Source organism: Oncorhynchus tshawytscha, linkage group LG08 (genome assembly GCF_018296145.1).
Source record: "Oncorhynchus tshawytscha isolate Ot180627B linkage group LG08, Otsh_v2.0, whole genome shotgun sequence".
Classification (NCBI taxonomy): domain Eukaryota; kingdom Metazoa; phylum Chordata; class Actinopteri; order Salmoniformes; family Salmonidae; genus Oncorhynchus; species Oncorhynchus tshawytscha.
In genome coordinates this window covers 38,002,482-38,074,570 of record NC_056436.1, presented here as the reverse complement: position 1 = coordinate 38,074,570, position 72,089 = coordinate 38,002,482, and the positions used below count along the sequence as shown (strand labels likewise).

General features: G+C 43.8%; 3 protein-coding genes across 4 annotated transcripts in view; 1 reads left to right on the top strand and 2 right to left on the bottom strand.

The window, feature by feature from the left end:
- Window positions 1-17,267, bottom strand: part of LOC112256519 (consortin-like) — a 28,557-nt gene extending 11,290 nt beyond the window's left edge. The window contains exons 1-9 of one of the 2 annotated variants that reach the window (XM_042325502.1): window positions 17,136-17,267; window positions 15,329-15,415; window positions 14,035-14,364; window positions 12,143-12,780; window positions 7,118-7,148; window positions 6,197-6,283; window positions 5,429-5,531; window positions 4,738-4,759; window positions 4,525-4,588 (exon numbers count right to left, since the gene is read on the bottom strand). In XM_042325502.1, the coding sequence (XP_042181436.1) occupies window positions 4,525-4,588; window positions 4,738-4,759; window positions 5,429-5,531; window positions 6,197-6,283; window positions 7,118-7,148; window positions 12,143-12,780; window positions 14,035-14,364; window positions 15,329-15,338 (1,285 nt within the window). In that variant the 5' untranslated portion in view covers window positions 15,339-15,415; window positions 17,136-17,267. The remainder of the gene's footprint in view (window positions 1-4,524; window positions 4,589-4,737; window positions 4,760-5,428; window positions 5,532-6,196; window positions 6,284-7,117; window positions 7,149-12,142; window positions 12,781-14,034; window positions 14,365-15,328; window positions 15,416-17,135) is intronic. The other variant, XM_042325503.1, reaches the window with a different exon arrangement.
- Window positions 17,268-39,544: 22,277 nt separating this feature from the next.
- LOC112256520 (saccharopine dehydrogenase-like oxidoreductase) lies at window positions 39,545-64,383 on the top strand. The gene is made up of 12 exons (XM_042325501.1): window positions 39,545-39,886; window positions 44,314-44,426; window positions 51,876-51,956; window positions 52,193-52,322; window positions 60,153-60,202; window positions 60,347-60,477; window positions 60,575-60,692; window positions 62,806-62,925; window positions 63,062-63,118; window positions 63,238-63,349; window positions 63,440-63,521; window positions 63,605-64,383. Exons 1-12 carry the CDS (start codon window positions 39,688-39,690, stop codon window positions 63,693-63,695), a joined length of 1,284 nt encoding a protein of 427 aa, XP_042181435.1. The 5' UTR covers window positions 39,545-39,687; the 3' UTR covers window positions 63,696-64,383.
- Window positions 64,384-65,947: 1,564 nt separating this feature from the next.
- Window positions 65,948-72,089, bottom strand: part of LOC112255732 (zinc finger protein 485) — a 14,974-nt gene continuing 8,832 nt past the window's right edge. Inside the window, exon 5 of the mRNA XM_024428585.2 lies at window positions 65,948-66,756. Within this exon, the coding sequence (XP_024284353.2) occupies window positions 65,948-66,756 (809 nt within the window). The remainder of the gene's footprint in view (window positions 66,757-72,089) is intronic.

The following is a 72,089-nucleotide window of genomic DNA, read 5'->3' as shown; positions in this document are numbered from 1 at the left end:
ACAGAGTTGTACTCTCCTCTCAGAGACAGAGTTGTACTCTCCTCTCAGAGACAGAGTTGTACTCTCCTCTCAGAGACAGAGTTGTACTCTCCTCAGAGACAGAGTTGTACTCTCCTCTCAGAGACAGAGTTGTCCTCTCCTCTCAGAGACAGAGTTGTCCTCTCCTCTCAGAGACAGAGTTGTACTCTCCTCACAGAGACAGAGTTGTACTCTCCTCACAGAGACAGCGTTGTCCTCTCCTCACAGAGACAGAGTTGTCCTCTCCTCTCTGAGACAGAGTTGTCCTCTCCTCTCAGAGACAGAGTTGTCCTCTCCTCTCAGAGACAGAGTTGTCCTCTCCTCTCAGAGACAGAGTTGTCCTCTCCTCTCAGAGACAGAGTTGTCCTCTCCTCACAGAGTTGTACTCCTCACAGAGACAGAGTTGTCCTCTCCTCACAGAGACAGAGTTGTCCTCTCCTCTCAGAGACAGAGTTGTCCTCTCCTCTCAGAGACAGAGTTGTACTCTCCTCTCAGAGACAGAGTTGTCCTCTCCTCACAGAGACAGAGTTGTCCTCTCCTCACAGAGACAGAGTTGTCCTCTCCTCACAGAGACAGAGTTGTCCTCTCCTCACAGAGACAGAGTTGTCCTCTCCTCACAGAGACAGAGTTGTCCTCTCCTCACAGAGTTGTCCTCTCCTCACAGAGACAGAGTTGTACTCTCCTCTCAGAGACAGAGTTGTACTCTCCTCTCAGAGACAGAGTTGTCCTCTCCTCTCAGAGACAGAGTTGTCCTCTCCTCTCAGAGACAGAGTTGTCCTCTCCTCACAGAGACAGAGTTGTCCTCTCCTCACAGAGACAGAGTTGTCCTCTCCTCTCAGAGACAGAGTTGTCCTCTCCTCTCAGAGACAGAGTTGTCCTCTCCTCTCAGAGACAGAGTTGTCCTCTCCTCTCAGAGACAGAGTTGTCCTCTCCTCACAGAGACAGAGTTGTACTCTCCTCACAGAGACAGAGTTGTACTCTCCTCACAGAGACAGAGTTGTACTCTCCTCACAGAGACAGAGTTGTCCTCTCCTCTCAGAGACAGCGTTGTCCTCTCCTCACAGAGACAGCGTTGTCCTCTCCTCACAGAGACAGAGATGTCCTCTCCTCTCAGAGACAGAGTTGTCCTCTCCTCTCAGAGACAGAGTTGCCCTCTCCTCTCAGAGACAGAGTTGTACTCTCCTCTCAGAGACAGAGTTGTCCTCTCCTCACAGAGACAGAGTTGTACTCTCCTCACAGAGACAGAGTTGTACTCTCCTCACCTGACAGAGTTGTACTCTCCTCTCAGAGACAGAGTTGTCCTCTCCTCTCAGAGACAGAGTTGTCCTCTCCTCACAGAGACAGAGTTGTACTCTCCTCACAGAGACAGAGTTGTACTCTCCTCACAGAGACAGAGTTGTCCTCTCCTCACAGAGACAGAGTTGTACTCTCCTCACAGAGACAGAGTTGTACTCTCCTCACAGAGACAGAGTTGTCCTCTCCTCACAGAGACAGAGTTGTCCTCTCCTCACAGAGACAGAGTTGTCCTCTCCTCACAGAGACAGAGTTGTCCTCTCCTCACAGAGACAGAGTTGTCCTCTCCTCACAGAGACAGCGTTGTCCTCTCCTCTCAGAGACAGCGTTGTCCTCTCCTCTCAGAGACAGAGTTGTACTCTCCTCACAGAGACAGAGTTGTACTCTCCTCACAGAGACAGAGTTGTACTCTCCTCACAGAGACAGAGTTGTACTCTCCTCACAGAGACAGAGTTGTACTCTCCTCACAGAGACAGAGTTGTCCTCTCCTCACAGAGACAGAGTTGTACTCTCCTCTCAGAGACAGAGTTGTACTCTCCTCTCAGAGACAGAGTTGTACTCTCCTCTCAGAGACAGAGTTGTACTCTCCTCTCAGAGACAGAGTTGTACTCTCCTCTCAGAGACAGAGTTGTACTCTCCTCACAGAGACAGAGTTGTCCTCTCCTCACAGAGACAGAGTTGTCTTCTCCTCACAGAGACAGAGTTGTACTCTCCTCTCAGAGACAGAGTTGTCCTCTCCTCTCAGAGACAGAGTTCTCCTCTCAGAGACAGAGTTGTCCTCTCAGAGACAGAGTTGTCCTCTCCTCACAGAGACAGAGTTGTCCTCTCCTCACAGAGACAGAGTTGTCCTCTCCTCACAGAGACAGAGTTGTCCTCTCCTCACAGAGACAGAGTTGTCCTCTCTCTCACAGAGACAGAGTTGTCCTCTCCTCACAGAGACAGAGTTGTCCTCTCCTCTCAGAGACAGAGTTGTCCTCTCCTCTCAGAGACAGAGTTGTACTCTCCTCACAGAGACAGAGTTGTCCTCTCCTCTCAGAGACAGCGTTGTCCTCTCCTCTCAGAGACAGCGTTGTCCTCTCCTCTCAGAGACAGAGTTGTACTCTCCTCTCAGAGACAGAGTTGTACTCTCCTCACAGAGACAGAGTTGTCCTCTCCTCTCAGAGACAGCGTTGTCCTCTCCTCTCAGAGACAGCGTTGTCCTCTCCTCTCAGAGACAGCGTTGTCCTCTCCTCTCAGTGACAGAGTTGTCCTCTCCTCACAGTGACAGAGTTGTCCTCTCCTCACAGAGACAGAGTTGTCCTCTCCTCTCAGAGACAGAGTTGTCCTCTCCTCTCAGAGACAGAGTTGTCCTCTCCTCTCAGAGACAGAGTTGTCCTCTCCTCTCAGAGACAGAGTTGTCCTCTCCTCTCAGAGACAGAGTTGTCCTCTCCTCTCAGAGACAGAGTTGTCCTCTCCTCTCAGAGACAGAGTTGTCCTCTCCTCTCAGAGACAGAGTTGTCCTCTCCTCTCAGAGACAGAGTTGTCCTCTCCTCTCAGAGACAGAGTTGTCCTCTCCTCTCAGAGACAGAGTTATACTCTCCTCGCGCCTCCGGAACACTGACACTGAGAGCGCCCTAACTTAACATACTGTCATCGCAGTGTGTGTGTGTGTGTAGTCACGCCTCGGTTGTGAAAGTGAAACCAGGCCATGGCAGAACACAGTGCCCTGTGTCTTTGTGCACAGGCAACACACACCTTGGTCTACGTGCGCGCGTGTGTGTGTGTGTATACAGTTAGGTAACACACACCCTTGGCTCCCCGGAGCTCTGCTTCAGTTCATCAATAACCCAAGTCCCAGACCAGGGGACCTCTCCTAACACACACAACGTGATGGAATGTATCTAAGGTGTTTCCAGGTAACAGGGTGGGGGAGGGAGGGAAGAGAGAGCAAGAGAGAGAGAGAGAGAGAGAGAGAGAGCGAGCAAGAGAGAGAGAGCGAGCTAGAGAGAGAGAGCGAGCTAGAGAGAGAGAGCGAGCTAGAGAGAGAGAGAGAGAGCGAGCTAGAGAGAGAGAGAGAGAGCAAGAGAGCGAGCTAAAGAGAGAGAGCAAGAGAGAGAGAGAGAGAGAGAGAGAGAGCGAGAGAGAGAGAGAGAGAGAGAGCGAGAGAGAGCTAGAGAGCGAGCTAGAGAGAGAGAGCGAGCTAGAGAGAGAAAGCGAGCTAGAGAGAGAAAGCGAGCTAGAGAGAGAGAGCGAGCTAGAGAGAGAGCGAGCTAGAGAGCGAGCAAGAGAGAGAGCGAGCTAGAGAGAGAGCGAGCTAGAGAGAGAGCGAGCTAGAGAGCGAGCAAGAGAGCGAGCTAGAGAGAGAGCGAGCTAGAGAGAGAGCGAGCTAGAGAGAGAGCGAGCTAGAGAGCGAGCTAGAGAGCGAGCTAGAGAGAGAGCGAGCTAGAGAGAGAGCGAGCTAGAGAGCGAGCAAGAGAGCGAGAGCGAGCTAGAGAGCGAGAGCGAGCTACAGAGAGAGAGCGAGCTAGAGAGCGAGCTAGAGAGCGAGCAAGAGAGCGAGAGCGAGCTAGAGAGAGAGAGCGAGCAGAGAGAGAGAGAGAGCGAGAGAGAGAGAGAGCGAGAGAGAGAGAGAGAGAGAGAGAGAGAGAGCGAGCTAGAGAGAGAGAGCGAGCTAGAGAGAGAGAGCGAGCTAGAGAGAGAGAGCGAGCTAGAGAGAGAGAGCGAGCTAGAGAGAGAGAGCGAGCTAGAGAGAGAGCGAGCTAGAGAGAGAGCGAGCTAGAGAGAGAGAGAGCGAGCTAGAGAGAGAGAGCGAGCTAGAGAGAGAGAGAGAGCTAGAGAGAGAGAGAGCGAGCTAGAGAGAGAGAGAGCGAGCTAGAGAGAGAGAGAGCGAGCTAGAGAGAGAGAGAGCGAGCTAGAGAGAGAGAGAGCGAGCTAGAGAGAGAGAGAGCTAGAGAGAGAGAGAGCGAGCGAGAGAGAGAGAGAGCGAGCTAGAGAGAGAGAGAGCGAGCTAGAGAGAGCGAGGGCAAGAGAAAGATAGAAAGAAAGAGATAGATAGATAGAGAGAGCAGAGGAGGGGAAGAGTTCTAAATGTCCTCTTTAATAAATGACAGGTCAGCTGCCTGTCTCCGGAAGCACTAGGCAGACCGGCTCATGTCTCAAAACATTGCAGAGCGACAGACATACAGTAATCCTGTACTGATAAACTCCTGCTTCCTCAACCACACACACACTTACCTGAGCGGCATGCAGGCAGTCTGTCCTCACCACGAACAGGACTCTCCAGCACAGAGTCCACAGTCTCACACACGCACAAACAGAGGGGAGAGCAGAGTGAATACAGCATCAACAAATGACCATTCAAACTAGCCGAGTTCTGAATACTGTGTAATGCTAGACAGAGGGTCTCGACAATGCCATCATGTCAATCAAGCACAGAGTATCTCTTACCTTCTCTTCTCCAGGACTGGGTCTGAGAGAGAGAGAGAGAGAGAGACACAGAGACAGAGAGAGAGAGAGAGAGACACAGAGACAGAGAGAGAGAGAGAGAGAGAGAGAGAGAGACAGAGAGATGGAGGGGGTGCAAAGGCAGTTAGTCACTTTCGTCCTCCGTGATTGAAGGAAGGTCTCTGCCTAGCTAAGGCTAAGATAGGTGGCCCTGCTCTCTCCCAGGGAATCTAATATTAGCGCCGCACATTTCCCTAGCTATTTCAGCATGTGTGTGTGCCGTGTGTGTGTGTGTGTGTCTGAAACTCTAGCACCGCTGTAGCTCAAATTACTGAAAGTGCAGCAACAGCAAAGGGCCATATGTTTAAACCATCACGCTGTATGTGTACACACACACACACACACACACACACACACACACACACACACACACACACACACACACACACACACACACACACACCACCTCGGAGACCAGCACAGGTGTGTCAATGTACATCACTGCACAGCTTCTCAAGGTTTCCCATTAATTAGAAAATGAGTTAAAAAGGTGGTCTTTCCTTGTTAAACTGCAACCTTTTCCTGTGCTGAGCTGTAAAGGACCACATCTAAAACACCCACTTCACAGACACACACACACACACACAACTAGACACACGCATACGCTCACACGGACACACAGGTGCAGCCTCACCGTTGGTGTGTCGTGCAGATGTGTGTGAGTATGTCCAGCTGCTGTGCAGTCAGGTCAGTCTCACTGTTCCTCTCCCCCCGACCGTCTGCCCTGCACCGCCTCTCTGGAACAGCAGAAGGGTCGAGGACACAAACACACCCAAAGAGAGAGGGGAGCGAGAGAAGGGTTGAGGGTGAGAGAAAGGGTGGGATGCATAATGAGACTTCCAATGGCTGAACAGAGAGAGCGAGACAGAGAGAGAGACAGAGCGAGAGAGAGAGAGAGAGCGAGACAGAGAGAGAGACAGAGCGAGAGAGAGAGCGAGAGAGAGACAGAGCGAGAGAGAGAGCAAGAGAGAGAGAGCGAGAGAGAGAGAGCGAGAGAGAGAGAGAGAGAGAGCGAGAGAGAGCGAGAGAGAGAGAGACAGAGAGAGAGAGACAGAGAGAGAGAGACAGAGAGAGAGAGACAGAGAGAGAGAGACAGAGAGACAGACAGAGAGAGAGAGACAGAGAGAGAGAGACAGAGAGAGAGAGACAGAGAGCGAGAGAGAGACAGACAGAGCGAGAGAGAGAGCGAGACAGAGCGAGAGAGAGAGCGAGAGAGAGAGCGAGAGAGAGAGCGAGAGAGAGAGCGAGAGAGAGAGAGCGAGAGAGAGACAGAGTGACAGAGTGACAGTGAGAGACAGAGCGAGAGAGAGAGAGAGAGAGAGACAGAGCGAGAGAGAGAGAGAGACAGAGCGAGAGAGCGAGAGAGAGAGACAGAGCGAGAGAGAGAGACAGAAAGAGTTACCCCACTGTTCCTGCAGTGCTGTCAGGTTGTTTAGTAGTCGCTGGTGGTAGAGTCTCTCTAGCTGAACACACCACACTGCTCGCTCATCTGGTCCACGCAGGGTTAAGAAAACACGCACACCCCCCTACATCCTTCAGTGATCCAGTCAGCGTTTGATTTGTTTAATTATTATTTTCTATTTCACTAGGCAAGTCAGTTAAGAACAAATTCTTATTTACAATGACGGCCTAGGAACAGTGTGTTAAACTGCCTGTTCAGGGGCAGAATGACAGTTTTTTAACCTTGTCAGCTCGGGGATTCGATCCAGCAACCTTTCGGTTACTAGTCCAACACTCCAACCACTAGGCTACCTGGCGCCCCTGACACAGTGAAAGCTGGGGAGAGGGGTGAACAGGAGTACTCTCTACTATTAAGGAGAAGTCCACACAGGGTTTAAAGCACCTACTGTCCTGTATAGGGACTGTAGCTGGCTCGGGATGGGTCCCACACAGAGCAGTGTACTGGAGAGATCCCACGTGTTACAGAGGGATTGTGTTAGCCACTGTCATCCATAAACATGAGTCCTCCTCTCTTTCAACAGGCACTGAGGCGCTCTGTATAAAGCCCACAGCTTTGCTGAAACAAGCCACACACACACACACACACACACACACACACACACACACGTCTGTAGTGGTCGTGGCTGAATGAAGACTAAAACAAAGAGGACAATGATAAGATCAAATCCAGCTGGAATGTCGTGGAATGTTTCAACTAGAACACAGTCTTCACCTGAGAGTTAGAATGAACCGGGAGAGCGCCGTAGTTTCACTGGAAAGACATGAGACATGAGCTGACTGATAAGGATACAATCTTCCTAGACTTAGCAGGACATAACACACCTGTTCAGTACCTCTCACACACACAAAGTAATAAGGATACAATCTTCCTGGAGGACAAAGGCCTCGGCTACCTGAAGAGATGGAGGCAGAGTGGAAAGGGTTAAAGGACAACATTCATTTACATTCTAGTCACCCAGAACAACTAAAGAGTGTATTCCACCAAGGAAGACAAATGCCACCATCAATAGTTAAAACATCTTACAGGCCTAATACTGAATGACACTTAAAACTACGTCTCGTATAACTTTGACCCCCAGACAGAACATGCCCAGGTAGCATGAGACGTTTACCTGAATCACAACACTGATACCCCAAAACCCCTACTTAAGAAGAGTGAAGAAGATAAACACACACACACACAGTGGAGAAGCAGGAGAAACACGGCTAGTCCCCGCGAGCACAGCGGAAAACACAGGAACTAAATGGAGAGTCTTTCAATTCCTCCTTGATCACAGCTGCATTTGTAGTTTCCAAAGTTCCCCCAGTAGCTGCATTTGTAGTTTCCAAAGTTCCCCCAGTAGCTAGCGGGGAGGTAAGACGAGCTCCACAACGGGCCTGACGCAGCAGCAGCCTGTTTAACAAACGGACTCTTGCGACTGTTTTTTTTTTTAATCGTTCTCCTGCTGACTGAAGAGGACAAAAACGGGACAGAGAGCGAGAGAGAGAGAGAGAGAGAGAGAGGAGAGGGAGGGAGGAACAGAGAGAGAGAGAACAGAGTGTGAAAGTTCGTCAGAGAGAGAGACAGAGAGAGAGGGAGACAGAGAGAGAGAGAGAGAGAGAGAGAGAGAGAGAGGGAGAGGGAGGAACAGAGAGAGAGAGAACAGAGTGTGTGAAAGTTCGTCAGAGAGAGACAGAGAGAAGGGGAGACAGAAAGAGAGAGAGAGAGAGAGAGAGAGAGAGAGAATAGGAGCGTTTGTAAGTGAAAGATAGAGCAGGAGAGCGGTAATAACCCACTGGCCTCTCTCGCATGCTCTTTCACACAGACTCTATCCCTCTCCCTCTCTCTCTCTCTCTCCATTGTTGCAAGCTCCCCTACATTTACATAAATATGAATTGCTCACTTCGCTTGCTTGTGGTGGGTGTTTAAGAGAGAGAGCGACAGGGAGGGAGAGAGAGAGAGGGAGAAATAGAGTGAATGAGGGAGGCAGTGAGAGAGAAAGGAAATAGGCTTTAACCATTCTGCTGCCTTGCTGTCCTGAGCCACTGGGCTATTTATAAGGCTTTCTCTAAACAGTTCAATTGTTTAAAATGTTTCACCACATTACAGCAGTGCAAATGTGCTCTTTTTACCCCTAAAAAACAGATGCTCTGACGGAGGTCGACTGACCGAAAGCATAGCATTTACAATTAAATAAATGAGCATCTGACTGGAAGTGTGCAGAGACTTCTTCATGTTGCCCCTAAGACAAGAGATAAGTAGACTTACTCATGTGCTAAATGTTTTTATAGGAAGTTTAACAGTATCAAATGTAATCTCTTCCTAGAGAGCTCCCCCTTAAAACTCAACCAGGGGAGACATAACAAACTCTCATTCTATCCTTACAAGGGCTGGCTCAGGTTGGTCAGAACTCCCGGGGTTGCTAAGCGCTATCTGGCTAGCGACCCATCAGATTAGGGAGGTGAACAGATGCGAGTTGGTTACTCTAGGGGTTTGTTGAGTGAGGTGAAACATTCAGAGTGTTTCAAAAAGAAAATTAATAGAGCTGACACGATTCCCTGTTCTACCCAACAGATAACCATGGCCCAATCCCACATGACCTCCTAGACAAGGGTTCCCCAACTGGAGTCCCGCGGTCCGAATTTGTCCTGCGGGTGATTTTATTCGCCCCCCCAAGTTTGTGTTTTGGGGACATAAAAGGCTAAAAACACCAGCAAATCAGCTCCAAGTGATTTGAATTTTGGAAATCTGTTCCAAAGTATTCCAACGTATAATAGAGAGAGATGTGATCGTATACCAGCGTGTCGCGACCCTGTTAAAGCCTAATTAAATGAATAAAAGGGCACTTGGTTGATAGAAGCGGGTTTGTCAGTAACCCCTGGTAGCTGCTAGATGAGGTTGTAATAAACAGAGTGGTTTCGGTTTTCCTCCTACACATGTGACTTTTGAACTGTTTCAGCTACAAAATATTATGACCTCGTCAATGAAAGCTACTACTCTCAGGAACACTTATGTGTCTTCTACACACAAGACCAGGCACCAAATCAGATTGGGGGGAGACATCAGTAGCTAGGTTTCCATCCAATTTGCAAATGATTTTCATGCAAATATTCTCAAATCTGCATAAAATAATATGCGAATTTTCCCACCAAAGATGTTTCCATCAAACTGACTTTTTACGGATAAAAGGCTATGCATGATGACGTAGGGCACACAAAAATGACCTTTACTGTTAAATTCCCATGCACCGAATGAAAAATAAAAGTTAAATGGATTTCCGTCGCGTTTTCAACTCTACTGATTGTTTTGTCACAAAACCTGTTGCGTTATGTAGCAAATCGGCCCACTCTGGTCTTGGCACATGCGCTCTAGCCAACCGGTGTGGGTAGGCTACCTACATTATATTTGTCAAACGGCAGCCAAGCATCAATCTTCACGTCACCAGAATAAGACGCTAAATATTTATTGGAAAGTAGCATCAAGCTCATCACCTTGCACATTAACCACCCTGTGAAGTTCATCATAACTTATTTCATCAGTCGCCTAATAAACTGCTTGATTTCCCGAGTCGTAGTGGGAGGACCACACAACATATCATCGCGTGACTCCAAGTTTACTTCAATATGATTGATGGTTATAATATCAATATTTGCACATAAAGGAGTTTCTATCGCTATTTCTCGCATAATTAATTTTACCAACACAAAATGGATCCCACCAATGTCGAACGGTCAATTTGTCTGTCGGCATTTATAAAATTTGTTCGGGCATTTCATGTCTCCATCAGTCCGGTCGTTGACTTTTTTTCATGTGTCGGGTAATTCATCCGCATTAAATGGTTGGATGGGAACATGGTTAGTGATGATGTTCTCTTCTACACAAAAGAGCATACAAAATGAAGGCCTGATGAGCTTCTGAACTTCCCAAAACCTTTCTGATGCATTTCAGTCACCTCAAACCATACTTCCTTCAGATTGAAATTCAAATCAGATTGATTGTCCAAAGGACTGCCAGACTGATTTGTAATAGCCCAATATTTATTTATTTATTATTACATCTCTTTCTTCACATGGTGGGGTTGCAAAAGTTTTCCATAAAATGGGGTTGCCGGCCATAACGGTTTGGGAGCCCCTGTTGTAAACAAACATAAGCAAGGTTTGAAATGATTAGGTTTTAGTCAAATATTATATCCGTTTGGGTTTATTGCGGCCAATTTGCGGTCTACAAATGATTTGTAATTATGTTCCAGCCCCCTGACCATCCACTTAAGAAAGAAAATCAGCCGGAGCTGAATCTAGTTGATGATCCCCGCCCTAGACCCCATGTGCTTGTGGAGGTCTGACAGGATTTGATTGGTATAAGCCAAGCCTTTCCCAAAGTCTAAAACAGTGGGTCTCCCTTCAGAGAACATCAAGGTAACCAAGCCCCCACCTCACTCACTGAATGATTTTTTTTTTTTTTTAAGGAGACATTCATTTCATTCTGTTGTAAAACAAATAGTTACAATGAAACTGTTAAAACAACCGTTTCACTTTTGGACACTGCTTCCTGATTGTAGGCATTAGTCTCCCACATGTGGGAATACATCATGCTCTGTACGACTAAAACAAGCAACTGACTTAGTAGAAGCATGTCATCCATAAAAGTGCTTTCAGAATATCCAGGTATCCATTTTTGTTTCTAATACAAAGTATGTCATTGCCCTTTTAAGACGCCGTTGCCCCTTTAAAAACTATGTTGCCCAGTTGCGCATCCTAAGCCATGTTAGAAAATCAGGTTGGAATTGCATTATTTATTTATTTTAACACCACAAGTGCCATTTTAAGAGTGTACCATCCCCATCCAACCTGACAGAGCTGGGGGGGGGGGGATCCGCAAAGAAGAACGGGAGAAACTCCCCAAATACAGGTGTGCCAAGCTTGTAGCGTCATACCCAAGACGACTCGAGTAATCCCTGCCAAAGGTGCTTCAACAAAGTACTGAGTAATACTTATGGAAATTTGATATTTCCGTTTGTTTTTTTATTTGCACAAATTTCTAAGCCTGCTTTTGCTTTGTCTTTATGCGGTGTGTGTAGAGTTACGAGTGAAACAATTGAATACATTTTAGAATAAGGCTGTAATGTAACAAAATGTGAAAAAAGTCAAGGGGTCTGAATTTTTTTCCAGAATGCACTGTAATATTGACACATTTTTAGAGAACCCTAATACAGTTTGATTTGGCTTTCCTTTTACGCGTCCTCTGAAACTCTCTGCCGCCCCTTTGGGGAGGTGCGCTTCACTTAGAAAGCCTGCAGGATGGTGAAACTTTCACCTAGCCTATCAGAGGGAAAGTTGGAGCTATTACCATATTGATTGCCCAGCAAAGCCTCTCAGATCTGTGCATAGGGTCCAGGGGTCCATTTGGGATTGGGACCTGTCTGTTCTGAACAATACATTTCTATCTGAATTTTGTGTAACGTTGCACCTTCCTGAACACGCCCCAGGATGTGTTTGAAGAAGGTAGGGAGTAGACAGAGAGGCTGAGGTGATGATCAGACATGACAACAGTGCCCCCTACTGTTGAAGATGGGAATAGACACTTTGCACTTCACTTCATGCAGAGTTCTGTGGTGAAGCTGTGTATCACAATGACAGGGATTCTATCACACTCAGTCACACCTGACAGCCCTGTGATGGCTGTGTGGCTGTGTGTGTGGCTGTGTGTGTGTGTGTGTGTGTGTGTGTGTGTGTGTGTGTGTGTGTGTGTGTGTGTGTTGTGTTCGTTCAGTCAGTCAGTCTGGTAAACAGAATCACAGCTCACCACACGTAGAGGGAACCACGCCTGGCTGTCAGAGGAACGTTCACTTGAGAACAGCACAGGCAGGTAGAAATACCATATATAGAATGGAGAGGGAGGGGCACACACCTGATGGAGGTACTGAGGCAGGTGGGAGTGATCTCCCCGTTCCCCTAACTCCTTTAAGGTGGCCAGGAGGGCAGGGCTAGGGATAGGCTCTGCAGTGGAGGTGGTAGGTCCTGTGGTAGAAATGGTGGGTCCTGTGGTGCAGGTGGGTCCTGTGGTGCAGGTGGTGGGGCCTGTGGTGCAGGTGGTGGGTCCTGTGGTGCAGGTGGGGCCTGTGGTGGGGCCTGGGGTGGAAATGGTAGGTCCTGTGGTGCAGGTGCGGCCTGTGGTGGAGGTGGTGGGGCCTGTGGTGGAAATTGTGGGTCCTGTGGTGCAGGTGGGGCCTGTGGTGGAGGTGGTAGGCCCGGTGGTGCAGGTGGGGCTTGTGGTGGAGGTGGTAGGTTCTGTGGTGCAGGTGGGACTTGTGGTGGAGGTGGTAGGTTCCGTGGTGCAGGTGGGGCCAGTGGTGGAGGTGGTAGGTCCTGTGGTGCAGGTGGGGCTTGAGGTGGTAGGTTCTGAACTGGAGATAGTGGGTCCTGTGGTAGAGGTGTGTGTCTCGCCCGCAGGGACACTGTAGCAGGGTTCGTCTGGACTTGTTGCTTGGGAGCTGATGGGATCTGTAGTCTCTGGAGACACAGTGGGCCGGAGCGCTACCGGACTGCCTACAGAGTGAGAGAGAGAAAAGAGAGAGCACTGCACATCAAACATCAACGTTAAACTGTTATAAAAGTCTGAAACCAGATAGAGTAGCAGTGAAAAGCGAGATTGAGCAAATCCTCTACCTACTTCAGCTTGGCATTAACGACTACACACACTCTCGCTAAGTACTTTCCCTTTGTGTTTCTGTGCTGTGGAAGCCATACGGCCCATTTGAGCAATTCCACGTCCTGACAATTCAATAAATCCTTTATGATCCCATGTTGGGAAATGCATTTGGTAGCTGGGAACATAACATTCATAGTATAATGCATCATTGAGCACTTGAACCGACACACACACACACACACACAAACAAGGTCTTGCTCAGAGAGTCTGTGTATTGGGACAGTTCACACACCATACACAAACAAGGTCTTGCCCAGAGAGTGTGTGTATTGGGACAGTTCAGACACCATACACAAATGAGGTCTTGCTCAGAGAGTGTGTGTATTGGGACAGTTCAGACACCATACACAAACAAGGTCTTGCTCAGAGAGTGTGTGTATTGGGACAGTTCAGACACCATACACAAACGAGGTCTTGCTCAGAGAGTGTGTGTATTGGGACAGTTCAGACACCATACACAAACGAGGTCTTGCTCAGAGAGTGTGTGTATTGGGACAGTTCACACACCATACACAAAAGACAATGAGATAGACAGAAAAAAATAGCTAAGCTTCAGATCCTCAAACTCATCTCAACCACTTTCTTTCCCCGCGGTCTTCCCTCCTCTCCTTTCTTCTCCCCGACTTTCTACTAATCTCTTCTATCTCTCCACCTCTTCTTTTCCTTCTGTTCCCCTCCTTGCTGTACCCTTTCTCCTTTACCTCTCCCCCTCTCCGACTGTAGCTGATGTGGTTGCTCGGACATCAACGGGTGTGATAAATTGGGTGAGACCCGGTCTGTATGCTACAAATCTGATCCGCTGAACAGTTAACAGGGTTAGCACGCACGCACACAAGTCCAGCCAATTGACTAACCCAGACCTTCAACTATGGCCACAAGCACACACAGTTTAATGAATAGAATTGACTGGTGCTCTGCCTCCTCCTGATCAATGGTACCCAACCAAATAAAACAGAAAATAAGTAAAGGTGATATATTTCTAGAAACCCCAAAATATATTTTTATATCTATAAACCAAGCTGTCTCAGTGTGTGTGTGTGTGTGTGTGTGTGTGTGTGTGTGTGTGTGTGTGTGTGTGTGTGTCACCTTACCTGTGTCTGAGAAGGAACAGTCAGTCATAGGAGTGTCGGGTGATTGGCCGTGAGTCACGCTGCTGTCCTCCTCCTCTTCTTCCACAATCACATCATCCTCATCCCCGTCTTCCTCTCCCTTCACCGTTCTACCTTCCTCCTCCTCTTCCTCCACATTGTTGTTTAAAGAGTTCTGTTGGATGAAGTCTCGTCCAACCCTCTGACCATCCTCTAGTTGAGTCTGCGTCCGGTTCTGGTTTTGGTTCTGATTTGGTTCCGAGGGGTCTGATTGGTTGCGGTGGAGGTCAACCCCACCCTCAGACAACACTGGCCCCTCCCTCTCACACTGACCTGGGAGCAGATAAAGAGAGATTAGACAAGAGCTTCTGTTGTTGTCATTATACACGGCAGGAGATTCTAATCTGCTCCGTAGGCGCTCATGACGACCTGAGAGAATTAAGGTATAAGCAATACGGGTTTAGCTCCATCTTACCATTCAGATATACTTTCACCATGGCTGAGTCCCAATTCTTCACCCTTCTTCCAGAATGTGCATTTGCACACGTTCATGCATGGGTTTTTACAATGGTAGAAACTCCGTCCGGTCAACACTAATCCCAAGCTTTTAAATCAATGACCGGCAGGAAGAATGTGGAGAATCGGGACGTAGCACATATTTCACCTCTCTCTCCCCCTGCCTCCACTAATAATAATAATAATAATAATAAATTGAATTTGTAACACGCTTTTCATTGAAAGCCAATCTCAATTTGCTACAGTGAGTGAATGAAAATAAGTCGTAGACAGAATAAGGGCACAACAAGACCGACACAAACGGTCTGACACAAAGAACACAACTGACACAAAGAACACAACTGACGCTACAAGGAACAAGGACAACAAGGCTATAACACAGCTATTACTAACAGAAGGCCTTCCTAAAGAGAAGGGGTGTAAGGCCCGTTTTAAAGGAGCCCAGAGTCTGTGGTGCCTTCAGGTGGTCTGGGATTGCATTGGGGGTGGGGGGTGTTAGGTGGGGGGTTGGGGGGTCGGGCAGAAAGCCAGATCTTCCATGGAGCGGAGCTTAGTCCTGGGGGTGTGGAAGAGCAGGGTATTGCTCAATCTGAGGATGCGGGCGGGGCTATGGGATACGAGAAGATATTTGAGGTATGGAGGGGCCATGGATGTACTGGAATGTCAGCAGGAGAATTTTGATTCAATTCTGAATGAGACGGGGATCCCTCTTCTATTACTTCCCAGTCACCCTCATCCAATGGTCTCCCCTACCTCTTCCCTTCCTCTCTCTCCTCCTTACCATCTTCCATGGGTCTTCTCCTCCGTGACCTCTCAGCATGAAGGTCAGCAACTCCCCCTGCCACGCTTACCAGACACAGCCCTCCTACTGACGAGAGAGAGAGAAAGAGAGAGAGAGAGAAAGAGAGTGTAAGGCAATAGAAAACAAGTCTAACGTCATTCCTACAAGTGTCAAACCATGAATATTTACACACACACAACACACACACATTCCCCTGTTTAGGCCTAAAAGTGCCTCCGTAGAGTAGTGTTGTCCTGGTTCTCTCCAGCAGAAGGCTAATTGCTCCTGTTAGCTCTTAGTGACTATTAGGTCAAAAAGAGAGCACTTATCCCTATGGTCCCCCTTCAGAGCACAGTAGGGTTAGGCCCATAGAAATAGACTTCATAGAATGGACGTTTCCCCTGAGAATTACAGTACATGGAACATGGAGAATTTAACAGAGCAGCAAGGCAGGTGTGGTGGTTTATGCAACGCCTACCTCTATATATTTGTGTGTGTTTGGGGGGGGGCATGTTGATGCCAGCTGAACTTGGCAACTGTTATTGTTAACCCCTACTTGCAATCTTGCTCTGCTACTCTTGCCCCCCCCCCTTTCTATCCAGACCTCGCCCTCTCCCTTTTCACTCTCTCCGTCTTCCTTTCCCCTCCCCGTCTCCTCTCTCCATCATCACATCTCTCTGTATCTTTGTCTTTGTTCTCTTCCAGGGTGTCCATAAATAATGAAGTACATAGACAGGGGGGATACACACACGGGTCTACCAGGCAGTAGCTTAGTCCATCTCACGTGAGAGAAGAATGGGTTAAAAAACAGCAACATACACAAACACATTTATCAATCCAGAGCCAACTCAACTGACAAAAACACACAAGTAACAACATGCACAGTCTAGCACTCACAATTAGGCAAATTCACACACAGGGAGTAAGTTCCAGAAAAACTAGCCTAACTGCACACAGCAACACACACACTATGCAGCAGAGAAATAGAGGGCTGTTCAGGTGACTCATCTGAATCTAATAAGAGCCCCTCCATGTCATCTCTACAGCTGCTACGTGTATCTGAGGGCCTACCTGGAGGATATTAGATAGTGACATATGTGTTCCTCTCATAGAATGGAACTACTACACTGTTCTCACCCAGGGGTCAGGGTCTTCCCTCTGACACATTCAATCACTTTGCTAATGTGACGTATGCACCTAGCTGCCAGATGAGGATGGTGACAAACATCATACACATCATACACATCAGAACCTCTCTGGGCACGACACTTAGCTACCAATCAGTCAGATAAGATTATAATAAACACATATTGGGAAAATTGGCGTTGCCGCTAAGGTTACAATACTGTTCCTGCAAATGCGAGCTAATGTTACGCCGATGCGATACGCTGGAGCTGCTTTTAGCTCGTGTGGTGTCAGTGATTCGTTTTCTTCACTGGCTTGTCAATGGGTTTGATTAACTGGCTAGCATAGCAAGTTAACAGCTAGCCTATCGTTACCTACCTACCGCTGTCTGTTTTGCTGCTTGAAGCTAACGCTACTGTGCCGACTGGCTAGCAAGGTCCTGTGTTTTGTCAAAATCGATATGTATTATGATTTTATTTCTTTAAATGATACCCGAATACATGCGTACTATGAATGTTTAACACACGGTTGGATCATGTTGATCTAGCTGTCACCTAGCTAATTTACACATCTGGCTGGCTGTCAAGCTAACGTTAGCGCTTTTTACATCTGGCTTTTTTGCGTCGCGCTGTGATGCAAAGTTGTCGCCTTCTAGTACACGGCAATAACTGGTGGTACTTACGATGTAATTAATTTCGTGTCTTGTATCCAGTACGCAGGGTGCTGAACCGAACATTGACCGACTGATGTTGCAGATTTCTCTTCCTGAGACCGATCCAAACAAAATGACGTAACTGTCGTACGGTAATGAGGAAACCTTCAAAATAAACGCCCGCATTTCAAAACCTTGCAATGTGGATAACGCGTTCAACTGATACAGAATTTGAATCAATTGTCACTTTTATTGTACTCTACAAGAATATGCAATAAGTAGTTTATGATAATGAATTTTAAAAATATGGTTGAATTATTTTTTTTTTTAAACCAATAATGAAAAAATACCCTGGTTGACACTGGTATGTTGAGAACATTGGAGAGAGAGAACTTTTCAACCCGTCTCAGCTAACGTTAAAGCGGGGTGGGAAATACTCAGTAGGGTCTCTACCAAATATGGTTAGTTTTGGAGGGGGACTGTGTCGCACGACCTGCTGCGGCACCTTCACTCTGTACCGCATAATGCAATACACTGTACGTGGGATACTTACCGTATTGTATTCCAACTATTTTCTTAAACCCACCCTGGTCGCAATCTCTCCAAAGGATCGCCTCTTGGATTTGGGTTTTGGACTGATTCGTGGATCATAGCCCATCTCTCCAAATTGTCATTTGTGAGAAAAAACATGTGGTTATTACTTGGACTTTGTCTTATTATAAACTTAAATGTTTAGCATTCCACTTCCAAACATAAAAAGCACTCTTAACCATGAAAATGCAGTAAATATGCAGCAGTACTCATTGGACCAGCACTCCATATATTATGTAAATAAGGTATTTCTGTTTTTATTATTTGTAATAAATTTGCAGAAATGTCTGAAAACCTGTTTTTTTTTTTTTCGCTTTGTCATTATGGGGTATTATGTGTAGATTGATAAGGAAAACATTTTTTAAATCCATTTTAGAATAAGGCTGTAACATAACAAAATGTGGGAAAAGTCAAGGGGTCTGAATACTTTCCGAATGCACTGTAATCTGTGCCCAGTAGTCCTTTTTTGGCATTTATCTCAGAATGACAGATTATTGAGCTCAATCTGTAGTTCAACCTCTCATTGCCAACTGTTGGAAGATCGATAAAGCGAGATGGGGATACAGGGTTTCGCATTACAGTGGTGATTTTTGACAAGAGAAACATAAAGTACATAAGTATTCAGACGCTTTGCCATGAGACTTGAAATTGAGATCAGGTGCATCCTATCACTCTTGACATGTTTCTACAACTTGGAGTAACTCTGTGATAAATTAAATTGATTGGACATGAGCAATTGGGGGAGAAAGACCTTGGTCAGGGAGGTGACCAAGAATCCTATGGTAACGCTGACAGAGCTCCAGAGTTCCTCTGTGGAAATGGGAGAACATTCCAGAAGGACCACCATCTCTGCAGCACTCCACTAATCATGCCTTTATGGTAGAGTAGCCAGACAGAAGCCAGTTCTCTTTAAAAGGCACAGGACAGCCCGCTTGGAGTTTGCCAAAAGGCATCTAAAGGACTTTCAGACCATGAGAAACAAGATTCTCTAGTCTGATGAAACAAAGATTGAACTCTTTGGCCTGAATGCCAAGCACCACGTTTGGAGGAAACCTGGAACCATCCCTACGGTGAAGCATGGTGGTGGCAGCATCATGCTGTGGGGATGTTTTTCAGCGGCAGGGACTGGGAGACTAGTCAGGATCGAGGGAAAGATGAATGGAGCAAAGTACAGAGAGATCTTTGATGAAAACCTGCTCCAGATTGCTCAGGACCTCAGACTGAGGCGAAGGTTCACCTTCCAACAGGACAACGACCCTAAGCACAACGCCAAGACAACGCAAGAGTGGCTTTAGGACAAGTCTCTGAATGTCATTGAGTGGCCCAGCCAGAGCCCAGACTTGAACCCGATCGAACATCTCTGGAGAGACCTGAAAATAGCTGTGCAGCGACGCTCCCCATCCAACCTGACAGAGCTTGTGAGGATCTGCAGAAAAGAATGTGAGAAACTCCCCAAATACAGGTGTGCCAAGCTTGTAGCGTCATACCCAAGAAGACTCAAGGCTGTAATCACTGCCTAAGGTGCTTCAACAAAGTACTGAGGAAAGGGTCATGAATACTTATGTAAATGTATATTTCATTTTTGTTACTTTCTTGTTACTTACAACCTCATGCTAATCACATTAGCCTACATTAGCTCAACCTTCCCGCAAGGGACCCTAAGAAAGACACAATTCTTCTGTACTCTGACAAATGCACAAAGACTGACTCATCTGTGTCGAAAACTCTTCCATCTCCACTTACTAAGGAGGATTATAAAATAGTAAGCAATGAGGACAAGTGGTTCAATGACCGAATAATTGCAGGGTACAATTATCTTTTGAAGTCACACCTTAGGTAAAAATGTGTGTTAATGTCACCTGTGTCTTTTGCGAGTCAGGAATTACAGAGTCTGCTTTGTGACAGCAAAGGGGTTATGCCAAATGTGCCTGTACAGGTGCACAATTGGTGGCGTGTTGATCATGTGATAGCGCCTGTGAAATTAAAGTCACATGGGACAGTTATAGCTGTGCAACATATACTGTAGTTAGTAGAACTAAATGCATTGCATTAAATCTTACACTTATCGATTCCTTATGCCAATATGAAATCAAATTAAAGGATAGACAACTTCCACTTCAGAAATACCTGGCATTGCAGTATCTGGCAAGATTTGTGGTGGATGTGACACTAAACTATGAATTTTCTCATCCATTTTAGAAAACAGTCAGACGGTAGTAGTTGTGGTGTTTATGTGTGCTTACTCTCTGAAGCAGCCTTCTTAGAGGGCCATGTGAAAACGCTTTGTAAAAATGGCATGCGAGAGTATGTTTCACTGTGTATCAGTTATCAGAGAGAAAATGACAAACACATGTAAAACTGAGCAGAAAATGCCTTTATTGACCTTTTGATAATCAGCAAGTCTCCGTATTATGTATCGTCTTCCAATCTCGTCTCTATTATTGGGTTTGAAAACATGCTTAATAGAACTCAACAGTATACTGCTAACCTTGATAGAAAAGCAACTCATAGAGGCCTATAACCTGCAATGAATGTCCTCCATTGTTGTTCTGAAAGCTTGATTATTAACTAGAAAATAAGCCTTGACAGTGTACTGCTAACCTTGATAGATAAGAAGCCGATATCCATTGCTGTTCAGAACGTGTGATTATACTGTGTCCTAATAGACTGGTTAATATCCATTACATTTAACTTGACAATAATTGAGATTTTTGTTTTGATCAACAACAAAAAAAAAAGTGTGTCTTTTGTGTTTCTATGTTGTTGTTGAGTGTGTGTTGATTTCAGCAACATGGATAGTACCAGTCCATTTACAGCTGTGTTGCTGGATATGTACGACATAGTCCTCCACCAAAACTACACATATTTGGTTAGTAGAGACCCTAATGAATATTTCCCACCCCACTTTAGCTGAGAAAGGTAAGCCCATATACATCCATTGTAAGGGAAAGGGAAATGGGGATACCTAGTCAGTTGTACAACTGAATGCCTTCAACTGAAATGTGTCTTCTGCATTTAACCCAACCCCTCTGAATCAGATGCGGGGGGGATGCCATAATCGACATCCACGTCTTCAGCGCCCGGGGAACAGCACAGTCTATTCCAGTGTATTGCATTAGGCGCTATAGAGGGGGCAGAGTGAAAAGCCAGCAGCAGGCCACATGACACAGTTCACCTCCAAAACGAAACATATTTTCTTAGTAGAGACCCTACTGAGTATTTCCCACCCCACTTTAGCTGTGACGGGTAGAAAAGTTCTCTCTACAAGCCAATAAGTATCCCATATACCTTGTATTGAATTGCAGTGATTGGAGTGGGTGGAGTAAGGAGTCACCAAAACTTTTTAGTTAAGATTCACTGTGCAAAAATCGCTCCAGCTTTTCCTGGTTGCTAAAATTCAAATAATTTGCCTAATTTCAGTTTATGTGACAAAATAAGCAAGTGTAGTGTGGAGAGTCATTGCACCATGTAAACCACTGTGAAATATATTTTCCATAACCAAAAATATTGTATTTTCAGCTGTTTGAAGTTGGTGTACTTAGAACCAACCGATCTACAGCTTCTCAGGCATGCTTTCAATGACAGATCAATAAATCCTATTTCTATGTGAATTTGTTCAGGTAGCCCAAAAAGTTGACATATTGCAGCTTTTAACCAGTTGCACAGCAGAAGATACCCATTTAAGTTTAGCAGACTATTGAATAAGTACGATAATATACCTAGCCTACACAATAGCTTTCAACATACCACTACTTGTGTAATGTTTAAAATAAATGCTGGTATAAATAATACAACATAAAAAATGTAATTCATCAAATTATCCATTCACTTCTTCAAAGGTGGTTGCAATGCTGTGAAAAACAGTTGTAATGCACAAGTGCAAAAAAGATAGATATTCACAAAGTTTAGCATGTCTTTGCAGGTGGAGTCTTATAAAGAAAATATTCTTGGATTGTACTGATAGCATAATATCCTGCTGCTAGGAGAACAGTTCAATTGTAAAAAAAAAAAATCTTTGGTAATACTGCCTGGGGATTCCCAATCAGACGCTTCCCTGTCTGTGCTGTCCAAACGAGTTTGGCATAGCTTTTTATAGGTGGTTTGGGGCCATCATGCAGTCATGGTGTGTAGGTACAAATAAGGTGAGGTCAAGCATCAGAGATGTGTGGGCATTTCACAGGTGAAATTTCATATTCATATTTTTTTGTGTTCTCCAGAGAAAAACACTTTCTTTACTGCATGAATAAATGGTTTCGGTCAATAGTTCCTTTTTCCTTGAAACATCAGTTGCACACCAAATCCCAGTCATGACTATAGCTCAGCATTCAACACCATAGTAACCTCCAAGCTTATCATTAAGCTCGAGGCCCTGGGTCTGAACCTCGCGCTGTGCAACTGGGTCCTGGACATCCTGACATGCCTCCCCCAGGTGGTGAAGGTAGAAAACAACACCTCCACTTCGCTGATCCTCAACACTGGGGCCCCACAAGGGTGTGTGCTCAGCCCACTCCTGTACTCCCTGTAAACTCATGACTGCGTGGTCAAGCACACCTCCAACTCAATCATCAAGTTTGCAGACGACACAACAGTAGTCAGCTTGATTACCAACAACGATGAGACAGCCTACAGGAAAGAGGTGAGTGCTCTGGGAGTGTGGTGCCAGGAAAATAACCTCTCACTCAATGTCAACAAAACAAAGGAGATGATCGTGGACTTGAGGAAACAGCAGAGGGAGCACCCCCCTTTCCACATCTAAAGGACCGCATTGGAGAAGGTGGAAAGCTTCAAGTTCCTCGGCGTACACATCACTGACAGTGCGGCGGGGTGGAATAGACCGCACTGGCCTGGCTACGGGGAGTATCCAGCCAGGTAGGGTTGGGCAGGCTCGGGGCTCGAGACCTCCAGTGCGTCTTCACGGTCCAGGCTATCCGGTGCCACCTCCACGCACCAGCCCTTCGGTGGCAGCCCCCCGCACCAGGCTGTCTCTCTGTCTCCTCCATACAGGTGCTCCCGCCTGTCCAGTGCTGCCAGAGTCTTCCTCCTGCCCAGCGCTGCCAGAGTCTCGTCTGTCCTGAGCTGCCAGAGTCGCCCGTCTGTCCTGAGCTGCCAGAGTCTCCCGTCTGTCCTGAGCTGACAGAATCTCCCGTCTGTCCTGAGCTGCCAGAGCCGCCCGTCTGTCCTGAGTCCTGTCCTGAGCTGCCAGAGCCGCCCGTCTGTCCTGAGCTGCCAGAGCCCGCAGCCAGGAGCTCTGTCCTGAGCTGCCAGAGCTGCCAGAGCCATCCGTCAGTGTCAGTCAGGAGCTGCCAGAGCTCAGCCAGGAGCTGCCAAAGCCGCCCGTCAGTCAGGAGCTGCCAGAGTCGTCCGTCAGTCAGGAGCCATCCATCAGCCAGGAGCTGCCAGAGCCGCCCGCCTGTCCTGAGCTGCCAGAGTCAGCCAGGAGCTGCCAGGGCCGTCCGTCAGTCAGGAGTCAGCCAGTAGCTGCCAGAGCCGCCAGTCAGCCAGGAGCTGCCAGAGCCGCCCGTCAGTCAGGAGCTGCCAGAGCCGCCCGCAGTCAGGAGCTGCCAGAGCCGTCCGTCAGTCAGGAGCCATCCATCAGCCAGGAGCTGCCAGAGTCAGCCAGGAGCTGCCAGAGCCGTCAGCCAGGAGCTGCCAGAGCCGCCCTCAGCCAGGAGCTGCCAGAGCCGCCCGTCAGCCAGGAGCTGCCAGAGCCGCCCGTCAGCCAGGAGCTGCCAGAGCCGCCCGTCAGCCAGGAGCTGCCAGAGCCGCCCGTCAGCCAGGAGCTGCCAGAGCCGCCCGTCAGCCAGTAGCTGCCAGAGCCGCCCGTCAGCCAGGAGCTGCCAGAGCCGCCCGTCAGCCAGTAGCTGCCAGAGCCGCCCGTCAGCCAGTAGCTGCCAGAGCCGCCCGTCAGCCAGGAGCCGCGTCAGCCAGTAGCTGCCAGAGCCGCCCGTCAGCCAGGAGCTGCCAGAGCCGCCCGTCAGCCAGGAGCTGCCAGAGCCGCCCGTCAGCCAGGAGCTGCCAGAGCCGCCCGTCAGCCAGGAGCTGCCAGAGCCGCCCGTCAGCCAGGAGCTGCCAGAGCCGCCCGTCAGCCAGGAGCTGCCAGAGTCAGCCAGGAGCTGCCAGAGCCGTCCGTCAGCCAGGAGCTGCCAGAGCCGTCCGTCAGTCAGGAGCCATCCATCAGCCAGGAGCTGCCAGAGCCGCCCGCCTGTCCTGAGCTGCCAGAGCCGCCCGTCAGCCAGGAGCTGCCAGAGCCGCCCGTCAGCCAGTAGCTGCCAGAGCCGCCCGTCAGCCAGTAGCTGCCAGAGCCGCCCGTCAGCCAGTAGCTGCCAGAGCCGCCCGTCAGCCAGTAGCTGCCAGAGCCGCCCGTCAGCCAGTAGGAGCTGCCAGAGCCGCCCGTCAGCCAGGAGCTGCCAGAGCCGCCCGTCAGCCAGGAGCTGCCAGAGCCGCCCGTCAGCCAGGAGCTGCCAGAGCCGCCCGTCAGCCAGGAGCTGCCAGAGCCGCCCGTCAGCCAGGAGCTGCCAGAGCCGCCCGTCAGCCAGGAGCTGCCAGAGCCGCCCGTCAGCCAGGAGCTGCCAGAGCCGCCCGTCAGCCAGGAGCTGCCAGAATCGCCCGTCTCGCCGGCGCTGCCGGAATCGCCCTTCATTCTGGAGCTGCCGGAGTCACCCGCCTGTCCGGTGCTTCCGGAATCTCCCGTTTGTCCGGTGCTGCCAGAATCTCCCGTCCATTTGGGACCCATTGCTAGGATCCCCAGTCCGAGGTCGGCGGTTATTTTGTATTTTGTAGTGTTCAGTTTTACATATTAAAAATGAACACTTACCACGCTGCAAATTGGTAAGATATCACTTACTCCTCGTTGGAAGAAGAAGACGAGCGTTACAGGTGGACCAACGGTACTGGACAGCAGGCAGGCTCAGGCAGACGGGTACAGGGTCAGGACAGGCAAAGGTCAAAAACCAGGAGGCCAAGAAAAAGAGAGGCTGGGAAAAGACAGACGCTGAGGGAACAAACGCTAGTAAGCTTGACAAACAAGACAAACTGGCACAGAAAACACTGGTATAAATACTCAGAGGATAAGTGGGGAAGATGGGCAACAACTGGAGGGGGTGGAGACAAGCACAAGGAAGGTGAAACAGATCAGGGCATGACAGCCGCTCTGTCATTGCTCATATGTTTATATATTCTTAATTCCATTATTTTACTTAGATTTGTGTGTATTGGGTATATGTTGAGAAATATTTAGATAGTACTTGTTAGATATTACTGCACTGTCAGAGCTAGAAACACAAGCATTTCGCTACACCCGCAATAACATCTGCTAAACACGTGTATGTGACCAATAACATTTGATTTGATGATTTGTAAGACACAATGCACAATATGAATAAAATAAAATGTGGAAAAATTGAAATGCAATATTGAGAACTTTTTCAATAATACACCCTTGTCAACATTGGCAAAATATTTATTTTGATACAATCACATTTCCTCCAATGCTTATGGAATGAAACAATTCAATATGGCAATTGAAATGCCCTTAGCACACACGAGAACAACACAATACTATCTTTATCCATTATCCACTATCTTTATCCATCGGAAACACTACAGGCAGATATGACGACCAGTGACCACAGAATGATACTGATCATGAGTGACTGAACCTGTCAGACATTGAGTACCTAGCATTCAGAAGAGGCTCAAATACCCACAAACTGTGTATGTTATTGAATGAACTGTCCGTACATGCAAACATGCTACATATGTACACTAAATTATACAAGCAGTAGGTACCATTCATCACACATTATTATGAACCAGTTAACTTCATGTGCTGCGTTAGCAAAAAACCTACAGTAAAAACCTGTGGATAACACAGTGTGACAAAATGTGATCGAACGGTTCGAACACATCTTGTCTCGTTACAACCTTGCTTTGCCAATAAAGTCACCTTTCTGCTGCTATCCATCATCAACCCTTTAGAAAATGGCCTATATGGTGTAGTCTCTGCTGCCTTTCACCGACCAACTTTTAGACACCTAGTGGCTTTTAAACAAGCATCTCTACACATAGCTCCTTTTAAAAAAGGTCCAATACCAAAAGTGTCACATCTCAACATCCGCCCAGGACAATCCTAAACCATGACATGAGGTGTGATTCACTAGTCCAACATCTCAGGGGTTTAGATTCCTCTAGAATCTGTAGCTTCAAGCAGCCTCTGTTTTTTCAGCCCAGTTCCCGGCTGCACTATCCCTCCAGTCCTGGTGGTGCCGCTGTGTGTCTAGAGCCAGCCCTCTTTCTGGGTGTTCTCCAGTATCTCCTCATACAACCAGCTCTGAATGAACTCCTGGAACCACTCCACCAGTTCAAACAGCTGCTTGTACTCCTCTGGGTAGACATGGCCTGTCAGTAACACCCTCCTGCATCCCCATCTCCTTCAGCAGTTTAGGACCACTGTCTGGACTCCACATACTGGGAGAGAGAGGGAGGGTAGGGGGAGAGAGAGGAACGGTAGGGGGAGAGAGAGGGAGGGTAGAGGAAGAGAGAGGGAGGGTAGGGGGAGGGTAGGGGGAGAGTGAGGAAAAGGGGAAACTTAATTATCAATGTGGACAAGAATTAAAATCTAATCAAATCAAAAGCTACTTGTCACATGCGCCAAATACAACTAGTATTTGTAGTGAAATGCTTACTTACAAGCCTTTAACCAACAATGCAGTTAAGAAAAATAAGTTAAGTAAAAAATAGAAAATAACTTTCTCTCCCCTCGTCCTCCATCTCCTGTCTCTTGATTGCCCCTCCTTCCTTCAAAAACATTCACTGAGCATTTGATGTTATGTGTTTTTATCTGAATCTGTGTTGTTTAACACTGTTCATTGTAAAACCAATAAGACATTGTCCACATGATCAACACAAACCCAGTAGCTGGAGCACAGTTGTGGAGCTATGGTTAGGAGTGGGACTAAATATGATTCTGGGTGCAATAGTTTTTGGTTAGACACCACTCAATGAGAACTTTTTTCATGAGTAGAGACTGTCTGCATCTTTGCTTAGTTTAGAAAAATAGTTATGACAGCTACAATTGATGGAGACCATGTCTATGCCATGTACTGTCAACCTAAACATGTCATGCTGCAGAAGCACATATCCTTGAAATATGACAATGTCCCGATTGTAACTAACATTCTAGCTGGCACACAAGCCCGACACCACGTGACTTCAGTTAGCTAAGGATCTATGACCAAAATCTATTCTCATTGTTAAATTCACTTTAGATCGCGACATGCAGCTGTGTGAATCATTTCCCTTAGCTAGCTGAGTTTAAATCGGATCAATGATTTAGCAAGCAAGCTATATCAAACAGATGTAGACAAAGCTGAGGACGGTAGTTAGCTAGTTAGTTACATTATCATTATATACCAGCCTAAACCTTTACTTTAGATAGCTAAACATGCCCAAACAGTTTGGAGATATCTGTATGTCTGGCTAGTTCGCTTGCATGACTTGTATGATTACGGAAACTGAACTGCAACACTATCTTTAGCAAGTAGCTAGCTTGCTAACTTTCGAGAAATCTGGCAAGCTGATCAGCCACATCAGCCACATCAATTATGATAAATCGCACGACGGTTGGCATCCAACAAACTTAAAAACCATTACGGGAAAGATCATACAAAATGAAACACTTCAACAAACAAAACCCATCCCACTTGTTCAACCACAGGCCACTCCAAAATACATCCCTACACAGGCTCAGGGGCTTCTGATGTCGGAACATTCTTGCAAGGCCTCGGCTGTGAAATCACAAAGACCCGAAAAACGTTCAGCTGCATTCACAATAATTCCAATTTTCTTACACTTCTACTCTAAACCTTCACTGGTCATGGTGGCTCTACTACCATTGTTTCTTCCCCGCCGCTCATTCCTTCCATTCTTCTCACCGCCTCCAGATGGGAGACATGCTGGACACTCCTTAACCTTGCCACCTCATTGTCCTTCACACTAATAGGGCATTCCATGAATTCAGGCGCATGTTCACGTCCACAGTTGCAACATTTCACTTCATCTGTCATATGATACTCTTTCCGTCTGCACACGCTTGACACATTACCAAATCTTTTACATTTATGACACTGAAGGGGTTTGTGCACAAAAGCTCTTACAGGGTATCTCATGAATCCTAACTTTATATGAGAAGGGAGAAACTCTTCATCAAAGAACAGTAGCATGGATGAAGTTCACCATCCACCATACAGGTCAGTCAACATGCACCAACCACTCCATCAATGTCTTTAGTAATATCCTCTGCCTTTATTTCTTCCACCACACTAGAAATAACCCCCTAGAGAGGTGCCCTGTTATGAAAATCAATACAGGAAACATTACACTCCGATATCTTAAAAGACGCTTCTTCTGTTCTTTGTTTAAATAAGACCACTATTTGTGACTAACACCGAATCAACACTTTACTCCGACACATTCCGTATTTTCCTTCATTACACGGATTTCCCAAGCAGCATTGATCCAAAACACTCACTCTGACCAAACACGGGTCTCGTGGTTTCCTATTTTCCACCACAGCTTTACTTCTCTTGTTTCCCTTATTCTTCATCACGGTAACTGACTCATTCTCACTTTCTGCACTATTAGCGTCACCCGAGTCACTAGCAGTTTCAAACAAAACTTCAGTTTCCACCAGAGCATGTGGGTGGAGTTGAGTGGTTGGAAATCCTGCTAATCCATAAGCGCTCCTACATGTCTTCTTCTTCGATGATGTTAAACAGCAGTTGGCATCCAATATGTTGCATTACTGCCACCTACTAGACTGGAGTACAACTCCAAAATAACACCACCCTACGCCACTATTTAAATCTATTTAGTTCTACATCATGCCAACAACCTGAAAAGATGGGACATCACCACTTAACACACCCTGTAACTCTCAGCAGAGAGTTACAGGGTGTCTCGCACACCCAAATACCTCTCTGCTGCTGCCACCAGAACCTCAATTTTCTGCGACTTACGTTCCATCCCTGCAGTACAGTTGATAACCATTGCTATAAATGCTAAAAATCCAACCTTTCTGAAACATATATCACTTGTTGGCCTATCCCTCTGTACTGGTACAGATCTACTACTCACACCACTCCTCTTCAGGATCCTTCTCCCTTGACCCATCTTCCTCTACTGTCTTCACTGCCTCAGCATATGACAACTTCTGCACTACTCTAACACGGAACCCAAACCAGCTGCGCGTGTGCGCCATCGTGTGCTATCGTGCATAAATGTATTTTGTCCCCCTACACCAAACGCGATCACGACATGCAGGTTAAAATATCAAAACAAACTCTGAACCAATGACATTAATTTGGGGACAGGTCGAAAAGCATTAAACATGTATGGCAATTTAGCTAGGTAGCTTGCACTTGCTAGCTAATTTGTCCTATTTAGCTAGCTTGCTGTTGCTAGCTAATTTGTCTTGGGATATAAACATTGAGTTGTTATTTTACCTGAAATGCACAAGGTCTTCTACTCCGACAATTAATCCACACATAAAACGGCCAACCAAATCGGTTGTAGTCATCTCTCCTCCTTCCAGGCTTTCTCATCTTTGAATTTATATGGTGATTGGCATCTACACTTTTACCACGACAACCGGAAAAACATTTAGACGTTCAATCACCCATGTGGGTATAACCAATGAGGAAATGGCACCTGGGTACCTGCTTCTATAAACCACTGAGGAGGTGGGAGAGGCAGGACTTTCAGTGCGATCTGCGTCAGAATTTGGAATGACTTCTACTTTAGCCCTTGGCATCGCAGACGCTCGTTGACGCACGTGGGGAGTGTGGGTGCAATAATTGAATAGCATGGTTTTCTAAATGTACGCTCGCGCACGCGATGTGTCCGGTCTGGTCAGCATGTAACCCTGGAAACCTTAACCTGCCTCTCTTGCACGGGACATTTCTGATCCCCAGTTCCATGGCACCCCTACAGTTAACACATACCATTTCTTTGTCTCATGCCCTTCTGCACACTATTCACACCTAGGAACCTCCCTCCTACACACTGCTGCCACATGTCCATAAGCTTGACACCTGTAACAACGTAATGTAATGTATTCGGTACAAAAGCTCATCCAGGATAATTTCAATTAAAACAATGCCCAATGGAGCCTTTTTGAATACAGCCAACAGCAATGAGACAACATTTTAGAAACAGAGTCTCCATTTGATCGGCCAGAAGGCACTTGTAAAAATCATTTAAAAGAATTTCAAGACTCTTGTTGTGGAAATTGCAAGATTATGTTATAATGCTTGTATTGCATTATAATGGTTTGTTTTATTCAACAGAATAGAGTGTTCTGTTAACTATTGTGTGTGTGTTCTACTGAGGAAGGCCTCTATGAGATAGCACTGACAGAGGATATTTCCGATGTCTTTTGGTGATAAAACCTAAAGAGCATTCCAGATAACATGAGGTAATGTTTCTGTTCTATACCGTACCAGGGTGAGACGGTTCCAGTTTGGAGTCGGAGGGACAGACACTGGTCTATACAATGAAAACTGTTGACACAGCAGATACTGTCTGCTATGTATTATAGATACCTTTCATACAAATCTTAACCTTGTGACCATTCTATGTATCTGTTGTTCGTCATGTATCTTTGCTATAAAAGATCTCAGTAGCCATTGTGTTGTCACTTTCAATGGTTCATTAGAACTGGTGCATCATTGAAAGTTATTGCTATTGCAAAGCTCTTATTATTAAAGATGTAGTTTAAGTATAACTCTGACTGGTGTGTGAAGTTTGTCTCTCTCCTCATTTGGTAATACAGAAATTAACCACCACACTGTTCATTGAAGAACACACCTGCACATCGCCACTTTAAGTGAGTATGTTCGAAATGGAGTTATCCCACGTGGACTACGTTGGAAAAAAAGAGCCTTCACTTGGCCAACGCACTGAAGAGTTTTATGAACGATGGTGCGCTATACCAAACATATGTTCATTAGACCTGACAACTTAGAAAGAATATTACCGAGATCGCAACCTCAGTTGAAAATTCACAGCAAGCTCTACGAGACAAGCTTAATGACCCTATCAAACTGGATGATCTCATTAAGAGTAACGCTGACCTTCAGACTAAGATTACGGCCGACCTGAAGGAGATGAAAATCAAGAAGTATAAACGCGATTTGGAAGAAAAGAACAACGGACTAATATACCTCTGGCGAGATCCTGAGCACAAGAAACCACAAAACCGGAAGAGACAAGCCGATGACAGACGCAGAGTTCCTCTGTCAGACCAACTATCCACAGACAGCGCTAACTCTGGCTCCTCTACCAATGGTGAGTTATTTCTACAACAGAGTGCGGGGACGCCGGGGACAACACCCCTAGCACATAATCCCCGGCGCATACGTCAGGGGAAGAAGAAATCCACTACCATCCCGCGACACCTAACAATTGAAATCCAGGACGGGCCCCCAGTCCAACAGGAGCTAAATGTCTTCAATTTATAAAGTAAGACCCTGACATCCGCTCACCTTAGCGTTCTCAATAAGGAGTTATCATTTGTACCCACTGCATACATTAATGACTTTGACGTCCAGATAGATCTATTCAAGTTTTTCCGGAATCTGCGAATGCGTGAGTTCTTTGATAAGAGTAAAATTTACTCCACTTGAAATACTATCCTCAGTGAGATGTATACATAGGTCTACCACACTAATCAATAGACTTACCTGTCGTACCATGAGTCAAGGGGGAGATGGAGCTATTAACCCAGCTGAGATTCCTGAGATCTCTGAGAGAACCACATTTAGAGCAAAAAGTTCATTCGTACCTCCCCCCAAACGCAATGCATCCATAGAAACCTTCTGTAGGATTGTTGAAAATGATGTAGGTGACCTACTGAACTACAAACATAAACACAAATCCTATGATAACCTGAGTAGAGATGAGAGAATGGTTCATAAGGACTTAAAGTCAGCTCCTTCGATTATCATAAAAAAATGTGACAAAGGAGGAGGAATTTAGATTCAAAACAAATGTGACTATGTGAATGAATGTCGCTGACAACTATCTAAAGGTGACTTCTATCACAAACTGAATTATGACCCTACCCTAGAATTCCAGCATAATATCTCATCCACAGTGGAAAGCTGTTTGGAATCAGGACAAATCACCCAAAAATAAGTGTGACATTTCCTAAGATACCAAATTTCTGTACAGTCACTAAATTACACAAACAAGTGTCTCCTCCCCCAGGTAGACCCATTGAAGCAGCAAAAGACTCTGTGACATCCAACATTTCTAAGTTTGTGGATTACCACATTAAACCGATGGTTGAGAATCTCCCATCTTATGTCAAAGACACTAGTCACATGATCTCATTGATAGAGGGCTTAGGAAGGATACCAGAGGGCACCCTGCTGGCCACTTTTGATGTGGAGAGCTTGTACACTAACATCCCACACACTGGAGGCTTGCAGGTGCTGCAACACTTCCTTCAGCAGAGAGACTCTACTGTTGCTCCATCCAATGATTGCATCTTACAACTTACTGAACTGCTATTATGCAATAACTATTTTGTCTTTGAGTCAGACTTTTGCCTTCAAATTTGGGGTGTAGCTATGGGCTCCCCCTTTTCCCCCAACTATGCAAACCTGTGTGTGGAACAATTTGAGGAAGCACTCCTTTACAAAACAGAGACACGTCCTCTACTTTCTAAAATCCTCCTATGGAAGAGATACATAGATGATGTCTTTGTGCTCTGGGAAGGAAGTCAGCAGGAACTAAATTCATTCCAAACTCTACTAAACGGGAGCTCTGAACACCTCAAATTTACCATGCAGACTGATGAAAGAAAAATCAAATACTAATGATGCATTACACACAGACTTATACACAAGGCCCACAGACCACAATACCTTGCTACAGTATGTGCATCCCCTTCCCCTCAAGAATGGTCTACCATATAGCCAGTTATGCAGGGTAAACAAATCTGTGGCCACCAGACAGATTTTGACAGCAAAGCTAAAGAAATAACAGAACATTTCAAAATGAGAGGCTACAAGGACTAAACTTTTGATGCTGCAATGATGAAAATACCTCAAAAACCAAGAGAGGAATTACTAAAAACTCAAAAAGCACTGGCATATTCTGAAATCAGACAAAACAAAATCGTACACGTCTTCAAGGAACCCCCACTGGTGGTCTATAAGCATGGTTGCAATATTGGAGATAGCTTGGTGAGATCTGACCTACCCCCTGAGCCCACTCAGACACTCTTGACACCCATTCCAAATGGGAACTACAAATGTGGCTCGTGCGCACAGTGCAATAGCACTATAAAAACATCCTTCTTCAGACACCCAGGCAGAAAAATCCCTGTTAGGGGTATCATCTCATGCAAGACCAAGGGAGTAATCTATCTCATCACCTGTTCATGTGGAAATTTGCACCATTCAGTAATATCACAATTTAACCAATTGTTTTTTATGTATTGAAACCAAATCATATGGATTTGAATGAAAAGTATTAAAATGAACATGAAAAGGTGAATGTCGGAAGCAAACACCACTTCAAATAGGCCACATGCCATATTAAACAGCATAACAAATTATAATTGAATAGAGACATTGTGATTTTATGATCGTAATCAGATCGAAATGATTATGTTATTGTCACTGAACTTATTATGTACTAATCAGATGTTAAAAATATTTTTGAATTTGTAGTGTAGGCCAATTAATTGTGCTAATTATTATATACTAATAATGTTCTGGCCCGCCAACTATTAGCTCAGTAAAAAAAAAATGGGGCTAGTTGACGAACCCTGGCCTATTGTATAGATATTAGAACAAAAATGAACTAAATACTTAAGAGATTATATGTGTTGTTTATAAATACTTAGCTACAATGACACACTTAGTTATCTACCCACCTCGTTCCTTTCTTTTAGTATTTGTATGTAGTAAGTACACCATCATGTTTTTGGGATGTGTTTTTTCAGATTCCACAATCATTCTTTAGTTGTAGACACTACATTACAAATGCCTGCCCAAACCATAATCCCACTGCCACCATGGGGCACTCTGTTCACAACGTTCAATGTTGACATCAGCAAACCATTCAGGGCAGGTCCACATTTTTAGCAAAAATAAATAAATAAAATAAATGTTATTTTGGGCTTGCCTGTTTTGCTTGTTATTTTGGCATTAATATGTGTCACATATCAGTTATAAACCATGTACATATATATATATATATATATATATATATATATATATATATATATATATATATATATATATATATATAAGTTAATACAAACATGGTCTATTTTTTGTTTTCTTGAGTAAGGCAGCTCCAAAATGCAGGTGTTGCAGCCTAGCTCAGTGCTTTCTGTGGTGCAAGCCAGCAGAAAATACGGAGTGTTGCACCGTGATTGGCTCAGTGTTCTGTCGCTCATGGGGACATTATGTCACCGCCAAGTCTAAGGGTAGAGCTAGAGAATTCTAGCCCCTTGGGTGCTGCCATGGAGTTACATTAGAAGTGCCCATCTAAGAAGACTCAAGGTCATTGGCTACAGATAAAATGATAAACATTCATTATTGGCTATGCTGTCAATGAAACATGATTTGTGCCACGCTCAAAACAGCTGTTAACTCGGAACTATAACATGTTTTAGATAAATGTTCTCATTGAATATTGTTAGAGCTTTCATTGTTTATATGCCCCCTTTATTTATCCTACGCTTCTGACTTGGTGTACAGGGAGAACACTGTAAGAACGGCCCATGTTCTGAATTCTGTCGATGGTACATTTCAAACGTGCTAAACAAAATAGTTATATTAACTACATCAATCCTAGCTCGCTCATTAATGTCTTAATTTCAATTACGGATTGCCTCTTATGCGCTTGTTGTCCGCTTATGTCATAGTTTGAACATCTCAATTGTCATTAGAAATCATATTTGTTTAAGCAAGTCAGACATGTCAGCTATGTTTTTTTAAAAGGCAGTAAATGAGGCTGAATTAACTGTTTCGCTGCCAGACAAGGCTCCTCTGATAGCCAGGTGTAGCAGTGGTAATATGTTGGACTTCTTTTGGGACAGCTTTATGTAGGCCCTAACAGTTTGTGGGCACCGTTTGTCACCGTTATAATGCAATCAATGTATTGTTTAGTGTTGTATTGTGTTGTGGCTTTGCTGGCATGCATCCCACTTATTTTGTTTGCCCCATCAAGATTTACATGCTAAACTCACCACTGCATAAACACGATCTGCGGTTGTGAGGCTGATTGGATGAAATGCCAAGTTCTCTAAAACGGAGTTGGAGGCGGCTTATGGTAGAGAAAAGAACATGCAATTCTCTGATAACAGCTCTGGTGAATATTCCTTCAATCAGCATGCCAACTGCACACTCTCTCAAAACTTGACACATCTGTGGCATTGTGTTGCATGACAAAACTGCACACTTTAGAGTGGCCTTAGCACAAGGTGCACCTATATAATGATCATGCTGTTTAATCAGTTTCTTGATATGCCACAACTGTCAGGTGCATGGATTATCTTGGCAAAGGAGAAATGCAATCTTACAGGGATGTAAACACATTTGTGCACAGAATTTGAGCAAAATAATCTTTTTGTGCATATGGAAGATTTCTGGGATCTTTTAATTCATGAAACATGGGACCAACAATTTGCATGTTGCGTTCATATTTTTGTTCAGTGTATATTATACCTAAACCTTACTTTAACCATTTTACATTTCAACTTCAATAGGGTAAGGACGTCCCAAGGATTCCGGATAACATTGACCATGAGCCAGGTGCCCTGCTCTGTCAGAGGTCTCAAAACAAAAGTGGCATAATTAAATAATTAAGCATAAAGTAGTATTCTGTTTTCCCATGCAAAAGTGGTTGCTTTTGATACAAACTCTTTATCTGCCTTCCCAATGAAAACGATTTATAAAATGCAAAGATTTATTTCATGGAAAAGAGATGTTGTATGTTTCCAGACGATGCATCGTGACGCCTTGTGACAAAAGGAGCAAGAGGCGCAGATGACTTTTCGATTCAGAAGGGCGCTCCTCCTTCCCCACTTTCACCCGATGACTTGACAGGCTTTTACCCGGTTCAACTCAGGCCAGTGTAAAATAACTCCCAGATTGATTGAGCATGCATTTCTTGACCATTGTTGATTTCGAAACTAGCGGTTTATGTAAATAGCTAGGTTTCCATCCAATTGACGCCAGATTTTCAAGCGAATATTCAAAAATCTGCATAAAAACAATATTCACATTTTCCCACCAGAGATTTTTCTATCAAATTGGCTTGTTGCATATAAAAGGATTTGCGTTATGAAGTAGTGCACATAAAATACTGTGTATATATATATATAGTACCAGTCAAAAGTTGGGACACACCTACTCATTCAAGGATTTTTCTTTATTTTTACTATTAGCTACATTGTAGAATAATAGTGAAGACATCAAAACTATTAAATAACGCATATGGAATCATGTAGCAACAAAAAAAAGGTTAAACAAATCAAAATAGATTTTAGATTCTTCCAAGTAGCTACCCTTTGCATTGATGACAGCTTTGCACATGCTTGGCATTCTCTCAACCAGCTTCACCTGGAATACTTTTCCAACAGTCTTGAAGGAGTTCCCATGTATGCTGAGCACTTGTTGGCTGCTTTTCCTTCACTCTGTGGTCCAACTCATCCCAAACCATCTCATTTGGGTTGAGGTCCGGTAATTGTGGAGGCCAGGTCATATGATGCAGCACTCAATTACTCTCCTTGGTCAAATAGCCCTTACACAGCCTGTAGGTGTGTTTTTGGTCTCAAATTTGGACTCATCAGACCAAAAGACATTTCCACTGGTCTAATGTCCATAGCTCATGTTTCTTGGCCCAAGCTAGTATCTTCTTATTATTGGTGTCCTTTAGTAGTGGTTTCTTTTTAGCAATGCAAGCACGAAGGTCTGATTCACACAGTCTCCTCTGAACAGTTGATGTTGAGATGTGTCTGTTACTTGAACTCTGTGAAGCATTTATTTGGGCTGCAGTCTGAGGTGTAGTCAACTCTAATGAACTTGTCCTCTGCAGCAGAGGTAACTCTGGGTCTTCCTTTCCTGTGGCGGTCCTCATCAGAGCCAGTTTCATCATAGAGCTTGATGGTTTTTGCGACTGCACATGAAGAAACTTTCAAAGTTCTTCAAATTTCCACATTGACTGACCTTTATGTCTTAAAGTAATGATGGACTGTCATTTCTCTTTGCTTATTTGAGCTGTTCTTGCCATAATATGGACTTGGTCTTTTACGAAATAGGGCTTCTTCTGTTTACCACTCCTAGCTTGTCACAACACAACTGATTGGCTCAAACGCATTTAGAAGGAAACTTCCACAAATGAACTTTTAACAAGGTACACCTGTTAATTGAAATGCATTGAAATGCTGGTTGAGAGAATGCCAAGAGTGTGCAAAGCTGTCGTCAAGGCAAAGGGTGGCTACTTTGAAGAATCTCAAATATTTGTTGAACACTTTTTTGGTTACAACATGATTCCATATATGTTATTTCATAGTTTTGATGTATTCACCTACAATGTAGGAAATAGTAACAAAAATAAAGAAAACCCTTGAATGAGTAGGTGGATCCAAACTTTTGACTGGTACTGTGTATATGTATATATATATTTTTTCCCCCAGATTTTTCAGGGGGTGCTACAGCACCCTCAGCACCCCTACTTCCCGCAGCTATGCTTACCTGCATGAAGGATGATTAGAAAAACTCATTTTTTGGCAAGCTCTGTTCCCTTTATTTTTAATTACCAACGCTGTGCTGCAGTGACTTCATTCACAAGGCAATGAATAATATTGTCAGTCATCAGACTATTGTGAATTTAATCTAGTCTTTAGGCGTCATCTATTATTATAGGCCTATGTGTAAAATTACAGTCGTTTTTATATAAGAAATAACATATTTTCCTAAAACTGCTTATAACACAGTTATCTATTAATCTCTCCTCATTCGTCTTTCAAATACCCATGTGGGGTTGTATGCTCCTGAAAACCAATGAGTAGATGTGAGAGGCGGGACTTACAGTGCGTCGAGCGTCTCAAATAGAACCAAGTTCTATTTTAGGGCTTGGTTACACAGATGCTCGTGCTCGAGCGGTGCGGGTGAAATGATTTCATAACATAAATGTCTACATTTATTTTGCAATGCCCGTGCAAGCAACGTGGCCGGTGTGGTTATGCACTACACTTTTCCGTGCGGTAACTATACCACACAGGTCAATATAGTCTACCAGTCTAACTGTCTATCCTGCCCTCTATCCACCATTCTTCACAGTGACAATAGTGGTAGGTGGATCATTTGTCCAGATCTGCAATATGCTAACTAGCAATCATACCACACATAAAATCATTCAAAGCTGCACCAATTTTCAATATAAACGGAGAGCCATTGGGCATCAGTGAAGCACCCCTACTGATCTTGTTTAGGGATAATACAATTATCCTACCTAGACTAGCCTACAACTCCACATTGCAATGAATAATTGCATTACTGTTTTTAAGAGTACAAAATTATACTCTAGGCTGTAAACTGCAGTGAAAATGTATTTTGAATAAGGATGCAAAAGCCCTATGATTTTAATATTTAATTTCATTCATTGCATTTGGATCAGTTGTAGGTCTACTCTGAACAGTTTATAAGGTATGAAAAGGCACAGTAGCATGCCAGTCTGGCTGCATTTTAAATTCTGATACTGAGATGTGCTTTCTGTTGCGGATCAGCATTCTCCCATGTCATCCCATAAGAATGTTCAGGAAAGCTTAAAATGCACTCTGCCTGCTCTCTGATCCAAGCGGCTGGCTATTCCTCGTGAACCTAGAACCCATAACTCTTCAATAGCCTATAGCCTAAATATTTGTTAATTTAACTTTTTTTAATGTATTACCTTTAATATATATTTTATATATACCTTGTATATGTGGCTTAAACACAACCAGTCACAATGTTTTTATCTGATTAGGCTACTTGCTCACTTTCATCCAAAATATAATTCCAGCATCCAAATTGTGCAGATTGTGGTGTTGAAAAAGCAAACCATGATGTTGAAGTGCCGAAGTCTGTTTAGTTAATTGGTTGTGGTGCATTGGCACAGAAACTTGGTGGACAATTCCTTGAATATATGTTATATAATTATAAATATAGCATCAAGATGTTGAAAATCTGATTTCCACCTAGCTGATCATTGTCTGCAGCCGGCTCTGATCATAGTGTAGGTCGAATGAAACAGGCAGGGAGAGCTGTTAGCTTGTCAGTCGACCCTGAACCTTCTGGTATGTAGACCTGCACGTCATCTTCTGTACCACAGAAGCAGCTGTCCCTCATTACTACACCTGCTTAATTACATGACTTTTTTTGAGCCGACTTCTCCGTCTGACAGAGGGCGCACCTGACTATCGCCCAGGAGGCAGCCTGGTTCCAAATGGAATGCATCCAACTTTCATCCGGAGCAAAACACGCCTACACGGGCGCCCGGCGGGATTAATCGAACTCCCGCGCTATCAAGCGATGATTCAAAATAAAGACAGATTGACAGCATAGACATCCAATTGTAAACCAAAACGTTTACAACCACACCTACTTTTCAGATATCAGCGTTTCAATTGGTTATGTCATTTAATATGTTAATGACATCAAATAACATGTTGATAACAAATACAAAAAGCTGTATTTAAACTAACGTCAATAAAACGCTTTGTTTGTGCATGCAGACCATTTTGCATCAGCGGTGTTTAGGTTTCATATCTTTATCAGTGCGGTCAAAGTCCGGCGACCGAGCATCATCATCAGACTACGGAAGTGACAGCTTTGCTATCTGTCATTTATATTAGCACGCTCCTTGCATTTCGCTCATTCCCATACACTCTCGCGTCGTTGCGTTTCCCTGCGTATAACTAGTTGTAACTATGGCGAAGGTGGATACCTCCTCTAGCAGACCCTATCACATTGTTATTTTTGGTGCTTCGGGTTTCACCGGGCAGTTTGTGGTTGAAGAGGTGGCCAGGACCGTATCGGAGGGGCCGAATGGGACGCTGAAATGGGCTGTGGCTGGGAGAAGCAGACAGAAACTGGACAAAGTTCTAGAGCAGGCCGCCGGAACCCTCGGTACGTATCAATCAAATGTATTTATAAAGCCCTTTTTATATCAGCAGATGTCACAATGTGCTATGCAGAAACCCAGCCTAAACCCAGTCAAACAGCAAGCAATGCAATTGTAGAAGCACGTTGGCTAGGAAACACTACCTAGAAAGGCAGGAACCTAAGAAACATGGATAGGAACCAGGCTCTGAGGGGTGGCCTGGGCTGGGTGTAGATTATAAGAGTACATGGCCATTTAAGGCCAGATTGTTCTTCAAAGTGTTCAAACGTTCATAGATGACCAGTAGGGTCAAATAATAATCACAGTGGTTGTGGGTGCAACAGGTCAGTACCTCAGGAGTAAATGTCATTTGGCTTTTCATAGGTCGAGATAGCAGGTGCGGTAGAGAGTGGACAAGGTAGCATGTCCGGTGAACAGGTCAGGGTTCCCTAGCCGCAGGCAGAACAGTTGAAACTGAAGCAGCAGCATGACCAGGTGGACTGGGGACAGCCAGGAGTCATCAGGCCAGGTAGTCCTGAGGCATGATCCTAGGGCTCTGGTCCTCTGGGAGGGGAGGGAGAAAGAATTAGAGGGAGCATACTTAAATTCACACAGGACACCAGATATGACAGGATAATTCCACAATATATAACAGACTGACCCTAGCCCCCCTGCACATAGACTATTGCAGCATAGATACTGGAGACTGAGACAGGTGTGTCGGGGGACACTGTGGCCCCGTCTGACGATACCCCCGGAAAGGGCCAACCAAGCAGGATATAACCCCACCCACATTGCCAAAGCACAGCCCTCACACCACTGGAGGGATATCAACAGACCACCAATTTACTACCCTGAGACAAGGCTGAGTATAGCCCACGAAGATCTCCTCCTCCGGCCCGAGGGGGGGAAGCAAAACTGGAAAAGAAAGGTCACGTCTGTGACTCATCCCACTTAACTGACGCACCCCTCCTAGGGACGGCATGGAAGAGCACTAGTAAGCCAGTGACTCAGCCCCTGTAATAGGGTCAGAGGCAGAGAATCCCAGTGGAGAGAAGGGAGCCAGCCAGACAGAGACAGCAAGGGGAGTTTGTCGTTCCTGTGCCTTTCCGTTCACCTTCGCACCCCTGGGCCAGACCACACTCAATCATAGGACCTATTGAAGAGATGAGTTTTCAGTAAGGACTTAAGAGACTGAGTCTGCGTCTCTCACAAGGATAGGCAGACCATTCCATAAAAATAGAGCTCTATAGGAGAAAGCCCTTCCTCCAACTGTTTGCTTAGAAATTCTAGGGACAATAAGGTCTTTAGAATTTATATCTTAATCAGTGCGCTCAAAGTCTGGCGACCGAGCATCATCATCAGACTGGCTTCATTGACATTGCCCTAAACTAGCTAATACAATTTATATTACACATTTTAATTTGGTCACGCTGGATGCTAACTAGAGAGTAATCCCAGTTAAATCAGGTCTAAAGTTTCCCGTAAATATGTTTACACTGTCCACGAGAGATTAACCAGTGATGACCTTTGGTCTAGTTAGTTGATTGACACCATTGTGCATTGTAATCGGATTTTCCAGGGGGATTCAAGGAAGCTTTCTTGACAGCTCGGTGTCATCGTGTCTACACTGAGTTTACTGTGTGTCATGCCAAACAGGACACTCACCTGGACTAATTTAAAACCTAGTCACTGTGTTGTATCAGTTATTGTACAACCAAGTGTTTTGACCAAGGATCTTCTGCACTTGCATTGCGCTTACTGCCCTAGGCTTGCAGAAAAAAAAGAAGTATACATCTCAATTGCACAGACATAAGGAATGTCTGTCAATAGTAGTTGTTGTGGTAGCTGGGAATATGTTGTCAGACCAGATATCTCACACTCTACAAAGTTGCAGCGCTCAATACATTCAGTATTCATTTTAAATTGGAGAGTGGTTGGCTTGCCAGAAAAGGGATAGCCTAGGTTCTCCTGGGGTTGGCATCAGGGAGAATGGAGCTGTGCTTTGTTCCTTCTGCCCTCCTGGCATAGCCCTCACCAACAGCTGTTTGAACATGCCCCTGCAGCGCAATAGGCTCTATACAAATCCACCCCCTGGCCTCTCAATGGTTACCCTGCCCAACAGTGACAGTCTACATGCTCCCCATCACATGGCCAGGTTGACATTTCAGACACAATTGTCATGGGTTAGGCGAAATCTTCTAAATATAATACATTTGCAGGTATGTTAGAGAGCTTGTTTGGGATATGCAAGAGACACGTAGTGTGCTTTGTCATATGTGTACAATATGACTTATTTGATAGCCATTCATCCTTTTATGGCCCATGTTTTGCCTCCATCATTGAGGTTTCAATAGGGCAGTGTTTTCCTATCTGTTATGGCTATGGCACAGAGTTCAACGTGTGCCTAACTTCCAACAGTCCATGTTTAGTCATGAGCTACAGGGGGTAATGTGCCATGTGCATTATAACATGTTAACTTATTCAGGGGGTTGATGCAAAGCATTGTGGGGCCGGGACGATAGCAGTATCGCTATACTCATTGGTGCTGTGGCAAGGAAACAAGACTTAAAGCGAAATATAACTTCTTTAGGAATGTTGGAAACCAACATTCTCTTGTAATACAGTACTTTACATGAAGCAGGTTTTTAAAGGACAAAGGAGTTTGGTCGGCTTCGTGTTCTCATTTCTGCCATGGAAAAGATATTGCGATATAGGCATTGTCCCGGCCCGACAAAGCAGGATAGAAAAGAGAACAAACGGTGTCTTGTTGATGCTCCTCAAATGTACTTTATTGAACCAGAATACAAATATAGCAGCTTTTAGTACTTAGATCTTTTATCTGGTCTACATTTGAAGGCAACAGTGACACGGAGGCTTGGGGAACACGGATAGCAATGTCTGTTTCCCCCCAAGCTAAAGGATAGGCTATGTGCACACAGATCACACACACAGGCTACACATGCAGAATTCAGTTCAGGGGTCTGACAAACTATTTGGTCACTGGGCTTTTTAAACCAGGTTGTTCATGTATCATCATAGTTAGTTAAAGATTCAGGTTGTATTAGTTGTATGTACAGGATACACATAGGATACACCGTCCAACGACATTCTGACTGGCAGGTTCCTTCTGGACAATGCAGCAACAGTAAGAAATAATACAAGATAAGAATAGGAACATGAAGCAAATGGCTCAGTAGAATAGAATAAACATTTTAGCATAAGTATTGTTAGGTTCTTATTTTTCAGAGTAAATAACTCACGGACGCTAGAGAAGCTTTAACCAAGTTTAATCCTTCCCAAAGGTTCTGTACAGCTGTTTTCAGACACCAAAAACATTTATCTCCATCACAGTTACATACATCCTACTTAAGACACGCCTTCTCTCCAATCCTTACATCTTATGGAGGAAGAGGGTAACAGGGATACCAAACCCTTATTACTCCCTTAAGGGAATCAGTCCTCACCCCCTGACCTCAGCCCCTCCTTCATCTAATCCACAGATGTCCATCTCTCTCCCCTGTATCAACACGGTGCTGTCCTCACCCCATGACCTCAGCCCCTCCTTCATCTAATCCACAGATGTCAATCTGTCTCCCCTGTATCAACACAGTGCTGTCCTCACCCCATGACCTCAGCCCCTCCTTCATCTAATCCACAGATGTCAATCTGTCTCCCCTGTATCATCACGGTGCTCTGCTCCTGTCCCCCAACACATTCCATAGGTCCAGTCTCTTTCTCCTTTGATTCTATGCCTCTTTCCGATAATTTATTTAATATCTCAATGTTCAAAATGTCAAATCCAACAGTATAATACAGGAAGCCACAATTAATTTTTATTTGCATGTTTTGGGGAAGCATTTAGCAATCAATCATAAGAGTCTGGTAGCAGCAATTGTATGCGTGCATGTGTGCTAAGGTGTGGAGAGTCAGAGCAGGTGCTCAGTCCAGTGAACGTGTTCAGCAATCTGATTGCTTGTAGATAGTAACTGTCTCTGAGCCTGTTGGTATCAGTCCTCATGCTCTGATACAGTCTGCCTGACGGTAAGGGAGTAAACAGCTTGTGGCTGGGGTGTGTGGGGTCCTTGATGATGCTGCAGGCCTTCCGCAGGCACCGTTTCCAGTAGATGTCCTGGATGGGTGGGAGCACATTCCCACTGATGTACTGGGCCATCTTCACCACCCGCTGGAGGGCCTTGCGGTCGTGGATGAAGCTGTTCCCGTACCAGGCCATGTCGATGGTGCAGTGGTAGTATTTGGAGAGGACCCGGGGTGGCAATGCTGAATTTCTTCAGCCGCCTTAAGAAGTAGAGACACTGTTGTGCCCAGTGGTGGTGGTGTTGGTCCTTGACAAGTCCTCCAGTGATTTAGTTAAACACATAATGTGGTGTATTGGTAAGTAGATGTTTATAATATAAAGGTGAAATGACTGAGTTCTCTGCTATGTTATTAGGTAAACCGGAGCTGAGGACTGCAGTGGAGGTCATCGTGGCTGATGTGGGAGAGCCTGACTCTCTGGCTGCCATGTGCAAACAGGCTGTCATTGTTCTCGACTGTGTGGGGCCAGTAAGTACTGACTGTGGAGATGCAACACACACACACACATTTTAAATACTGTAGACACACACTGTGTAAGCACTTCAATGTCATAAGTAAGCAGTATTTCAGTGCTGCCTCAACCGTTGTGTTCATATATAAGACTGTCTTGATATCAGACCTGATTACCACACTTGCTCTCCTGTTGTGCCATGGGGCTGCAGATAGTGGCCTGATAGCAGTAAGGCCATAACCTCACAGCTTGTGAAACACCTGCAATGATGATGATGGCTATCACCAGTGCACCTTGTACACACACACACACACACACATCCATTACAGCAAAGGACACTCTACTGGTGTGTACTAGATATAGCTATCTACCATTGTCTCCCCCGCCTCTTCTTCTGTGGGGTTTATGGGGTTGGTATCTAATGTTATGGTGCATTACCGCCATTTACTGTACTGGAGCGCCCTTTGCCTCCCATGTACAGTGGGCAAAAGAGTATTTAGTCAGCCACCAATTGTGCAAGTTCTCCCACTTAAAAAGATGAGAGGCCTGTAATTTTCATCATAGATAGTACACTTCAACTATGACAGACAAAATGAGTAAAAAAATCCAGAAAATCACATTAAAAATCCTACAATATATTTATTTGCAAATTATGGTGGAAAATAAGTATTGAGTCACCTACAAACAAGCAAGATTTCTGGCTTTCACAGACCTTCTGGCTCCTCTGTCCTCCACTCGTTACCTGTATTAACGGCACCTGTTTGAACTTGTTATCAGTATAAAAGACACCTGTCCACAAACTCAAACAGCCACACTCCAAACTCCACTATGGCCAAGACCAAAGAGCTGTCAAAGGACACCAGAAACAAAATTGTAGACCTGCACCAGGCTGGGAAGACTAAATCTGCAATAGGTAAGCAGCTTGGTTTGAAGAAATCAACTGTGGGAGCAATTATTAGGAAATGGAAGACATACAAGACCACTGATAATCTCCCTCGATCTGGGGCTCCACGCAAGATCTCACCCTGTGGGGTCAAAATGATCACAAGAACGGTGAGCAAAAATCCCAGAACCACACGGCGGGACCTAGTGAATGACCTGCAGAGAGCTGGGACCAAAGTAACAAAGCCTACCATCAGTAACACACTACGCTGCCAGGGACTCAAATCCTGCAGTGCCAGACGTGTCCCCCTGCTTAAGCCAGTACATGTCCAGGCCCGCCTGAAGTTTGCTAGAGAGCATTTGGATGATCCAGAAGAAGATTGGGAGAATGTCATATGGTCAGATGAAACCAAAATATAACTTTTTGGTAAAAACTCAACTCGTCGTGTTTGGAGGACAAAGAATGCCGAGTTGCATCCAAAGAACACCATACCTACTGTGAAGCAAGGGGGTGGACACACTAGATTAGTCAGTCTGCGGTGGAGGTCATCGTGGCTGATGTGGAAGAGCCTGACTCTGTCTGCCATTGTTCTCAACTGTGTGGGGCCAGTAAGTACTGACTGTAGAGCCCTCCACGGGCATGCATTTTAAACCCGAGCCCTACCCATGCCTGTGACATTCAGGCCTTACCCTACCTAGGCCCGATTTGCTTCTTCCCAATTTAAAGCCCTGCCTGAAGTCAGAAATAACTTCCTTCTTAAGTAAATCCATTAACTGCTCCTCTGTCAGTCATTCACTCCCTGCTACAGGCATCTCGCTCTGCATGCACTATGCTCATGGCGCTAGCTAGTTAGCACATGTATCCATAGCAACAGCTCCTCTTGACTGCCCTGCTCAATAGCTGCTTTTTAACCCCTGCAGTCAACTTGTGCAATAGCATTTTCCTTCACAGAAAACACATTCTGCAGAAAATAGCTTCATTTTCATCAGATGACAAAGTGCAAAGCTATTTAGCTGGCAGCCACACAGGTAAATTAGCTTACAATGAAAAAGCTAAGTATTTTTTGAAAAACAATACATGGACGACACATTTCTAATGCTTATCATAGAAACAATGTAGCCAGCTACATTTCCTATTGTTTTGCTTAAAAATGCAATATGCAGAAACCGCTCAGCCATTTCCTGGTTGCTAAAATTCTAGTAGTTTGCCTAATTTCAGATTATTATTTTTTTTTGTCACAATCATTGTGTAGAGAATCATTGTACCATCTAAACAGCTGTGAAATATATTTCCCATAACCAAATGTTGTATTTTAAGCTGGAGTACAAAACTGAATGTAAAAGACCCAAAACTAAACTAAAGAACGGGCAGCATAGAAATAGCGCACATTGAACAGATCTACCGTTTCTTAGACTTGCTTCCAATGAGGATGTCAGATTCATTTTTAAACTCACTTTTTTTAATGTGAATTTGGTCAGGTCGCCTAAAAATGTACATATTGTAGCTTTTAAAGCCGATCTTGCATTTTAGCAGAAAAAAAGTAGGCTGGCTACCTCTACAAAAGTCGGGAGTGCTGTCTGTTTATAAACTCAGCAAAAAAAGAAACGTCCTCTCACTGTCAACTGCGTTTTATTTTCAGCAAACATAACATGTAAATATTTGTAAAAACATACAATTCATAAACTGAGACATAAACTGAACAAGTTCCTCAGACTTGAATGTTTCCCTGAACAAAGCGTGGGTCAAAATCAAAAGTAACAGTCAGTATCTGGTGTGGCCACCAGCTGCATTAAGTACTGCAGTGCATGTCTTTCTCATGGACTGTACCAGATTTGCCAATTCTTGCTGTGAGATGTTACCCCACTCTTCTACCAAGGCACCTGCAAGTTCCTGGACATTTCTGGGGCGATCCAACAGGTCCCAGATGTGTTCAATGGGATTGAGATCCGGGCTCTTCACTTGCCATGGCAGAACACTGACATTCCTGTCTTGCAGGAAATCACGCATAGAACGAGCAGTATGACTGGTGGCATTGTCATGCTGGAGGGTCATGTCAGGTTGAGCCTGCAGGAAGGGTACCACATGAGGGTGGAGGATGTCTTCCCTGTAACCCACAGTATTGAGATTACCTGTAATGACGACAAGCTCAGTCCGATGATGCTGCAACACACCGCCCCAGACCATGACGGACCCTCCACCTCCAAATCGATCCCACTCCAGAGTACAGTGTAACGCTCATTCCTTCAACGATAAACGCGAATCCGACCATCATCCCTGGTGAGACAAAACCGCGACTACCCAGTGAAGAGCACTTTTTGCCAGTCCTGTCTGGTCCAGCGACGGTGGGTTTGTGCCCATAGGCGACGTTGTTGCCAGTGATGTCTGGTGAGGATGTACAGTCTGAGCACTGATGGAGGGATTGTGCGTTCCTGGTGTAACTCGGGCGGCAGTTGCCATCCTGTACCTGTCTCGCAGGTGTGATGTTCGGATGTACCGATCCTGTGCAGGTGTTGTTACACGTGGTCTGCCACTGCAAGAGGACGGACAGCTGGTCGCCATCTCACTGTAGCGCTGTCTTAGGCGTCTCACAGTACGGGCATTGCAATTTATTGCCCTGGCCACATCTGCAGTCCTCATGCCTCTTTGCAGCATACCTAAAGCACATTCACGCAGATGAGCAGGGACCCTGGGCATCTTTCTTTTGGTGTTTTTCAGAGTCAGTAGAAAGGCCTCTTTAATGTCCTAAGTTTTCATAACTGTGACCTTAATTGCCTACCCTCTGTAAGCTGTTAGTGTCTTAATGACCGTTCCACAGGTGCATGTTTATTAATTGTTTATGGTTCATTGAACAAGCATGGGAAACAGTGTTTAAACCCTTTACAATGAAGATCTGTGAAGTTATTTGGATTTTTATGAATTATCCTTGGAAGACAGGGTCCTGAAAAAGGGATTTGTTTTTTTGTTTTTGTTTTTTTGCTGAGTTTAGAATGCCCGTTCATGATATCTCATCTGAGTGGAGAAGTACAACTTAAGCACACAATTAGTCTGATGGAGAGCAGAAATTACAACAGAAAGCATTTTATATAAGCTTTTACAAAACGCAGCAACATATTTCTTAAAAATGTATTTACTATAGTAGTTCATCTTAAGTGGCTGAAATGAATAAGGTGACGGTGCATCATATTGTGTTGACTTTCTGCCGTGTTTAGGAAGTCAAAGCCCTTTGGATGAGTTATCTGTACAGCTGTTATCTTTTGATTTCCTTTTTTTCTCCTCTTTGTTCTTTTCCTGTCTGCTCCTCCCCCATCTTTTCTGAGCAGAGCAGGCAGGCCCGTTGCCCTAGCGACTCCAGGCTCCACACAGACACAGCATGTACACATGCTGCTCCAGAGCCATTACTGTTTTTCCTTCAGACAAGCATGTGTCAACTTTGTTCATTTGCTCAATTTCTCTAGTTCACATTCGCTTGTAAATATCCAAACTCATGAAAACTGACGTTCTGTAGCACCTAGTTATACATGTACAACTTTATGAGCTGGATTGCCTGTCTTTGCAATTAGTTTTGTTTGTTCTCGTTCACATATTTAGCTAGCAGGCTCCATAGAAATTTGCTATTACTTGTGCTACTTTTGTTAGCGTTCTGGTGATGAATGCCCAAAAGGCATGAAGGACGGTATGACGATATGGTAATCTGGATACTGCCCAACCCTAGAGAGCAGTGAACTGTTAAATAGTTTTCGTCACTAAACTCCGACAAAACTCAAGGAACATTTTTATTTTCTGTGAAATCTCTCCTGTCTTATATTTGACGAGGTTGAAGCAGATATGACTTTTTATATATTAAATTTGAACTTTATTTAACTAGGCAAGTCAGTTAAGAACATTCTTATTTACAATAACGGCCTTCCGGGGAACAGTGGGTTAACTTCCTTGTTCAGGGACAGAACGACAGATTTTGACGTTGTCAGCTCGGGGATTCGATCCAACAACCTTTCGGTTACTGGCCCAATGCTCTAAACATTAGGCTACCTGCCGCCCCACTGTGCAAATGGCTCGGCTTCAAAATGTTCGTGATCAATTGAATGATACCCGAGCCCTACCAGTACGTTAGTTATTGACGAAAAAACGCCGGGCTTGGATTGGGTAGCAGAGCTGACTGGAGATGCAATTCACTACAGCAGTCACACACACCCACAGACATACACACTGTGTAAGTACTGCAGAGACACAATGAGTCTGTCATAAGTTATATCAGACCTGATCACCACTCTGCTCTCCTGTTGTGCCATGGGGCTGCAGATAGTGGCCTGATAGCAGTAAGGCCATAACCTCACAGCTTGTGAAACACCTGCAATGATGATGATGGCTATCACCAGTGCACCTTGTGTAAACACACAGCCATTACAGGGCTGTCAGGTGTGACTGGGTGTGATAGAATCCCTGTCATTGTGATACACAGCTTCACCACAGAACTCTGCATGAAGTGAAGTGCAAAGTGTCTATTCCCATCTTCAACAGTAGGGGGCACTGTTGTCAAGTCTGATCATCACCTCAGCCTCTGTCTACTCCCTACCTTCTTCAAACACATCCTGGGGCGTGTTCAGGAAGGTGCAACGTTACACAAAATTCAGATAGAAATGTATTGTTCAGAACAGACAGGTCCCAATCCCAAATGGACCCCTGGACCCTATGCACAGATCTGAGAGGCTTTGATCATTTATAGAAAGAATTTCAACAGCAGGTTGACATGGTTGTGGATGTTGTTTCAAAGCCTAACACAATGAAATTGACGCTTTCGTACGCATATTAGAGCTTATACATAGGTTTATGAGCCCTCACCCCAGAAGAAAAACTGAATTAAAATGATGGTGCTGTTCTACAATACATAGCCTACCACATATTAGGCATGGCAGAAAAACATAAAACAAAACGGATTTAAGATGTCTTTGGTACATAATTTGGTCTAGCCTATACTCCAAAATTCAAGTAATGGCATTTGAGTGTGGACTGTTATTATGCATACTGGATGGACAGGTTGCCTTTTGCTATTGCTCCAAAAATCTATATCCATGAGTATGGGAGATAACGTATAGCCCTAGGCGATGCTGTTAGTTTATTGATTGTGCAGGGCGGCTTACATTTAGCCTACAGGGAATCTGTATTTAATAATTTTACATTTTCATAATTAATTGGGTGACCCATTTTAATTTTTCAGCTATACAAAATATCTGATCCAGCATGCATATCCACCTCCTCTCTCTCCTTTATTAATGTATCGAGCGTGCAGAGGGGCTGTCAACATTTTAGTGAAACCCTGTTACTATCAATGTTTTTTTACAGGTTTCATTTGGTTTCTTAAATTAAGCGCTGGGTAGCTTCAGAAGCAGGGTTGGCGAGCCCATGGTTTACAGAGTTTGGGCGGAAAATGACCTGTTGCGCAGCGAGAGTATGCTTCTCAGTGGTTGATGCGTGGAGTCAACTAAGTGTTGTTTATATATTTTTTCTCATTTGCTCATATTATGCACAGCTCCACTATAAAACCTAAGCAGCCTATGTTGCGTTTTAATATTTTTGTATAATACACCAATTTCAAAGATTTTGCTGAGTTACAGTTCATATAAGGAAATAAGTCAATTTAAATAAATAAATTGGGCCCTAATCTATGGTGCAGCCATAGGGAATAGACCCACCCACTGTAGAGTCAGGCCAGCCAATCAGAATGAGTTTTTCTCTACAAAAGGGCTTCAATACAGACAGAAATAATCCTCAGCACCCCCCTCCCCCCTCCTAAAATGATCCCGCAGGTGAAGAAGTCGAATTTGGAGGACCTGGGCTGGCGTGGTTACACATGGTCTGAGGTTGTGAGTCCGGTTGGACTTACTGCTAAATTCTCTAAAACGATGCTGGAGGCAGATCATGCTGTTTAATCAGCTTCTTGATATTCCTGTCAGGTGGATGGATTATCTTGACAAAGGATACAATACTCACCCACAGGGATGTTTTGTGTTTGTGCACAAAATTTAAGAGGAATAAGCTTTTTGTGTATATGGAACATTTCTGGGATCTTTTATTTCAGCACTTTAAATGTTGTATTCATATTTTTGTTCAGTGTAAATTAATGTATTACTTTTTTAAAATGTAGATGTTCCAAAGGTGTGCGTCAGTGGCTTGTATGCCTGGAGATGTTTAACTTGTTCATGTTAATTAATGGTCAATTACCGTGAGACTGGCAGTCTCTTGCATGACGATAACCGGCTGACAGAATGTCATGACCGCCACAGCCCTAGGTGCGCCTCCCCAGGGGGGCACCAGAGCGTTTCAGGGGAGGTTTGAAAGGAAAGCCGAACTGAGAACTGTATTCGGTTCACGCTAGATTAGCCAGTCCAGAGAAAAGCGATAGCTGTGAGTGTAACACACAGTTGCATGGTCCAGCAGTGACCAGACATTGAACATGACATGAAATCACAATGACTTCTAAAGGCCTTCATACAAAATGTATAAATAAATTATATTGGAGTATAAATTCTACTGTCATGACACAAGCACCTTGGTGAAGGAGTTTTGTTTATGTGTTTGTGTGTAGTACAGGTTCTGGGGCGAACCTGTGGTAAAGGCATGCGTGGAGAACGGGGCACACTGCATTGACATCTGTGGAGAACCCCAGGTAAGTGGACAACATAACACTCACAAGGCTTCAAGCCCTAATTGACCCTGATCCCTACACTACATCACTCCTGTAGAGCTGACAGGCATTGATAGTCGAAAGCAATATCACACACACACACACACACACACACACACACACACACACACACACACACACACACACACACCACTAGGTGTAATGGGAGGCCTGCTGGATGCCATGCTGTTCCCTATTACGTGTGTGTGTCTGTGTAGTTCCTAGAGAGTATGCAGTTGAACTACGACAGTCAGGCAGCTGATAAAGGAGTGTACATTGTGGGGGCTTGTGGCTTCGACTCCATACCTGCAGACATGGGAGTCCTCTACACCAGGGACCAGTTCAAAGGTGTGTATGTGTGTTCTCTCCCTGAGGGTTTTTATACAAATATTTTGGGGGGTAGATTAGCTTTAATATTGCAGATAAATGGTAGCTTCCATCAATATAATTATATGCATAATTTCCAATCCCCCATATATATTTATTTGTATACAGGACCAGTCAAAGATTTGGACACCTACTCATTCCAGGGTTTTTCTTTGTTTTACTATTGTCTACATTGTAGAATAATAGTGACGACATCAAAACTATGAAATAACACATGGAATCATGTAGTAACCAAAAAAGTGTTAAACAAATATCAATATATTTCAGATTCTTCAAAGTAGCCACCCTTTGCTTTGATGACAGCTTTGCACACTCTTGGCATTCTCTCAACCAGCTTCATGAGGTAGTCACCTGGAATGCATTTCAATTAACAGGTGTGCCTTGTTAAAAGTTAATTTGAGGGAGGACAAAATGGCGCCGTAGAGAGAACACGGTGTTTCAGCGAGCTCTCGTGGCATTCGTAAATTTATATTCTTACATTAATCTCCTAGCTTGAAAAAGTGGTAGAATTGGCTAAATAAGTTACCATATAATGAGTCTTGACGACTATTTCGCAAAAATCTCCGACAACATGCCCAATAGAACTACTAAGAAGTCGACCAAAACCACCACCCCTGTGGATGTGCATGAGGAGCTAGCTAACGTTAGCGAAGCTAACACCATTGCGGATCCAGGCACAATGGACCTGATGATTCAAAAGATGACTGATAACATTACTAAAGTGATCGATGCTAAGATAAGAACGGTCTTGGAAGCAATAGCAGGCCATTCAGCTGAAATACAGAGCGTTGTGAAACGTGTCGTTGAGGCGGAAGGGAGAATTGCTGCAGTGGAAACTTCAACTACATCTATGGACGCTAAGATAAAAGCACTTGAGAAACAGGTGCGCGAAATGGCGGAGCACATTGACGACTTGGATAATCGAGGACGCAGATGCAATATTCGTGTTGTGGGACTCCCGGAAAATTCTGAAGGGACACGTTCAGTAAAATTCTTTGAGGAATGGATCCCTGGCTACCTACAAATGGACACTAAGGCTGGTCGTGTGAAGCTGGACAGAGCCCATCGCTCTCAAGCACCGATACCCGGTCCCAATCAGCACCCACGGCCGGTGGTTATAAAGTTCCACAACTTCACCGACACCGACACCGTCATGGATGCGGCTAGAAACATCGGCTCTGATGGTAGTCAACATAAAGGTCCAAAGGTCTCATTCTTCAATGATTATTCCACAGCAGTTGTACGAAGACGCAAAGCGTTTGATGAGGCGAAGGCTCGACTCAGAAGAATGAAGCTGGACTACGCACTGTTGTACCCGGCCACATTGAAGATTATGGTCAACGGATCACCTAAAAAGCTCTACACACCTGAAGAGGCTGCTGCGTTTATTGACTCTCTCGGGTAAATAACTTTAAGCTGCACCTCAACAGCATTGAATAACTTTGTTTATTTTTGGTTGAATCTGATCATGAAACAGTGGTGTGAGTCCTCACGTACTCCGGCTCAGTAATATTCGTATCTTTATTATTTTTCTTGCTAAAGTAATAGCCGCTATAGCTCAGGCTGAGATGTGTGAATCCATATTGGTTCCCAGGCTTGGTTTTAGGTGGAAGAGCCTCAATCTTCTTCTATTGATTTTCTTTTCCATATATATAAAGGATGAGGCTATTGAGCGGCAATGCGGACTTAAGAGTCTACATTGGAGAGTTGAAATCCCCTGCATGTTAGCTAGTGGGAAAACCCCCTTATGGATTTTTACATGTTTAATTTTTGGGTTTAGTATAGTTCGAGTTCAGGGTTCATATTTTTTGTTTATGCTCAGTGAGATAGAGGAGAGTTCAACACATGGAAAAAGGTACCACCCCACTTTTACAGTAGGATCCATTCTGGATATTGAATGGTCAAGATACAATGGCAGATAACAGACTGCGTGTATGTACGTGGAACATTAGAGGGAGCCATAACCCCATTAAAAGGAAGAAAGTACTGTCTTTTTTGAAAAAATAAAATATTGATATTGCCCTGTTGCAAGAAACTCATTTGGATGATAAGGAGCACCTGAAATTACAACAAGGAGGGTTTGGTCAAGTGTTTTTCTCATCATTTACATCCAGAAGTAGAGGTGTAGCAATTCTGGTGAAAAAGAACTTACCACTTAAGGTCTTGAATTGTGTGAAAGATAAATTTGGTCGCTTTGTTATAATTAATGGTACTTTACAAGGGCAGAACATTTCCATAATGAATATTTACTTCCCCCCTGCTCACCCCCCTGATTTCCTCACTAAGGCATTTCTAGACTTTTCAGAATTAAACTCAGACACTGCAGTGGTTGGAGGAGATTTGAACTGCTTGTTGAACCCCCTTATTGATAAGTTTCCCAGCGGTATAGCTTCACTCTCTCCTCAAGCTAAGTCACTTAAAGTTATTTGTGATGATCTGGGGTATGCGGATGTCTGGAGAGCTTTCCATCCCTCCAACAGAGAGTTCACTTTTGTCTCTGCACCTCATGGATGTCAGACTAGAATAGATTATTTTTTTATGCCCAAGATGTCTTTGCAGTCTGTTTTATCCACTAGGATAGGAAGCATAGTCATATCTGATCATGCTGAGGTGATCCTGGACATAAAACTCAACGGGGCATTCAATCGGTCAAGACATTGGAGGTTGAGCTCAACCATTCTTAAAGACCATACATTCACATCATATTTTATAAGAGTTTAAAGCATTTTTCTCTATTAACTCTCAATCAACAGATAACACCTCGCTCCTTTGGGAGACCTGTAAAGCGTATGCCAGGGGTCTGATTGTCATACACAGCTACTAAGAGACGGAAAAAGCGGGAAAAGCAAAAAATGTTAGAGGGTGAATTAGGAACTAAAGAGAAGGACTACATTAAAACGCCCACTCCTGCCCTATTAAAGGAAATATCAGTCATTAGATCAACGTTAGACTCTCTCCTAACACAGGACGCTGAAAAGAAAATTAGATTTGTCAGGCAAAAGCTATATGAACATGGCGATAAGCCAGGAAAGTACTTGGCATACCTATCTAAAAAGAGGGCTGACTCTCAGTCAATTGCTACTATTACTGATTCTGATGGTAATCATTTATATGAAAATAAATTGATAAGTGACTCATTTAAGAAATTTTATACAAACCTTTATGCCTCAGAACTGCCAAAGGATGCACCCAAATTAATGGAGAACTTATTTTGTAAGATTGAGCTCCCTACTATCTCCGAAGAGCAGAGGTCCCTCCTTAATGCCCCTATTACCAAGGAAGAGATAATGTTCGCAATTAAGAATCTGCAAAATGGTAAGGCCCCAGGACCAGACGGGTTTTGTAGTGAGTTCTATAAAGAGTTCCATGGCCTGATCCTTGAGCCATTGCGTGATATGTTTAACCACTCATTTTCAAATGACCAACTCCCTCAAACGCTGAGAGAAGCCAACATTTCACTTATTCTCAAAAAGGGAAAATGTCCAGAGTCTTGTTCCTCATACAGACCAATTTCCCTTCTGAATGTGGATAGAAAATTGCTTTCTAAAATTCTAGCCACAAGATTAGAGGACTCACTGCCACTAATTGTGAAAGGAGACCAAACTGGCTTCATTAGGGGCCGTAAGTCATGCAACAACGTCAGGCGGCTTCTTAATGTAATTCAAGCCTACCAACAAAGTGCTGTGGATGGTCTTGTGCTCTCCCTAGATGCTGAGAAAGCATTTGATCGTGTGGAGTGGTCTTACCTATTATTTGCTCTAAATAAATTTGGTCTGGGGGACAACTTTATAAAATGGGTGAAAGTTTTATATGATGATCCTCAGGCTGCTGTCCTTACTAATGGGCTACGGTCAAATAGCTTCTCTATACACAGAGGTACCAGACAGGGCTGTCCTTTATCCCCCCCCCTCTTTGCACTCGTTATGGAACCACTGGCCGAGGCCATCAGGGTAACGCCTGCTATACAGGGGCTGCTCATTGGTGATGTTCACCATAAAATAAGCTTGTATGCTGATGATGTCCTGATATTCATCTCTAGTCCCGAGACTTCAATTACATCTCTTATTAATATTATTGAATTATTCAGCGAATTCTCAGGCTACAAGATTAACCTTACTAAGTCAGAGGCTATGCCACTTGGTAGCCTACACTCTGTACCTAATACTTCTCCCCCTTCCCTTTTAAATGGTCTCCCTCAGGTTTCATGTATCTGGGTATATTTGTAACTCCTAAATTCCAGCTAATGTACAAAGCCAATTTTGTTCCCTTGTTTGATACAATAAGACAGGATCTGGATCGCTGGAACTCTCTCCCGATTTCTTGGTTGGGTAGAATATCCCTCTTGAAAATGAACATTTTACCTAGACTACTTTACCCAATCCAAATGATCCCAGTATTACTCTCCAATAAGGTAATAAAGGATGTAAATGGATGGCTAAGTTCCTTTATATGGAGTAAACGCAAGCCAAGACTTAAGATGGCAATATTGCAGCTGCCAAGTTCTATGGGCGGCTTGGACCTGCCCAATATCAGGTTCTATCAATGTGCCCACCTTTGTTATATTTCTGACTGGATCACAAATGATGACTCCTCTATTTGGTTAGACATTGAGACTTCTCTTTCAAAATACCCCTTACAAGATCTTTTATTTTTCAGGAGTTTCAAGTCTGTAGAAGACCACTGCAATAATCCCGTTACACTTAACACACTCAAAGTATGGAGGTCAGTTCAACGCTTCCTGGGAAGGTCCAAACTAACCTCTGCTCTTACCCCAATTCTTAACAACCCAGATTTCAGTCCAGGATTGCTGGATGCTGGCTTTAACTTATGGCTTAATAAGGGCATACGCAGGCTAAATGACTTATTTGCTGATAAGATTTTGTTGTCATTTGAGCAGATGGTTGAGAAATATTGACTCCCAAAGCAGGACTTTTTCCGCTTCCTACAAGTAAGACATTATATTCTGAAGAGCACCACCTTAATTGGTAACTCTGATGTGTCTGTCATTGAAAGAATGCTTTTTTCCCACAGGAAAATGTCTGTAAGTCTGTTTTATGATACTTTAAGGTCCTTTTCTGCTGTCAACACACGGAGGGTGAAACAAGTGTGGGAGAAGGAATTGTCTGTTACTATTGATGAAGAGATGTGGGAGGACATTTGGAGATATGCAAAAACAATATCTATATGTAACCGTACTAGAGCAATCCAATTAACAATAATACACATTGCATATATCCCCAAATCGCAGACATGCTTTTAGCCCCACTTCCTCTTCCCCTCAGTGTCTTAAATGCAAAACTGATACAGGCACCCTAACACATTGTTTATGGTCATGTACCAAAATACAAAGATACTGGTCTGGTGTTCTGCAAGAAATTGAAAAGATCCTAGGGGTTGATCTAGAATTGGACCCAGTTTCTTTACTGTTAGGTCTCCCTAGTAGGCATGTTACTTCTGTCGGTAAAAGGAGGCTTTACAACATCCTTACCTTCGCAGCGAGGAAAACATTCCTTTTACAGTGGATTAGTGATAAGGTTCCTTCTATTAAAGATTGGCATAAGATACTATTTGAATGGGTGCCTCTGGAATATCTGACATTTGCATTCTAAAACAGACCAGTTCTACAAAGTATGGGAACCTTATCTAAATTACCTAGAACCTGAGGTATCAGATATTATGCTGCAAGGATTCTCTTAGAATGGCGGGGATCTATGTATTTCAGAACTACACTGTACGTTCCATGTGTGGAACCTAACCTCTTGGTTTAAACTGAGCTTTTTTGTTTAATTTCTGTTTGTAAGTTTGTTTAAAATGTATGTATTGAGAGACGCAATGATGGTGATGGGGTGAGAGAAGCACGGAGCGGGAAGAGGAAAATGGTGTATGTATGTATGGGTGTGTATATGTGTGTGTATGCGTGTGTGTGTATATGCATGGGTATATGTATGTGTGTATGTATGTATGTGTATGTATATGCACGTAGATATGTGTAAGTGGGTGCTGTTTTTCTTGTTTTTGTTCTGTGTGCTTTGTCTCTGTTGTTGTATCTCTTAATATGGGTGAAAATTGTGAAATTCCAATAAAAATACTGTTACAAAAAAAAAAGTTAATTTGAGAAATGTATTTCTTAATGCGTTTGAGCCAATCAGTTGTGTTTTGACAAGGTAGGGGTGGTAAACAGAAGAAGCCCTATTTGGTAAAAGACCAAGTCCATATTATGGCAAGAACAGCTCAAATAAGCAAAGAGAAATTACAGTCCATTACTTTGACTGACCTTCATGACTTAATATGGAAAATTTCAAGAACTTTGAAAGTTCCTTCAAGTGCATTCGCAATAACTATCAAGAGCTATGATGAAACTGTCTCTCATGAGGACCGCCACAGGGAAGGAAGACCCAGAGTTACCTGAAAGGCCACTCAGCAAGGAAGAATCCACTGCTCCAAAACAGCCATAAAGCAAGACTATGGTTTGCAACTGAACATGGGGACAAAGATCGCACTTTTTGGTCAAAGATCGCAAATGTCCTCTGGTCTGAAGGAACAATAATAGAACTGTTTGGCCATAATGACCATTGTTATGTTTGGAGGAAAAAGGGGGAGGCCTACAAACCTGACTCATTTACACCAGCTCTGTCAGGTGGAATGGGCCACAATTCACCCAACCTATTGTGATCCTAACTGACCTAAGACAGGGAAGTTTTACTCGGGTTAAATGTCAGGAATTCTGAAACACTGATTTTAAATGTATTTGGCTAAGGTGTATGTAAACTTCCAACTTCAACTGTACATATATACACAGTTTACATGCACCTTAGCCTCGTGTGTGTGTGTGTGTATATATATATATATATAATATACCAAGTTTACATACACCTTTTACATACAGTTTTTCACAATTCCTGACATTTAATCCTAGTAAAAATTCCCTGTCTTTGGTCAGTTTAGAGCACCACTTCATTTTAAGAATGTGAAATGTCAGAATAATAGTAGAGAGAATGATTTATTTCAGCTTTTATTTCTTTCGTCACATTCCCAGTGGGTCAGAAGTTTAAATACACTCAATTAGTATTTGGTAGCATTGCCTTTAAATTGTTTAACTTGGGTCAAACGTTTCAGGTAGCCTTCCACAAGCTTCCCACAATAAGTTGGGTGAATTTTGGCCCATTCCTCCTGACAGAGCTGGTGTAACTGAGTCAGATTTGCAGGCCTCTTTGCTCGCACATGCTTTTCAGTTCTGCCCACAAATTTTCTATAGGATTGAGGTCAGGGCTTTGTGATGGCCACTCCAATACCTTGACTTTGTTGTCCTTAAGCCATTTTGCCACAACTTTGGAAGTATGCTTGGGATCATTGTCCATTTGGAAGACCCATTTGCAACCAAGCTTTTAACTTCCTGACTGTTGTCTTGAGATGTTGCTTCACTATATCCACATAATTTCCCACCCCATGATGTCATATATATTTGTGAAATGCACCAGCCCCTCCTGCAACAAAGCACCCCCACAACATGATGCTGCCACCCCCGTGCTTCACGGTTGGGATGGTGTTCTTCGGCTTGCAAGCCTCCCCCTTTGGTTGCAAGAATTTTGCATAATTTAAATTGAAAAATGCAATGTTTTGAATCTGCCGTCATTTTGCGTACCTGTTCATAAACCATGTGCCATGGAATCGGTACATTGCAAATCTCTTCCCAACTATTTTGCAATCTATACTTCTCCCTGAGGTTAGTTTACTTCAGCTGTTTATGTGTGTGTGTTTGTGTGTCACAGTTGTGTTCTTCTCTTATCACAGGGACACTCACAGCTCTAGAGAGCTTCCTGACAGTCAGCACAGGACCTGAGGTAAGACTCCAATACCCATAAACCCACACACTGCCCTGGCCTCATTTGTCCTGTAAACAGTAAATCATTGTAATCCCTGCCTCATCCTTGTAAGAATCCGTTTTTAAAAGTTTGTTGGTACTCCATTCTCTGTCTCCGTCTCAGGGTGGTTCTATCAATGACGGGACATGGAAGTCGGCCATCTATGGTTTTGCTGACAGCGGGAAGCTGCGGAGCCTCAGGAAGAAGTTTGGACACAAACCTCTCCCTGTGGTGGGCTCAAAGATCAAACGCAGGTACAGGGAGCTGTGTGTGTGTGTGTGTGTGTGTGTTTGCGCTTGCACGTGTGTTTCTTTGATATTAACTTTACTGTGTGTGTGTGTGTGTGTGTAGGAGTGCCCTGTTCTACAGTAATGAGGTTCAGCAGTATGCAGTTCCGTTCATGGGAGCCGACCCCTCGGTGGTGAAGAGATCTCAACGCTTTCTGCTGGAGGAACACCAGGAAACACCTGTAGGTCTCTTTCTCACACACACACACACACACAGAGCGAGAGAGCAGTGTGTGTTCTTGTGCAATTTTGCACAGTGCAATTTTAGTGGGATGTGGCTCTGTCTAAACGTGAGAAATAGAATATGGCCTAATAAATCTTGGGTGTCTGTGTGTGCATCACAGCTAGGGCATGGGGTGATGACTTGTATGTATTTAATGTAATAGTGTTGGCTCCAAACTTCATTGCAAGGGATAATGGAGTACATTTAGTTGATGTAAGCCTTATTTATGTTAAAACGTCTTTAGGATCAGACCCTTTTGTTTCAATTTCCTCCTAAAATGACATACCCAGATCTAACTGCTTGTAGCTCAGGACCTGAAGCAAGGATATGCATATTCTTCATACCATTTGAAAGGTTTGTGGAAATGTGAAATGAATAATTGTGCCGAATTTGTCAATTGATACATCGTCAACTAACTATAGAGAACATAATTTTTTTTTATTACCATAGCATTTTTTGTATGTTTACACACTCCCAGGAATGTCAAACATGATGGATCATTAGCTTCCCTACAGAAAATACACTAACTAACCTTCACACATCTAGATTGCCGGGCGGGGTGGGTGTGGAGCCAGAGACAGCAGTGGGGTCAAGCTGTAGACCCCAGTTCCTACATTTGAATATAGAAATATATTTTTATCAAACAAAACTACACTACACTTTATCTCTGGGACCCTCAGGATGACAAATCAGAGCAAGATTACTGAATGTAAGGACATTATTTACCTTCAGAGGTGAATATATCAAACCAGTTGCTGCACTATCCTCAAGCAATAGCATGGTATTATTTTTCTGTAATAGCTACTGTAAATTGGACAGTGCAGTTAGAGTAACAAGAATTGAAGCTTTCTTCCCATGTAAGACGTATATGTCCTGGAAAGTTGGCAGTCGTTTACAACGGCATTCAAGTCAAAGAAAGACACGCTCTGGTACGAATAACAAAGTTTAAATTTTTAATTTTTTTTAAACCTCCCGCTTTGGGCTCTGTGTCCATGTGTAGTTACTACATACATAATCTTAGGTGTAAAGTCCTCTGTTTAGGGGACCTGCGTGGTTCTGTAACCAGTTACGACTGAGCGATAGCCCTGGTTCCCACAGACACGGTAGTATGTTTTTTGCACCTGTGTGACATAGGATGTGAAATCTGAAACGACTTGAAGCTGGGATATCCCTCCTACCATTTCATTCCCTTTTCCGACTGTCCATCAACTCCTTGCTGAGCCCTGCGTCACAGCCACTGACAAGGCACATGCCTGCAATCCTTACATTGTAGCACAGCAGGGGAGAGTGGTTTCATCACTATAGCACATTGAGATCGGTTTGTAGCCATTCATCTAAAATAATGCATGGATTTTAAACACTTTGTTTGTCATAGATGGACAAGATTATTATGAGATGAAAGGTGAATTCCTCACGAGTTCAGGAAGCCAAGCTACAGCTCTGTGACGTTCATAGCGATGGGGGCAGATGTTTTAATCGAGAGAACTTTCGAATATATGCACATTTTCTCTAACACTAAACATACAAGTATGTATTTCACAGTTATGAGGAAGGTTACATCTTATAGTTAGTGCTTTTATAATTTGAAAACATGTCATTTCAAGCCTTATTCATACATTTTTGTTCCATAGGAAATACGTCATGTACAGTAAAATATTTGTACTGTGTACTTGAGCTTATGTTCAAGTGACTACACCTCAGCAATTTAACTATTTTTTTACCTGAAAGGTGAGATTTGAACCACTCATGGAGTACACCGCATTACTAGTTGTTTCAAATGATGTAGTTCCATTTAAGAGGATAATCTATGAGCAGAACGACTGTTTCACCTCAATTAGCCATGAATTCCCTAGGTTTGAAAGTTACTTTTTGTTTTTTAATTTTCCCTACATTTCCTCCCTTGTGGGCCCAGCCCCCTTGCAATTCAAATTCTAGCTAATGAGCTTCAGCCCCCCTTTCTCGCTCACTCTCTCTCTGGGCAATCCACACATTTAGTGTGATGTGGCTCTCATGTCCAAACTCAGTTGAGAAATGGACCTCTGTGACCTGTTTGGCCTTTTGTGTGACCCCAGGTCCAGTATGGTGCGTATGCAGGAGTAGGAGGTGTGGCCAACATTGTCAAGATGCTATTCGCTGGGATGATGTTCTGGTTCCTGGTCAAATTTAGCTTTGGACAAGACCTGTTGATTAAGGTGAACAAGGACACACACACATTGATTGTGTGTGTGTGTGTGTATATATATATATATATATATATATACACACACACACAAAATGAACCTCAAACCTCTCTCATTAACTATTTTCCACCCTCTTCTCTGTCTTTAGTATCCAGAGTTTTTCTCCTTTGGTTTGTTTTCCAAGGATGGACCGACAAGAAAGCAGGTACAGTTTTATGAATATCTCTTGTTTGCAAAATTGCCAGTGATTGGTGTGTTTGAGTGTCACTCAGATGGATGGTTGGTCCTTCTAGTCAGTGATTGGTGTGTTTCTGTGTCACTCAGATGGAGGGTTCGTCCTTCAAGTTTGCCTTCTACGGAGAAGGTTACACTGAGGGACAGGACCCCAGCCAGGGACGACCCAATGCTAAGATCCGCACACTAGTCCAAGGACCAGGTACTTGAACACTCAAAAACGTACTAGTCCAAGCCCTCCACCTAATCTGTCCCCACTGGGGTTAACACAATGCTTCTCTCCCTGTTTCAGAGGCGGGCTACGTGGCCACGCCAATCGCCATGGTACAGGCCGCTATCACCATCCTGAACGAGCCCACCGCCCTCCCCAAGAAGTGAGTTCACACACACAGGGTAGTGTTTGTGCGGCTGTTGTATTACATCTGATGCATGTTATCTCAACCTCCTCTCTCTTTAGGGGCGGTGTGTACACCCCAGGAGCAACCTTTGCCAAAACTAAGCTGGTGGAGCGTCTCAACAAGCATGGCATCCAGTTCTCTGTCATCTAATGTGTGACCCCTGACCCCCATGTCATCAGCACTTATCACTAGATGGTCATGCTGCAAAGTGAAACTTGGTTAGCAGAAACATTTAGTTAATTAGGGTTAGGTCTAAGGTTATGTTTCAGTGTTTAAAATCTGATTTTTTTGGGGGGGGGTGTTCCCTTTCAACTTTGCAACATGGCCCAATAATGAAGACCTTCTGCTTGTCTGTGACTAGTTTTTAAAGAGACAGTTTCCTTCTTGTTAAATAATGGTGCCCCCGCTCTAACTCGCCAATGGATGTGCAGTTTGTCATGGCTCAGTAGATTAATGCCTGTGAGTGCCTGTTTCTCTCAAAAAAAAGCTTGACTGCATTATGATGCTTCTGTCCTTCCTCTGATCAATACTTGTTTAATTTCCAAGCACTGTCTGAAACCTACCTTACTTCAAGAGGATCAGAAATTCCTCCTTTGAGCGATGGTGTGCTGTAATCAAATATAGTTTAGTAGGATCTGTTTAAGGAATGATCAACAAAGTAGTGCTTGCTGCTTGTTAAATGGTTGTTTGGGTACTACATACACACAAAGCTGGGATGATCCTTCCCACAACTTTGCAGTGTCTTCTGTGATTCACTGAGCGTGTGTTGGACAGGTTCTGTTCTCCTAGGGCTGTAGGTCTTCTCTACTTGGCTGAATAAAACCCAACACTACTGAAATAAACTAGCCTCGTGTCTGATTCCTCACTTGACCAGTCAGTTTAGTTTCACAGAGGTCCCGGTCTGACAACTCTAAAGTGGGGATTAAATCCGTATTGCAGAAGAATAAAAAAATTAGGGGTAATTTCAGATTGAGCCGACGTGCAGCGTTTGCCGTGAATGCAGTCTCCGCAAACGCGGGAACATTGGCTTTATTTTGGCTCTACAGTTAATATTTGATGTAGTTGGCTCAGACCTATTTCAAGTGTTGAGGTATATTGAAATGTAAAGCAGTGTTGATGGACGTAGGTCCATTTAAATACTTGAATGTGCATGCAGGATATTGGAAGGCTGGAAATAGTTAGAGTCTGGGAAAGAAGAGATCAGACGTCCGAATTGAAAACGGTTAACAATCTTTATTACAATCATCACCCTTCGGTTGTGCCATTCAGATTCAATCGGGTGATTACCGATAAAAGGGCCAGTATGGCATACCGGTAAAACATGAGCCTATCATAATTAAAACAAAGATGGAAAGAAAACAGCCTAATACACCATTTATCATTACTGCATGAGAAATTAGCGAATGAACTTAAATGGGTGGTATAGCTTCAGTTCGGTGTGGCTTGAGGTAAACAGTCAAATGACTGGCTGGGACAGAGGGATACATCAATCAACTCCGGCTATAAGTGTGTCTGTCATTACACTTGTGTTAATTGCCTCCATCAAAGGGCGGGTGCACTGTTTTAGACACAGGAATTCTTTTTTGGTTGACGAACATGCCCAGGTATAGCCTACTTAAGTGATTCGTTTGATAAACATAACACATTAAAAGGTAGTACGCCTTTACTATTAGGCTCTTGATCTTCAGAAGTACCAGAATCTGCAATACAGCATATTTATATTTCAGGGAACGTATCCAATATGAATTATTTTCCACTTTTGCATATGTGATCTTTGAATATGGCTCATTACCTCCAGTGTAAAGTATATTATACAAGCATACAGTTGGGACATTACTGCTCTTGTCAAGGCTATCCATGGTTGGGATTTTGATCACTTGACTCAATTACTGGTTTAAGTTCCATGATCTCTCATACACTGTATGTTTTCTTGATGCTCTTTCAAGTTGGATGTGAATGTGAAACTCCTCCCACAGTCAGAGCAATGGTAGGGCTTCTCTCCTGTATGTGCTCTACGATGAAGAGTAAGATATTGCGACATATTGAAGTGTTTCCCGCAATCAGGACAGGAGTATTGCTTCTCTCCAGTATGCACCTTCTCGTGTTTGACATTTCCTAGTTGAGAGAATCCCAACCCACACTCAGTGCAGCGGTATGGTTTTCTCCAGTATGAACTCGCTTATTTACTAGTAATACACTTAATGTTGCAAAACACATCCCACACTCGGAGCAATGAAAGGGCTTCTCTCCGCTGTGCATTTTTTGATGTGATCTTAAACCTGAAGCTTGGGCGAAACGCTTCCCCCAGTCAGAGCAGTGATATGGCTTCTCTCCAGTGTGTATCCTCTAGTGTGTTCATGGAGATACATTTCTTCCCACAGTCAGAGCAGTAGTGGGGTTTTTCACCTGTGTACATGCTGGTGTCTTTTTAGGTTACTGAGCCGAGAGAATGATTTCCCACAGTCAGGACAGTGATAAGGTTTTTCTCCTGTGTGCAACTGCTTGTGTGCTGCTAAGGAATTGCGGTGTGCAAATTTCTTGTCACAGTAAGAACAGTGATAAGGTTTTTCTCCAGTGTGTATGCGCTTGTGACTGATTAGGCTTCCTGAGGTAACACACCTTTTCCCACAGTCAGAGCAGCCATACGTCTTCTCTCCTGTATGTAACATCTGATGTGATTTAAGAGCACTGAAATTTTTCCCACATTCAGTGCAGTGATAATGTTTCTCCCTAGTATGTATCTGCTGGTGTCTTGTTAAATGTGCTAATCGAGAAAATCTATGCCCACAGTCAGAACAGTAATATGGTTTCTCTCCAGTATGTACTCTCTGATGCTTCGCCATATTTCCTGCTTGAGAGAAGCTCTTATTGCAGTCAGAGCAGTGGTAAGGTTTTTCTCCCGTATGAACTCTGTTGTGGATTTTTAATCCAATTGATGTTTTGAAACTCTTTCCACAGTCCGAGCAGGGGTAAGGGCTGTCTCCTGTATGTATACGCTTGTGTACATGCAGGCCTGATAAACCACTGAATCTCTTCCCACACTGGGAGCAGGGGTATGGCTTCTCTCCTGTATGTACAAGCTCGTGTCTTTTCAGGAATGAGAAACATACAAATTTCTTCCCACATTGAGAGCAGTTGATCGGTTTCTTGGCTTTGGTTTTCTGATGTTGTTTGGCTTCTCCTGAGGCAGAGTGAGGTTTGGGTCTTTCTTCTGTTGAAATGAGAGACTGGGGTAACACAACAGCCACACATACCAACCAAACACTTGCACAGGATTTCAGCAAAAACCTGGGTTTATGAAATGGCTATGAATCCATTTGTAATTCCAGAATTGTGGCATGTTGCATATTTGAAAATATCCTTAAAGTGCACAGAGCCAATGTTCCCTCTAAGCTGCGCGTAGCTCCCGGGACTGCAGCGCAGAAGAAATATCAGCCCGTGCAGAGAAGAACAAGATTGAACTTCATTCAACTTTCTAGAGTTTACCCCTTAGTTAACGTTTCCCTTTACTGTGGGAATTGTGATCGAATCAACGCAATATTAGCCACTTTCAATGCAACATACCGAAACAAAACTCGATGCAAGAAATGTTGTTGTGGGCAGAACGCATCGGAGTAGGATTCTATTGCATCTATCGACACACACCGGTGCGGCATAAGGCCTATATGCAAATAAACCATTTCCATATACGCATCTGTGCCGTTCATTTTGAACTGGACTGTGTTTACCACAGTAGCCTACTTGACCATTGTCTGAAACTAACTCAAAGCAGATACAGCCTCAGTGTTTCAATTAAACACACTGGAAGTTGCACAGAGTTTTCACAGCGTTCAAGTTTGCACTCAGCAGACCTGAAATTTGCGCAGTGCTGAAGAAAAGTAGAGGGAGGACGAGATGAGTTGGATAACAAAGCAAGAACTATCATGTTCAGTACCGGTCAAAAGTTTACACACCTACCCATTCCAGGGTTTCTTTTTTTAAACAATTTTCCTCATTGTCGAATAATAGTGAAGACATCAAAACTATGAAATGACACATGGAATCATGTACTTGTTGGCTGCTTTTGCCTGGTACTGTATCGTCCTTTATGTGCAATTAGTGAAAGCATTATAAGATTAAGTATTCTTTTAGCATTAGCATATGTGCCTCTGTAGGTACAGTGTGGCAATATTTGAATACAGTGAGGCAATATTTGAAATATTTAGCATTAGCGTTACATATGCACAGAATGAGTTAATAGTTTCCTTGTTTTTGAGATATCAATAACATATTTAGTGTGGTTCATCTTAGGGATGTCTGTGATAGCGATGACAAGTTGATAGGCACTGTGGAGTGAATTTAGTGGTTTAAATGGACACGTAAAATCAGATTATTTTTTTGATTGGTCAATAAAATCAGTCATCTTTTGAATCCGTTCGCCTTTCCCAAACTAAGTTAAGACATGTACCATGGGCATACATTTTAAATGTGGTGTCATTTGGTCCTGTGGTTCATTAGAATAAGATTTTTTTACAAGTTTTTTTTAGCATAAAAGCATATGTGCTAACATGCATCTACTGGTATAGTGGCCATCAATGCATCAACAAGATTTTCTCAAACCCTTTCGGGACTATTGTAATGAGAAGATTTGATTCTTTTAAACAGCATTATAGTCCAAAAAGAGAATTGTTAATAGTTTCCTTATTTTTTTAAATGCCAAACTTAACATAGCGTCAAAGGCATTGCCATGATGAACTATGATAAACTGCATCTAATGTCTTTAATGAAGTGGCAGCTGCGTTCATATTGATCAAGGATGGGCAACTTTGATGGGGGTAGGGGCCACAAAAAAATAATTGGTATGGTCACATGAGATTGGTGGTTACTTAAGGCAAAAACTAAAGTAGGGTGGGTGGATGTCTAACCCGAACCTCTAGCAACCCAAAGGCAGTTGCATTCATATAGATCAAGGAAAGGCAACTTTGATGGGGGTGGGGGCCACGAAAAAAAATGTAACTCATGAGAGGCCGCAGGGTAGCCTAGTGGTTAGAGCGTTGGACTAGTAACCGAAAGGTTGCAAGATAGAATCCCCGAGCTGACAAGGTAAAAATCTGCCGTTCTACCCCTGAACAAGGCAGTTAAACCTATGGCTGGGGGTAGTATTGAGTAGCTTGGATGAATAAGGTGCCCAGAGTAAACTGCCTGCTACTCAGGCCCAGAAGCTAAGATATGCATATTATTAGTAGATTTGGATAAAAAACACTCCGAAGTTTCTAAAATTGTTTGAATGATGTCTGTGAGTATAACATAACTCATATGGCAGGCAAAAACCTGAGAAAAAATCCGAACAGGAAGTGGGAAATCTGAGGTTTGTAGGTTTGCCTATCCAATATACAGTGTCTATGGGCTTCCAGTATACCGTGTCTAAGGCTTCCACTAGATGTCAACAGTCTTTAGAACCTTGTTTGATGCTTCTAATGTGAAAGATTGAGGAATGAGAGCTGATTGAGTCAGGGGTCTGGCAGAGTGTCACGAGCTCACTCAGGCGCGCCCCCGTGAGAGTTAGCTGCATTTCTACAGACAAAGGAATTCTAGGGTTGAAACATTATTTAAGATTTATGTTTAAAACATCCTAAAGATTGATTCTATACATCGTTTGACATGTTTCTACGAACTGTAATGGAATTGTTTTACTTTTCGTCTGGCCCACGCGTCATGAATTTGGATTTTGGAATTAAACGCGTGAACAAAAAGGAGGTATTTGGACATATTATGGACTTTATCGAACAAAACAAACATTTATTGTGGTACTGGGATTCCTCGGAGTGCATTATGATGAAGATCATCAAAGGTAAGTGAATATCTATAATGCTATTTCTGACTTCTGTTGATTCCAGAACATGGTGGGTATCTGTATGACTTGTTTTTGTGTCTGAGTGCTGTACTCAGATTATTGCATGGTGTGCTTTTTCCGTGAAGTTTTTTTGAAATCTGACACAGCGGTTGCATTAAACTTCTCCTTATCTAAAGTTCCATGTAAAACACTTGTATCTTTTATCAATGTTTTATGAGTATTTCTGTAAATTGATTTGGCTCTCTGCAAAATCACCGGATGTTTTGGAATCAAAACATTACTGAACGTAACGCGCCAATGTGAACTGAGATTTTTGGATATAAATATGAACTTTATCGAACAAAACATACAGTGGAGCAAAAAAGTATTTAGTCAGCCACCAATTGTGCAAGTTCTCCTACTTAAAATTGATGAGAGGCCTGTAATTTTCATCATAGGTACACTTCAACTATGACACACAAAATGAGACAAATCCAGAAAATCACATTGTAGGATTTTTAATGAATTTATTTGCAAATTATGGTGGAAAATAAGTATTTGGTCACCTACAAACAAGCAAGATTTCTGGCTCTCACAGACCTCTGGCTCCTCTGTCCTCCACTCGTTACCTGTATTAATGGCACCTGTTTGAACTTGTTATCAGTATAAAAGACACCTGTCCACAACATCAAACAGCCACACTCCAAACTCCACTATGGCCAAGACCAAAGAGCTGTCAAAGGACACCAGAAACAAAATTGTAGACCTGCACCAGGCTGGGAAGACTGAATCTGCAATAGGTAAGCAGCTTGGTTTGAAGAAATCAACTGTGGGAGCAATTATTAGGAAATGGAAGACATACAAGACCACTGATAATCTCCCTCGATCTGGGGCTCCACGCAAGATCTCACCCCGTGGGGTCAAAATGATCACAAGAGCGGTGAGCAAAAATCGCAGAACCACACGGGGGGACCTAGTGAATGACCTGCAGAGAGCTGGGACCAAAGTAACAAAGCCTACCATCAGTAACACACTACGCTGCCAGGGACTCAAATCCTGCAGTGCCAGACGTGTCCCCCTGCTTAAACCAGTATATGTCCAGGCCCGTCTGAAGTTTGCTAGAGAGCATTTGGATGATCCAGAAGAAGATTGGGAGAATGTCATATGGTCAGATTAAACCAAAATAGAACTATTTGATAAAAACTCAACTCGTTGTGTTTGGAGGACAAAGAATGCTGAGTTGCATCCAAAGAACACCATACCTACTGTGAAGCATGGGGGTGGAAACATCATGCTTTGGGGCTGTTTTTCTGCAAAGGGACCAGGCCGACTGATCCGTGTAAAGGAAAGAATGAATGGGGCCATGTATCGTGAGATTTTGAGTGAAAACATCCTTCCATCAGCAAGGGCATTGAAGATGAAACGTGACTGGGTCTTTCAGCATGACAATGATCCCAAACACACTGCCCGGGCAACGAAGGAGTGGCTTCGTAAGAAGCCTTTCAAGGTCCTGGAGTGGCCTAGCCAGTCTCCAGATCTCAACCCCATAGAAAATATTTGGAGGGAGTTGAAAGTCTGTTGCCCAGCAACAGCCCCAAAACATCACTGCTCTCGAGGAGATCTGCATGGAGGAATGGGCCAAAATACCAGTAACAGTGTGTGAAAACCTTGTGAAGACTTACAGAAAATGTTTGACCTCTGTCATTGCCAACAAAGGGTATATAACAAAGTATTGAGAAACTTTTGTTATTGACCAAATACTTATTTTCCACCATAATTTGCAAATACATTCATTAAAAATCCTACAATGTGATTTTCTGGTACTTTTTTTCTCATTTTGTCTGTCATAGTTGAAGTGTACCTATGATGAAAATTACAGGCCTTATCTTTTTAATTGGGGGAACTTGCACAATTGGTGGCTGACTAAATACTTTTTTGCCCCACTGTAAATGCCATTTATATAAATCATACGTATTATTATCATACAATACTACACTTTAATTCCCATTAAATGTTTACATGTATAATTCGTTTATTGTAGGAAGGCTGTTTTTTAAATGTATTTGTTTTAGAAAATGTTTTCAGTAAGTTTCTCTCTGCTTAACCCCATGCCTCACCGACACACATGCTCACGCATACACACACACACACCCACAGACAGAGACAGAGCATGATATTTCATTAAAAGGTCAATTACACTTTAAAACCCTTTATTTCCCCATTAACATATTACTATTATTAAAAGTTACCATGCAATATTAAACTATACCTGTTAGTTTTTTTTACTAAACCTTTATAAATATCATACATATCACACATTACTACAAAATATATATTTTAAATGTATAATTACTTTCAAATGTTGGAAAGACAGATCTTTTCATGTCTTAGAAAAGAAGACCTCTGGAAGGGTTCTCTCTCTCTCTCATAACCTGACACCAGGCCTCACACACACACACACCCCAAGGGGGGCGAGAGACAGCGATTTCATTGATTGACGGTAAATCGCAATACACCTAGAATTGGTCTAGGAGCCATTTTTTTCTGTAGTTTTCTGTGGTTTATATGTGTTAGACTTGTCATAGGACAAGTCTAACACCTGCTTATACTCATCCATACCTACCCCGGAAATGACTTTTTCATATACACGATCCCTAAACAGCAGATCCATAAGTTCACTGCAACATTGTCCCACCGTTTCACATTTTCTTTCAGTTCAAAAAGGTCACAAC

What these genes read in the sequence shown, in the direction of transcription:
- LOC112256520 (XM_042325501.1), top strand. Translation starts at nt 39,688, where the DNA reads ATGGCGAAGGTGGATACCTCCTCTAGCAGACCCTATCACATTGTTATT. An exon ending in CAGTCAGCACAGGACCTGAG is followed by an intron (nt 60,203 to 60,346) that starts GTAAGACTCCAA and finishes TCTCCGTCTCAG; the next exon opens with GGTGGTTCTATCAATGACGG. An exon ending in GACAAGACCTGTTGATTAAG is followed by an intron (nt 62,926 to 63,061) that starts GTGAACAAGGAC and finishes CTCTGTCTTTAG; the next exon opens with TATCCAGAGTTTTTCTCCTT.